Source organism: Nicotiana tabacum, chromosome 7 (assembly GCF_000715075.1).
Source record: "Nicotiana tabacum cultivar K326 chromosome 7, ASM71507v2, whole genome shotgun sequence".
NCBI classification, from domain to species: domain Eukaryota; kingdom Viridiplantae; phylum Streptophyta; class Magnoliopsida; order Solanales; family Solanaceae; genus Nicotiana; species Nicotiana tabacum.
In genome coordinates, this window is record NC_134086.1 from 88,628,692 (window position 1) to 88,687,875 (window position 59,184).

The 59,184-nt window shown below is 39.7% G+C and overlaps 2 protein-coding genes across 2 annotated transcripts; one reads left to right on the plus strand and one right to left on the minus strand.

The window, feature by feature from the left end:
* Positions 1-2,727: 2,727 nt before the first annotated feature.
* LOC142162161 (aspartic proteinase CDR1-like) lies at positions 2,728-3,759 on the minus strand. The gene is made up of 2 exons (XM_075218485.1): positions 3,694-3,759; positions 2,728-3,156 (listed from the first exon to the last, which is right to left on the minus strand). The coding sequence occupies exons 1-2, from the start codon at positions 3,757-3,759 to the stop codon at positions 2,728-2,730; spliced, it is 495 nt and encodes a 164-aa protein (XP_075074586.1).
* Positions 3,760-10,437: 6,678 nt separating this feature from the next.
* LOC142182726 (uncharacterized) lies at positions 10,438-15,295 on the plus strand. The gene is made up of 2 exons (XM_075257366.1): positions 10,438-10,761; positions 13,307-15,295. The coding sequence occupies exon 2, from the start codon at positions 13,615-13,617 to the stop codon at positions 14,596-14,598; it is 984 nt and encodes a 327-aa protein (XP_075113467.1). The 5' UTR covers positions 10,438-10,761; positions 13,307-13,614; the 3' UTR covers positions 14,599-15,295.
* Positions 15,296-59,184: the final 43,889 nt, after the last annotated feature.

Below are 59,184 nucleotides of genomic sequence, written 5' to 3' on the forward strand. Positions count from 1 at the left end.
CCGAGTCGTCACACTGAAGCAACGCCATATCATGCCTAATCACCTCTCTACAATACTTCTTTCGCCTACCTTTATCCCTTCTCAGACCCACCAAGGGTCAACCTCTCACACCACTTTGCATGAATATTTGTGCTTCCTCTCGTCACACAACCATACCATCTAAGCCTTGCTTCCCACATTTTGTCCTCCACCAAGACTACTCCTACCCTGGGCTGAGTGTCTTTATTCCTAATCTTATCGATCATGGTATGCCCGAACATCTATCTCAACATGAGTACAAGAAATGTGCATCTTTGTTAGTTATAACAATCTTTGTTTGATAATCAACACAATCTAAATCGTATCCAACGAGAATGGCATTAATTCTCCATAGATAATAGCACATCATCTTCATTAAAAATAAAGCTTCATCGGAGGAATATAATGCCTTCCGGATCTTTGTGGCTGAGACTTAACTCGGATGATGAGTTGTCAACCCACAGTTCTTTTTTAATGGATTCTCTCGCTAATGTTTCAAGTTGGTTATAGAAGGTGAAGGAAGGAAAATATAAGTAGTTTCTGAGTCAATCACAATATAACCCTTTTGAAAAACTTTAGAGGGATTAACAACGAGGTCCAGTTTTTGTTCACCAACTGATATGCCTAAGAGGGTCAATAACTAACAACAACTGTATTGAAAACACTCATAGACCCCAAGCATTCTCATTAAATGTAAGTTTGCTAGAGATCTACTTGTGAAAAAGGCACAAAACAATAGAATTCTTTTTTCTCTATAGATGATACAGACTGAAGTCCATATATACGTATCAAAGTAGAATATAACAGACTAAAGAAGTGTGAAGCTAATTAAATAAATTAGGCCAACTTGATGCAATCAGTGGCCTTGAAGGATACGATCATTTTTATCTAAATCATATCCAACGAGAAAGTTTGATTAGGCCACTGACAGCGCAAAGCACAACACTAAATTATTGCTCGCTCGTCAAAAATAGTGTAGTTAATTTATCGTCTCCTATGAGGCACCTCTATGTCTAAGATACTATTGAATTTAATAAATTACATAAAATAACTACGTAGGAAAAGTAGTGTAGGTAGTTCTAGAATATATGACTACGTTTCCCACTTGAAAAGTAGTATAGGAATTGACAAGAATCTCCAGCCTTACCTTCCCAACACTAAGGGTCAAGAAATAATATGGTTGCCGGGGGTTTAACGACAAGCTTCAGTACCTTTGGCTTCAGTCATAAGTAGTGAAGAGAAGACATTACTGAGGAAGATTGCCAAGGAAAAAGCAACGAAGAGATTGAGAGTAATTTTGATGGCCAAAATGATTCCACTAGAAAGACAAATTAATTATGTATTCGAACAAAAGAAAGAGAGAGCCTACATGTATTTATAGGTAAACTTGTTCCCTAATAATATAAATCTCTTAGTATAAACTTGTTTACTCTTTAGGCAAAGAAAAGGGATAACCTTTTAATATTCTTTCCATTTATGTGGACCTATTACTATTTTATGAGTCAATATTTGGTTATCAATATAATATTATAGTTTTAAGAAAATACCATTAATTTCATATCTATTTTTCTTTTAAAATGATAAACTAACAAACAAATATTAGCGTTTGATATGTATAAAGTCATTCTTTTATAGTATCAGATTGTGTGATTATCAAACAAAGATTGTTATATCTAATAAAGATGCACATTTCACGCACTCATAAATATGATATTTTTTTATGCATTTTTAATTTAGTAGAGCCTAATGAAAAAAAGGTGATTTGGATGTGAAGTGATGGATTAAATTTGTGTTGAAGCCATAAAATATTGATATTGCTAATAAAAGTTTTTAAAGCACGGTAGAGCAAGATAAATTTTTATGGCTAGAAAAGATGCACATCTCATGCACCCATTATATATGTTCATAGCACGTCATCTTTTATGTTCGTTACTAAAGCTTAATTTACTTTGGATAACTAACTATGCCCGAAGCGATATTTTGGAGTAATTTTCAATCCTTGAGAATCTCTTTAACACCACGTTGAAAAATTTTATTCGTAAATATATTTTTCTTTTCTCTGTGTATATTATAATAATTTTATTTTCTTGATTGATACTGTTTATTATAAAATGATGATCATGAACCCTGACGAATAAGTACAATTAATGAGAATATAAATAAGTACTAATAGATATTTTCTTTGTTACATAGGTTGATATGGACTGAATTTCACAAATAACAAAGTAGATTATAATTTCATAATAAGGACTTAAACCTATTTTGGAACTAAATCAGGTCAACTTGTTGCAATCAATGGCCTTGAAAGACATGATCATTTTTTATCTAAATCGTATCAGATGAAAAAGTTTGATTGGACCATATCGCCAAAGAAAGACGGATCTTCCATTCGTTTAAAGGCTAGGCATTGAAGTCTGCTACAATTTAGAATTGGAGGCATTATATTCTCCTTAGAAAATAGAACACCAGCTCCAATAAAATGAAGCATCATTGGAGAAATATCAGTGCCTTTCAGATCTTTGTAGCAGATAATGAGTTGTCAATCCACGGCTCTACTTTAATGGCTTCTCTTACCAATGTGTCTAATTGATTGTAAAATGGTGTAGGAAGGAAAATAAGTAAAACGATGTAGGAAGGAAAGTATAAGTAGCTGCTGAGTCAATCACAGTATTTTCCTCTTGAAAAACAGTAGAGGAATTAACAAGAAGGTCAATTTTTTTCACCAACCGGTATGCCTAAGAGGGTCAAGAAATGGTATAAAAAGGTAAGTTTAACAACAACTGGAGTGAAAAAACTCCCCGGTCCCCAAGCATTATCACCAAAGGTAAGTTTGCTAGGGATATCTAATTGTGCCCTTGGCACAAAACAGTAGGAAAGTTTTTGTCCAAATGTTGGACTAAGTTGCGACACTAAAGACGCATGAGAAGCGCCAAGCCCAATTATGCCATACATAATAGGGTTCACTGGTATAGAATTGGATCTGTGATCACATCCAAAAACAATACTTGGGAAAGCAATTACTTCTCTATTTTCATAATAGAAAGTGAAAGTTTCCATGGCTACATCACCAAATGAGTAACTACTAGCAACGTAAGTCGTAGAATACAATACCTTGGCAGCTAATCTGAAAGCATTTATCTGAATTACAGGATAGCGACTTAAAGGATGAAGAGTTTACGGGATCAAAGATGGGGATATCTTGCTTGTACAATCTAGGAAAGGTTGGCATTGTATCCAATTAATATGACTGTTAGTGTCAACAAGTGCCAATTGGAACTTTAGAGAAGTTTCAACAGAAAAGTTTATAAAGTATGCACCCAGAGGGTCAGGTACTAACTCAGTCCGAAGTGAATTTGGAGAAGATAGAGGAGACAGTAATATTGAAAATGGTGGATAAGTTGAATAGTTGTCTCAAATTATTTGTTATTTTAAAATTATAAGACAAAATTAGTTATTGTTTTTCATTTTTACCATAGTAGTAATTATTGTTGAAGACTACAAACACCTTAATTATGGGTGATATTATAATTGCTAAAATAACAATAAGATAATAAGAAAATGAAGCGAAAGAAACAACATGTAGTAATAGAAATATAACAATAACAGAATACAAGACTAACACCACTACTATTGGTATTGGAAACAAATACTCTCGACTATTTACTACCCTTTTACCTTAATTCTCAACCTCCACACCTTCCTGTCATGGGTCATGTCCTTGGTAAGCTGAAGCAACGCCATATCCTACCTATTCACCTCTCCTCAATACTTCTTTCGCCTACCTTTACCCCTTCTCCGACCCACCAAGGGTCAACCTCTTACACCTCTTCGTAGGAACATTTGTGCTTCTTCTCTTCATATGACCTTACCATCTAAGCCTCGCTTCTCATATCTTATTCTCTATCGATACTACTCCTACTTTGTGCTGAATATCTTTATTCCTAATCTTATCGACCTGGTATGCCGACACATCTATCTCAACATAAGTGCAAGAAATATGCATCTTTGTTTGTTATAACAATCTTTGTTTATAATCAACATAATCTAAATCGTATCCGACGAGAATGACATTATATTCTCCATTGATAATAGCACATCATCTTCAATAAAAATAAAGCTTCATTAGAGGAATATCAATGCCTTCCAGATCTTTATGGCTGAGACTCAACTCAGATGATGAGTTGTCAACCCATAGTTCTTTTTTAATGGCTTTTCTCGCTAATATTTCAAGTTGGTTATAGAACAGTAAAGGAAGGAAAAAATAAGTAGTTTCTGAGTCAATTACAATATGACCCTCTTGGAAAATAGTAGAGGGATTAACAACAAGATCCAGTTTTTGTTCACCAACCGGTATGCCTAAGATGGTCAAGAAATAGTACATAAAGGTATGTTTAACAACAATTGGAGTGAAAAAACTCCCCAGTCCCCAAGAATTGTCACCAAAGGTAAGTTTTCTAGGGATATCTAATTGTGCCCTTGGCACAAAATAGTAGGAAATGTTTTATCCAAATGTTGGACTAAGTTGCGACACTAAAGACGCATGAGAAGTGCCGAGCCTTATTACGGCAAACATCATTGGGTTCACTGGTATAGATTTGGATCTGTGACCACATCCAAAAATAATACTTGGGAAAGAAATTTCTTCTCTATTTTCATAATAAAAAGTGAAAGTTTCCGTGGCTACATCACCAAATGAATAACTACTAGCAACGTAAGTCTTAGAATACAGTTCCTTGGCAGCTATTCTGAAAGCATTTATCTGAATTATAAGATAGCGACTTAAAAGTTGAAGAGTTTACGGGATCGAAGATGGGCATATCTTGCTTGTAACAATCTAGAAAAGGTTGGCATTGTATCCAATTAATATGACTGTTAGTGTCAACAATTGCCAGGTGGAGTTCCAACAGAAAAGTTTATAAAGTATGCACCTAGAGGGTCAGGTACTAACTCAATCCAAAGGGAATTTGGAGAAGATAGAGGAGAAGTAATATTGAAAACGGTGGATAAGCTGAATAGTTGTCCATTGTAGTAATTTCAAGAAAAAATTAGTTATGTTTTTCCATTTATCCATTGTAGTAATTGTTGTTGATGACTAAAAACACCTCAATTATGGGTAATATTATGATTGCTCAAATACCAATAAGATAATAAGAAAATGAAGAGAAAGAAACAACATGTAGTAATAGAAATATAACAATAACATAATACAAGACTAAACCACCACTACTAGTATTAGAAACAAATACTCTCGACTATTTACTAGCCTTTTACCTTAATTCTCAACCTTCACAGCTTCCTGTCAAGGGTCATGTCCTCGGTAAGCTGAAGCAACACCATATCCTACCTAATTACCTCTCTCCAATACTTCTTTCGCCTACCTTTAACCCTTTTCAGACCCACCAAGGGTCAACCTCTCACACCTCTTCGTAGGAACATTTGTGTTTCTTCTCTTCATATGACCATACCATCTAAGTATAGTTTCTCATATCTTGTCCTCCAACGAGCCCTGGGCTGAATGTCTTTATTCACAATCTTATCGATCCTGGTATGCCACACATCTATCTCAACATAAGTGCAGGAAATGTGCATCTTTTTTAGTTATAACAATCTTTGTTTATAATCAACACAATCTAAATCTTATCCGACGAGAATGGCATTATATTCTCCATTGATAATAGCACATAATCTTCAATAAAAATAAAGCTTCATTGGAGGAATATCAATGCCTTACAGATCTTTATGGCACAAACGCAACTCACATGATGAGTTGTCAACCACGGTTATTTTTCAGTGGCTTCTCTTACTAATGTTTCAAGTTAGTTATAGAACGGTGAAGGAAGGAAAGTATAAGTAGTTTTTGAGTCAATCACAATATTACCCTCTTAGAAAATAGTAGAAGGATTAACAACAAGATCCAATTTTTGTTCGACAACCGATATCCCTATGAGGGTCAAGAAATAGTACACAAAGTGTCACGACCCTAAACCCGGACCCGATCGTGATGACGCCTCTCGTGAAGACAAGGCCATCCAACTAGTCCCAATTCCGTTTTTAAATAGTTTAACATTAACAAACAGTCTAAGTATGAGTAAATAAGCCAAAGACTAAACGAAAGATAATATAAAATGCGGACTGCATCCCAAACACAGCCCGATACCAGGGTGTCACAAGTCACGAGCATCTACTAGGGTCTAAATACAACTGAAAAGTCTGAAAGGTACAAAATATAGACTAATGAAAAGAAGAGGGAGAAAAGCAGTGCTGTGAACGCCGGCAGCTACCTTGCTAAACTTCGATGACTCTGCCTCTGGTCAACCAATACCCGCTACCGGTTTTAGAATTACCTGAATCTACACACAAGGTGCAGGGAGTAAAGTGAGTACTCCAACTCAGTGAGTAATAATCATAACTAAAGTCTGAATGGTAAGAAATCACGTAAAGCATATCAAGATGCTATATAGAAGCAGTTCAAAAACCAGTAAGAAGGCAGTGAAGCTGTAAAAATCTCTTAAATCATCTTAGCTCAGTTTAAACTTCTTTGAAAATGACTCTTTCAACAGTTACACAAATGAATGCAAAACAGTTAGTGCAGATAAGCACAGAAATCCGCCCCTCGGGCACAAATACCATAGTTTAACAGGTAAAATGACAAGTAAATATGAAAGATAAACACATAAAGGTTCACCCCTCGAGCACAATGTCAACAACTCTGCCCCTCGGGCAATATCTCAGAACAATACCAGCCCCTTAGGCAATCACATAGAACGGTACCAGCCCCTCGGGCAATCACATAGAACAATACCAGCCCCTCGGACTATCACATTGTTTAATATCAGCCCCTCGGGCTATATCTCACATCACAATGGGTACCCGCGCTCACTTGGGTGTACAGACTCCGGGAGGGGCCCCTTACGGCCCAAGCGCAATATCAAGCCACCTCGTGGCATTATAAACACGCCCTCAGCCTCATATCAATATCAACAAGCCAATCTCATGGCGTACATATCTCAGGACCTCGGCCTCATAATCAAATCAGTATCTCACTGATGTGGCATGCAGCCCGACCCAAAAGTATCCTCACAATATAGACCCTTGGCCTTACTCAATCAAAAATCACATAAGTCACTCGGGCAACAGTAAAACATGATGCTCAACCCAAAATATTGTTTGAGATATCATTTCAAGTGTTAAAGCAAAATAAACTTGGAGTTTTGAAAACAGTAGAAAATAACATGACTGAGTTCAAGTATAAAGTCAAAACAGTGAGGAAATATCAACAAAAATCTCCGATGGGTTCAAATAGTTGGCACTAGGCCCAAATATGGCATTCAACCCAAATAATGATGATAGCAAATAGTTTTTAATCAAATACGCGGTAAAATTATCAAATGGGGATGGCCTGAGTCACAATCCCCAATAGTGAACGACCCCACGCTCGTCATCCAGTGTGTGCCTCACCTCAATATAGCACCATGATGTGCAATCCGGAGTTTCAAACCCTCAGAATATCATTTACAATCATTACTCACCTCGAACTAGCCCGAAAAGCTACTCTGCAATACGCTTGCCTCTCGAACCAAGTTCCGTGTGCTCCAAATCTACCAATTTCAGATTTTTATCATCAAATTATGCTAAACGAATGAATTCCAATTGAAAAATATCGATTTTACGCACAAAATTCGAAATCGGTCAAAACTTGACCCCTTGGACCACATCCCGGAACTGGACAAACTTTATACCAAAATGTTCTTCATCATCTCACGAGTCCGTACTTATAAAGAACTCAAAAATCGGAGTTCGTTTGACCCCTCAAATCATCCCTAGAAGGTCTCATAATCTCAAGCCCTAACTCCACCTTTTTCTACTGATTTTCATGAATTTACACTGATATTTTCGTACCTTAATCACAATTAATTAAGTTTTAGGGTCCAAAATCCTTACCTCAATGAAGAACAATGATTTCCTCTCTTCAAAATCGCATCCAAGCTCTTTTCCCGTTCAAAAATGGTGTAAAAAGGGCTCAAAGTCGCGGAACAGGTCTTTAAAACATTCTGACCAAGTATATACTCTTTGTGATCGCGGAAAATGCTTTGCGATCGCGAAGCACAACTTTTCTCAGCCCAAAATTTGCCCTTCGCGATCGCGGACAACGCTTCTCGATGGCGAAGAACAAGTTCCCAGCTCTTCCGGACAACCTCTAGTATAATGGTCATAACTTTTTGCACACAACTCCAAATGATAAATGGTTTGATATTCTGAAAACTAGACATCAAGTGCTATAAATTCATATGTTGCTCATTTCCTGACTCTTTATATCTTGCGAGATATAAGCTTCCAAATTCAACCCTATGCATTAGAGATTCCTAAACCCTTCCCGGATAGCCTATAGTGTAACCACCATAACTTTTTGTACAAAACTTAAAATTCTAATTAATTTACATTTCTGAAAACTAGACACAAAGGGATACAACTTTTATTTTTGGATCATCTCCAAATTCCTTATATATTATGAGATATAAGCTTCTAAAGTTGGATCAGTGCAGCAAAATATTTACTCTATGCGATCACGAAGGTTCATCCTCAATCGCGAAGCACTGACATTTGTTTCGCATTTTACTCATCGCGATCGCATCCAGTTTCCCGCAATCGAATAGAACACTGCTGTAGCCAAAAATTAGCAGCTAAAAATAGCTTAGAAATGGTCCGGAGCCACCCTGAAACTCACCCGAGGCCCCCGAGACCTCAACCAAACATGCCAACCAATTTTAAAATATCATTCAAATTTGTTCCACCCTTCGGAATGCTCAAATAACATCAAAACATCGAATCACCCTCGGATTCAAGCCTAAGAATTTCAAAACTTCTGAATTCTGAATTCGATAAAAAAGTCTATCAAACCTCGTCCGAATGATCTAAAATTTTGCACACACATCCCCAATGACACAACAGAACTACTGCAACTTCCGGAATTTCATTCTAACCTTTATATCAAAATCTCACCTATCAACCGGAAAATGCCGAAATCTTAATTTTGCCAATTCAAGCCTAAAACTTCCACGGACTTCCAAAAAACATTCCGATAACGCTCCTAAGTCCCAAATCACCTAACAGAGCTAACCAAATCATAAAAATTCCGATCCGAGATCATATACAAACAAGTCAAATCTTGGTCAAACCTTCATAATTTTAAGCTTCAACTGAGAACTGTTTCTTCCAAATTCATTCCGATTACCCTAAAAACCAAAACCAACGATTTACATAATTCATAATACATCACACGGGGAAAGTCATGCCCGAGAACTGGCGAGCAAAGTGCAAAAGCTCAAAACGACCGGTCAGGTCGTTACATCCTCCCCCACTTAAACATACGTTCGTGCTCGAACGTGCCCAGAGCTGTTCTAAAGGCCATCCAATCGCTGAATAACCTTATCATGAATATACCCGGGGGTGATCCCACGTCACCCTATCTCATATAGGTCTGATAACACAATGAAACTGCATTTTCACATTCCAACCTAGCCCATAAGCCTTAGAACCATATTTCCACTTCTGAAATCATTCACAAGATCAGAATCTGATATCTATATTCAGAATAAGCCCGAACAAGCTGTAATCACCCATAATTGCAATCTCAGGTGCAATCACTTGATATACCACATAACTCAAACACTCGTAGTGATAACTTGTAATCACAACAGCTACACACAACACCCGAATACCGATAGAAAAACTCTTATCAACTAAAGTATCATCCCAACACTTTCATATACTGCCAATGATCACTAAAACACGCAGTAAGCCATAACCATTTCCTAGATCAACCATTCATGAAGCCACTTCTCCTTTGGCAAATACCACAGCAAATTTCTGAGCCGAAGCTCGATATTATCCTTCCAACATGCTAAAATCAAATCCGTTCGTATTCACTAATGATCCCAACGATCTCCTCTAATCCAATACACTACTCTGGTGACATGACACATCAATACAGGCCTAAGCCACAACTTGCACAATACGCGCACCAATAAGCAACAGTCCGAACATACTCCTATAAATAAATCCTATAGTCCATTTTTTTAGTCTTTGGCCCAATTCCCTAGCCCATATTCCTAGGCCCATACCCCTAACCTAATCCCTACCCCTATATATAGTATCTAACATCTAAAATAGGCCTAGCCTACACAAAAAAGGAGAGCCGCAGAATCCAAAAAGAGACCCCCCCCAAATTGCTTAGTGGCATAGCAAAAAAGGCAAGGCGCTTAATTCCATCATCTTTCAGTAGTGCTCATTGAATCTACACCAATGGACTTGTTAACGTTGTTGCTTTCATCATTAAAATGGAAAAAGAAATGCACAAAAAACGACAGTCTTTGAATTCAAAAGCAAAAAAAAAAGAAAGAGAAAAAGGCACACATACACACACGGACAAAAGGGAGGCATTTGATTCTTTGTTAAAGGAGTTCAGAGAAGTTGACGATATAGTGGCTCGCAATTCTGCTGATTTTAAGAGCTTTCCAAAAGGTTAAGTTCGGGTCTCAATGACTACATCGGCTAAGAGCAGTAGCTTATTCCATTTTCTATGAATATTTCGCTGGGAGTTTTTTTAAATTAATTGGGTTTTCCGGTCAGTTGGGCGCGGTCGATTCGAGGTTCCAGTTCGTAATCTCAGTGTTTCAGTCCAAGGATTGTTGCTTGGCTTAGCCTGATTGATTTGCAATTTTCAGCTTTGTTCATCAATAAAAGGTCCATTTCTCAATTTCAATTCTCATTTCATTGTGTTATAATAGCTTGGTGCGCGTGTTGGTTGATTTGTGATTCTATGTTGTTTGAGTATCATGTTTTAGTTGTCATTTAAATTATTTTGATTAGTTTTTATTTCCACTATAATGTATGTAGTCTTGGTTCTTAAATAAATGCTTTTAATCGGGCCAATGAAAAATTGGAGTTGATTTTTTCTTGGCAAGGAATAAGAATGGGTCATAAGGTTGGTTTTGGACCACAAGGAATTTGGCCATGTAATAGATCATGTTGGCTAGATTATTTTCCCCCAATAATATTTTGTTCATAAATTTGGCCTTACAACAATCTCGAAGATTAAGAATATACGGAGTTTGCATGTGTGGCCATTGGTTGAGCGTGTGTTCTGCTAATGTATTGTGTCCAAGCTGGACCATTTTTGCAATGAATAATTGAATTAAAAGAACATTGGATCAAGGGAGCAAGAAAGTGACAAAAATTGAAAGTGATAGTAGCGTGTTATATTGTTTCTGGCATTAGCTTGGCTGCCGCACCCCTTTATTTTCTTTATTTTGCATTGAAGACGACTTAATAAATTATCGTGGTTGTGTACACGTTGGCGTGACATAGTTACAATTCCAGAAATTAAAACCAAGGTATGCGTTCACGCAACTTTGGGTGAAACAATCTTATTAATAATAAGGCGTGATTAATTGTGGATACGTACGCGTGACACGATTTTTGACGCGCCAAATGAAATGAGTACATGTACGCGTAACTAGTTTTTAAAGATAATTCCATAATTAATAGTAATTGAGCAAATAAAAATGGTTAAGGGGGTAGATGCACATAGGTTTGAAAATAAGTAATTAGACAATTTAGTAAGCCAAGTATAATCAAAGCGACTGTGCTAGAACCATGGAACTCGGGAGTGCCTAACATCTTCTCTCGGGTTAACAGAATTCCTTACTTGGATTTCTGGTTCACGGACTATAATATAGAGTCAAGTTTTCCTCGATTCGGGATTCAACCGGTGACTTGGGACACCATAAATCTCCCAAGTGGCGACTCTGAATCTTTTAAAATAAATTCCGTTTCGATCGTCCTTTAATTGGAAAAACTCTTTTTATTTATACCCTTGCAGGGGTGTAGTAAAAAAGGAGGTGTGACACCTCTGGCGACTCTGCTGTGGACCGAACCCAGAATCTCTGGTTCAGGGTTCAAGAATTCGAGCTTGTTAATATGATTTTGCTTGGCTTTGTTTATTGTTGATATTACTGTATTTTGTGAACTTTTTGTGCTAATTGTTGCCTATTTACCGCTTTGATATTGTTTGAATTGTATATAACTGTCTTCTTACGCCACCCCTCTGAATCTTCTGAAAATGGTGCACACGTTTGCGTGGCCCGCTTTTTCTGTAGAAATCATACCAAATAGAACGAGGCTGGGCATGCGACAAGGCCGGGTAGACTTCAGTGCTCCCGGTACGTCGCCCCCTCTTCGGCCTCTGTTGTCCGCACGGGTACCCCAAGTCTAGAACATAACCCCAGGTCTTAAACCTAGAAAAACACTGCTTCATGCCGGATCCCTAGTAGGAACGCTTGTTTGCATCACGTGCATTTGACTTAGGGGGATCAACACAGGAGTTGGGTCCGTCTAGGATAGGTGTGCCCAAAATAAACAGACCATCCTGATGTATTCTATGTGCTATGTGAATATTTATTTGTTTCGGCTTGCATGATGACCAGCTAGGAAAATAAAACAAAAGAAAAACCAAGAGTGATGTAGGGACGGAAATAAAGCCCGGTTCTAACCCCCCCCCCCAGAATTTGAAAACATCCCAAAACTCTGACAAAATCTTTCAAAAAAAAAGGAGTTATTTCAAAAGAGTCAAACACTGTGTCCTTTTCAAAATGTGTCAAAGCGGGAGAACTACGCGGGTCTGATTCTCACCGAATATGAGATACGTAGGCAAACCTCATCGGTTCCGGCCCATAATTTTCAAAAAAATCCAAAAATATTTTCCTTTACTTCCTCTCTAGAAAGGTTTTTTTTAGACCCCAATTTTTCAAAAATCCAAAAAATATTTTTCATTCCTTGCTTCTTTAGGAAGCCTTTCTTTTAGACCCTAATTATTTTTAAAAAATATACAAAAATATTTTCTTTTAATTTCTTCCAAAAATCCAAAAGTATTTTCATTCTTCTTTCAAAATTGAAAAGAAAATTCAAAATTCAAAAATATTTCTTTGCAAAAATGCTGAAGAAAAACAAAATCCAAAAATATTCCCTTTCTTCTTTATAAGTGTTTCTTTTGAAAAAATAAAATAAAAATTCAAAAAAAGTTAGTTTATTTACTTTATTCATGATCTTTCCGAACTACGCAAGATCTGATTCATGTTCCCACATGATACGTAGGCAACCTACATCAGGTTCGATCAACCATTGAAAAGAAAAATGAAAAAAGGAAAAAAAAGGAAAAAAAAGGAAAAATGTTGATAATAATAAGGACCGACTGAGTCCATTCTAACATGTTTTGTTTTGAATTGTGAAGAAAGTTGAGGTGGTCGGTTTGTGGTAAGCCGGAAACACAAGATCTGAGGAAAAATGATAACTGATGTTGAAGTTGTTACAAGTTCTCAAGAGACTCAGGGTCAGAGGGTTCAACAAGAGTCTACTGTGTTTGAGAAAAATTGAATGCTGAAACAACAAATGACCGAAATGTGTCAAGCATGGGCCAGTGGTCAAGGATAGCCTCGTCATGAGTCACAATTTGCTACACATCAAGAGCAGTACCACTCTCCTGAGTACCACTCGTACTCATTTGATCTTCCTGCAAACGTTGAGAAGCCTGCCCGAAAGATGGTACATGAAGAAGTGGCCCAAAGAGTGAAAAGCTTAGAACAACGGTTGGAAAACATGCAAGGGTTGACAGGTCAAAAGAGTGTTGCCTTCAAAGATCTATGTATGTTCCCTGATGTCCACTTGCCGCCTGGTTTCAAGTCTCCCAAATTTGAAAAGTATGATGGACATGGAGACCCCATAGCCCACCTGAAAAGGTATTGCAATCAATTGAGAGGTGCCAGAAGAAATGAAGAATTGTTGATGGCTTATTTTGGGGAAAGCCTTACGGGAGTAGCCTCCGAATTGTTTATCAATCAAGACACGTCTCACTGGTATGTCTGGGATGACATGGCACAGGCCTTTGTCAAACAGTTCCAATACAACATCGACATTGCCCCAGACCGCATTTCCCTTTCAAACCTGAAAAAGAAACCAAGTGAAAGTTTCAGTGAATATGCCATTAAATGGAGAGAGCAAGTAGCTCGAGTTAAGCCACCCATGGATGACCACGAGCTAATCACTGTCTTCCTTCAAGCGCAAGAGCCAGATTACTTTCAAAACATGATGTCTGTAGTTGGCAAATCCTTCTCGGAAGCAATCAAAATGGGAGAAATGGTAGAGAATGGTCTTAAGACAGGCAAAATTATAAGTCAAGCAGTTTTTAAAGCCGCAACTCAGGCTGTCCGGGTTGAATCTGATAATTTTAGCGACATAAATGAGAAGGTTGAAGAAATCATGATGACATCAGGGTCGAGAAGAGGTCCCAGGAGAACATCTCGAAGGTATGAGCAGACTCCTCAAGTTTTCCATGACTCCCCTGAGCATTGCTATCCACCTCAGAACCCACGATACTCTGTCGCTCCACATCAGTATGTTGTCCAGCCATCAAAACACCCAGAAGGAGAGCACGAGCATCACAAAATCTCCACCAGCTTCCACAAAATTTTCAGGTGCCCTATAACCCACATCCAGGCCAGAGGTATAAAGGGGAACAAAAGTTGAAAGATAATTTTACACCAATAGGAGAGTCCTATGCAAGCTTGTTTGAGAAATTAAAGCATTATGACATGATTGCACCTATTACTCCAAATCATGTGGACCCACGTGCAAGAAGATTTGACCCTTCTAAAAGGTGTGAATACCATTCCAATGCCCAGGGGCACAATGTTGAAAGATGTCGGGATTTGAAAAGAGGAATAGAAAGGATGATCCAGGAAAAACTGATTGTGATCCAAGACAGTGACGCCCAAAATATCATGCAGAATCCTTTACCTGTACATGATGATGCACACCTTGTGGGGATGATGCGTGGTGACATGGAGTATGAGAATCCTCTCGAGAATTTGCTAACTGAAGTTAATGATTTTGAAATTGGAGAAGGCTCTGCTGATTCTGATGAGCAAATTTGTGGCTAAATGTCAAGCTTAGCAATTGTAAAGTCATTCCCTCCTCACTAGGAAGGAATCTTGGTAGTTTGTTTTGATGTTTTTTCTATTATCTGGGTTATTTCAGGGTTGTGATCCAGATTTTATTTGTTTTATTGAGTCAAACCCTTCTATCCCTCCATTTCGTTTGTGTGAGTCTTGTCTTTCTGTTCTTTTGCTATTTTCATTAGCCGGGTTATTTAGGGTTGTAACTCGAATTTTAGGTTGTTTGACTTGTTTTTTACTCAATAAAATACAGTTTTTCCTTTTGTGTCATTCCATGTTTAGTTCTTTTCCCGCTAGTTTTAATGACATGACATGCATGCGGAATTTTTGGCCAGATCTTAGAAAATTATTTAAGCTTGAATTGGACAACTGAGAAAAAGACAGTTTCGAGGATAATAAAGAGTTGAAATACTTTGGAATTAAGGTCGAGTAAAATTCACCTTCAAATCATTGGGAAGATCGGGCTTGAGGATGTTTAATCAATTGATGTTTGTTGGAAAGTTTGTCACTAAGGGATGAAAAAATGTCTTGTGACCACGACACACCAAGAAGACAGACATGTTCGTCAATGTTGTGATCGCGAAAAGATACCATGTTTGACGTTCTTGAGGTTGGGAGGCCCTTTTTCCACTACCCAAACACTTTATATCCTTTGGTACCCCTTTTGAGCCTGTGTTATTTTTCTTTGACTACCCTCTTTTGGAATCAAGTTTAGAGTCAAAAAAAAAAATTCATGTCCCAAGTACAAACTGGGGTAATTCTTAGAAAGTTCAGTGAAAAAAAAGGAATTATCAAAGGTCCATGCCCTCAAAAATAGAAGCTGGGGCAAACAACAAAAAAAAAAAGAAAAAAAAGAAAAGAGAAAAAAAAAGAAAAAAGGAAAAGAGAAACAGAAAGAAAGATGAAAAATAGTTTAGGTCAGATGCTTGAACTACGTTCGACCTGATTCCTTAAAAAAAGGATACGTAGGCAGCCTCACGGTTCGGTCCAACCAAATAAGAATTTAAAAGAAAAATTCAGAAAAATCCCCAATAGCTGAAACTGGGGCAAAGATTTTATTTCACTTGTAGAAGAGTCGCTTCCAAGAGTTGTAAGTCCATAACCCCTCATTTTGAGTTTACTTTGAGCCTTCATGCCGACCTTTCTTTCCAACCCTATCCAAAATCCTTCCAAATAAATACCTCTCGATATGCCTTCAAGAATGCCAAGAGAAGCATGTAATGAGCAACGGTTGTCACATGACGTAGAACACCGTCGAGTTTCTCACAAAAATGGAATGAAAAAGAAAAGAAAAATGAGAGAGTCTTATTAGTGAAAAACACTTACGGGCACTGTAAGGCGATAGTAAGAAGAGATGAATAAATGAGAGAGACTTGTTGGTGAAAACTCCTCAGGGCACCACTAGTCGAAAAGCGAGTCATAAAGCTGATGCGAAGAATTAGCATAAACAAGCCCGACGTCAAAGGTCATAAAAATGGTGAAAGGGAAGATTGAATTAGTTTGGTAGATCGGCCGTTAAGTTCAAAATGCATGTCATGATCATTAAGGCTAGTTATTGAAAAAAAAGAAAAAACATTTCTTCCCTCTGTCCTTCTGACAGGGGCATTTCTTGTTAATACTTGTTTCTTTGCACCATTGTGTCCTCCACTCTGAGTCAGTCTTCGTCAAAACAAGCAAGAAAAGATTTCAAAACTGCTACTAGCTTTTCAGTTGTATAAAGTAAATTTGGCCAGCACACTCAGTTGTTACTGTCAACATGACTTGAGGATTCATGCACATGCCTCCCCAAAAGACCCCTGTCAACCTACTCGGCGCAAGAAAGATAACTTGTGATTCTCTATGTCAGACAAATTGCTCAAAAAGCAGGAAGTCATTCAAGATATCGGAAAAGGTCACCTAAGCAAAGATCTTTGGTTGGAATAATGGTGTTTGAGCTGCAAATACAAATGGTAATGGGTGTGAAACAATCAGAGTTGGTGTAGAACAAAAGTCTTTTGAGACCGACTCAAGTTGATTGGGCAGAAGCCAAGTTGCCCAAGACTCAAGGCCACAAACCGACCACCACTTTCAAAACTAACAAAAATTTCTTTGTTTGCAACAGGAACAAAGCAGTGCAAGGAATATGGTTCAAATAAAAATGAAAAAGAGGGGAAAAGAAAAGAGAAAAAGAAAGAAAAGAAAAAAAGAGAAGAAAAAAAAAATGAAAAAAGAAAAGAAAAGAAGAGAAGAGCCGACAAAGGGATGTTTCTCAAATTTTTGCCTTTATTTGTCTTGCTAATGTGAATAAAATGTTGCCATTGCACTCACATTTTTCCTCCTAGGGTAAAAAGCCCTAGTCTGATGGATTTTCTCCCAACCAAAATTTTAGTCCGATGAATTTTTCTCCTAAGATAAGAAAACCTAGTCTGATGAATTTTCTCCTAAGATAAACGTCTTAGTCTGATGAATCTTTCTCTTAAGATAGAAAACCTAGTATGATGAATTTTCTCCTAGGATACAAAATCTTAGTCTGATGAATCTTTCTCCTAAGATATGAAAACCTAGTCTGATGAACTTTCTCCTAGGATAAACATCTTAGTCTGATGAATTTTTCTCCTAAGATAGAAGACCTAGTCTGATGAACTTTCTCCTAGGATAAAAATCTTAGTCTGATGAATTTTTCTCCTAAGATAGAAAACCTAGTCTGATGAATTTTTTCCTAGGATACAAAATCTTAGTCTGATGAATCTTTCTCCTAAGATATGAAAACCTAGTCTGATGAACTTTCTCCTAGGATAAACGTCTTAGTCGGATGAATCTTTCTCCTAAGATACCAAAAAAAAGAAGAAGAAAAGGGACCTAGTCTGATGAATATTCTCCTAGGGTCAAAATCTCAGAAAACCTAGTCCGATGAATTTTCTCCTAGGATAATAATTTTTTTTAAAAAAAAAGGGAAGTATGAATTTGAAAAAAAATGATGAAAAAAATTAAAAAAAAAGGGAAAAAGAAGGAAGTCTGGTTTTTTAAATAAAAGGGTCAATTTTTAGTTTTCTTGAAATCAGGGCCCCGCCTAGAGAATAGGGTCAATCTTTATTTTAGTCAAGCTTAGTTTATAGTTTTCCTAGTCTATTCTTTAGTTTACTCTCATCTTTGCATCAATAGTACAAGTGGTTTACAATTTTGCTAACAACTCACAAATCTTCCTAGTGCAAACTGGGGCAGAAAAAAATTCTTTTGTTTTGTCTGTTTTGTTGCAATCAGGCGCCCACTTGGAGAACAAGGGAAGACAACTCAAGTTTCAAGGGAAAGCAGTTTCGAAGGAAGACAGTTCAAGCTTCAAGGGAAAATGGTTCAAGGTGCAAAGGAAAATAGTGTCAAGTAACAAGAGAAGACAATTCAAGTTCAACAATCAGGTGCCCGCTTGGAAAATAAGAGAATTCAATTCAGAATGCAATTCAGGTCAGCAACAAAAGAAGCTCGCGTTAAGAATGCAAGTCAGCAGGCCGAGATGATCAACAGAAGTTAGTCACAATCCAGAATAAAAAGGAAAAAAAACAAAAAGAAAGACAAGAAGTGAATCCAAATGCAGAAGTTAATGAAAGATGTGAGCTGCTCAAGACAGGGCTAAGGTCACAAGCTCTGCATGTCCCGTTTTGGTTTGAAAAACTGAAGAAGCACGAACTAGCACCTGCAACTAGCAAACATCAAGGTTCAAATCCAAAGTCTGTAGGAAGAACCATTTAAAACTCAAGATCAAGCTTCAGAAGACTTACAGATAGGAATCTTGTAACTCTTAGCTGGTAGGCTTAGTTGGTCTTTTTCATTTTTGATTTTGATGTAATAGCGGGACTGCGGACCGGAACCTCGACGGTACCTCAATCGGCTGTCCACCTCGGCATACTCCATCATCGCACTCACTTTGGAACTACACGTGACCTGATTCCATTATAGCCAAGGATATGTAGGCAACTCAGATACTAGAGCTCGGTCACATTCCCCTCTTTCTTAGTTTTAGTCTCTCCAAATAAGGGCCGGATCAAGAAAAACCTGTCTAGTCGTTCTTTGTCTGAAAATACTTCGTCTTTCCAGTCAAAGAGGGGCAGCTGTAGACATGTGATTTTTGACCCTCCCCAAGATTTTCCATATCTTAGCACGTAAATATTTAATTTAGGCCTTATATAACTATTTCAACTATTTTTGACTTCATTACTTTATTTTCGTCATAAAAATAAAAATTACAAAAAATATTTTAGTTTACGTATCTTTCATAAATTTAAATAAAAAAATATACAAAAAATAGTACCTTATCTTTATTTTTATATAATCTTGAAAACACAAAAATAGTTTTATGTTTTATAGTTTGGTTCAATTAATTATAATTAGTTTTATATTTTATATTATAATTGTACATAATTTTAGAAGGATGAATTAGTTTTAGGTTTGTTTATCCCGTCTTTATAAATCCTATAGTCCATTTTTTTAGTCTTTGGCCCAATTCCCTAACCCATAATTCCTAGGCCCATACCCCCAACCTAATCCCTACCCCTATATATAGTATCTAACATCTAAAATAGACCTAGCCTACACAAAAAAGGAGAGCCGCAGAACCCAAAAAGAGACCCCCCAACTTTTCCAGCGATCCCATCTATCTTCTTTAGATCCCCTCCTGCTGATGAAATGACCGAAAATTGCTTAGTGGTATAGCGAAAAAGGCAAGGCGTTTAATTCCATCATCTTTCAGTAGTGCTCATTGAATCTACACCAATGGACTTGTTAACGTTGTTGCTTTCATCATTAAAATGGAAAAAGAAATGCACAAAAAACGACAGTCTTTGAATTTAAAAGCAAAAAAAAAAAAAGAGAAAAAAGGCACACATACACACAAGGACAAAAGGGAGGCATTTGATTCTTTGTTAAAGGAGTTCAGAGAAGTTGACGATATAGTGGCTCGCAATTCTGCTGATTTTAAGAGCTTTCCAAAAGGTCAAGTTCGGGTCTCAATGACCACATCGGCTAAGAGCAGTAGCTTATTCCATTTTCTATGAATATTTCGTTGGGAGTTTTTTTAAATTAATTGGGTTTTCCGGTCAGTTGGGCGCGGTCGATTCGAGGTTCCAGTTCGTAATCTCAGTGTTTCGGTCCAAGGATTGTTGCTTGGCTTAGCCTGATTGATTTGCAATTTTCAGCTTTGTTCATCAATAAAAGGTCCATTTCTCAATTTCAATTCTCATTTCATTGTGTTATAATAGCTTGGTGCGCGTGTTGGTTGATTTGTGATTCTATGTTGTTTGAGTATCATGTTTTAGTTGTCATTTAAATTATTTTGATTAGTTTTTATTTCCACTATAATGTATGTAGTCTTGGTTCTTAAATAAATGCTTTTAATCGGGCCAATGAAAAATTGGAGTTGATTTTTTCTTGGCAAGGAATAAGAATGGGTCATAAGGTGGGTTTTGGACCACAAGGAATTTGGCCATGTAATAGATCATGTTGGCTAGCTTATTTTCCCCCAATAATATTTTGTTCATAAATTTGGCCTTACAACAATCTCGAAGATTAAGAGTACACGGAGTTTGCATGTGTGGCCATTGGTTGAGCGTGTATTCTGCTAATGTATTGTGTCCAAGCTGGACCATTTTTGCAATGAATAATTGAATTAAAAGAACATTGGATCAAGAGAGCAAGAAAGTGACAAAAATTGAAAGTGATAGTAGCATGTTATATTGTTTCTGGCATTAGCTTGGCTGCCGCACCCCTTTATTTTCTTTATTTTGCAATGAAGGCGACTTAATAAATTATCGTGGTTGTGTACACATTCGCGTGACATAGTTACGATTCCAGAAATTAAAATCAAGGTATGCGTTCGTGCAACTTTGGGTGAAACAATCTTATTAATAATATGACGTGATTAATTGTGGATACGTACGCGTGACACGATTTTTGACGCGCCAAATGAAATGTGTACACGTACGCGTGACTCATTTTTTAAAGATAATTCCATAAATAATAGTAATTGAGAAAATAAAAACGGTTAAGGGGGTAGATGCCCATAGGTTTGAAAATAAGTAATTAGAAAATTTAGTAAGACAAGTATAATCAAAGCAACCGTGCTAGAACCACGGAAATCGGGAGTGCCTAACACCTTCTCCCGGGTTAACAGAATTCCTTACTCGGATTTCTGGTTCGCGGACTATAATACAGAGTCAAGTTTTCCTCGATTCGGGATTCAACCGGTGACTTGGGACACCATAAATCTCCCAAGTGGCGACTCTGAATCTTTTAACAATAAATCCCGTTTCGATTGTCCTTTAATTGAAAAAACTCCTTTTATTTATACCCTTCCGAGGGTGTAGTAAAAAAGGAGGTGTGACACCCGAGACCTCAACCAAGGGCACCAACACATCCTAAAACCTTATTCAAATTTGTTCTAATCATCAAAATACCTCCAACAACATCAAATTACCCAAAACACATCGGATTCAAGCCTAAGTTTCTAAAATCGTTCGAAATACGCTTTCGATCAAAAACCCGACCAAACCACGTCCAAATGACTTGAAATTTTGCACACACATCCAAAATGACACAACGAAGCTACTGCAACTATCAGAATTCCATTCCGACCCCTATATCAAAATCTCACCTATCAACCGGAAATCGCTAATATATCAACTTCGCCAATTCAAGCCTGATTCTACTCCGGACCTCCAAAACCCATTCCGATCACACTCCTAAGTCATAAATCACCTTCCGAAGCTAACCGAATCATCAGAATTCATATCCGAGCCCTCTAACACATAAGTCAATATCCTATTGACATTTCCAACTTAAACCTTCTTAAAAGAGACTAAGTGTCTCAAACTTCACCAAATTCCTTCCGGACTCAATCCGATACCACAAAACACAGATAACAAAGCATAAAAAAGCACCCTAAACCCGGACCCGATCGCGATGGCACCTCTCGTGAAGACGAGGCCAGCCAACTAGCAACTATGTACCCAACCAACCAAGACTTTCCATTGAACCCATCTGGAAGAAAATCACTACGCATCCCACGCTCCTCATGCCAGTAGAAAATATACATCTTTAGCCACGGTAGATATCAACGAGAACTCTCTGCCTCCCCTTTGCACAAGCAAGTCCGTCATGACTGAATCTTCCTAACTCAATCAACCTATGCAAGCCACTAAAATCTAAGAGCATTGCCGCGAAATACCCGTAGAAACTCATTACCTCGTAAACACCCAATGAACTAATCATATCCTTACCATACCGATCTGGCCTACTACCAAGCTATCCCATCCATCCGAGCTCCCTTCTGATTTACCATCAATTTGATACTCCTTCTTGCTATAACATCACAATTCCTCAACCCAGACTTACCATACGAGACCCAAGCATAACACCACACTGTTCAAGGCTCATAAGCCGCTGAGTATTCTCTTAAATATTCCCAAAAGCACCATATTCAAAATACTTTACTCTGATGAACTTCTTACAAATCTAAATCCATTACCTTTACCTTCCTGATACTGATACATAGAATCCCATAATTAATATAGAAAACACCACAAGTCTTGACATCTTCCAATGAAAACTCAGTCTTTAACCACATATACAACTTTAAAACACCCCATTGTTGCATGTAGAATCTTGTACACATTAGAACCACTCCCACGAGTTATTCACTCTACTCAAACTACAATTAGTCTGAACAAACGAATCGAACAACCTGTGCCTCATTAGCACTCTGACACCACAGAATGTAGCCTTACCTTAATGCAACCAAGCCACTTCCTTTTCTATGCACCGCACACCCTTTATCAATGACCACTCAAGATATTTCGTGATTCTCATACACCTATAAATCATAATATAACTTTTGTAAAAACCTTCCTTTACTAAAGCCATCCTCGGTCTCCATCTCCGTAGGCCATAACTGATTTACCATTATGCTTCAAACTGGAACTAACATAGCACATAACTGTGCAATCAACTAACCAACAACAGACTCCCCTATTTAGATCGAAGCCATAGATCAAAACATACTCAATAACTCATAACACATATACTCTATTGCTGTCATAGTGCCATAGTGAGATTAAACTCAAATCCCTTATGAGCTTGTGAAAACATGGATCATCTAGAATTTAACTCTTTTGCAAATCTCGCACTCATCCTCGCAACAGTCAAGCCCACTCTCTTAAGCGACCCAAATTTAAATTTCAACACATATACTTCACTTGTAAATGAGATCTTCTAATAGAAAACATAAGGATCACACAACTTCAAAACACTCCGTAGGAGACAACCCACCTACTTTGCCTCCAACTAACATTTCTATATACCTTCCACCGTCATAAACTATACACAGTCACTTAGTCTTCCTGAGTCTGAACTCATACCTCAACATGGAATTTACTTCACTCACAACTAGGAAAACATGAAAAAATTCTTCACACACCCATAACACGGGGCTATACCTCGAATCAAGATGGAATTCAAGCACCTAATAGTCCTTCTATCCTCCAGCAGACCCTTCTCATCGCTTCCAAATCATATGGATATATCTCGCAGTACTAACATACTCATCACATAGTTATCCAACCATCACTCCAACTAATAGGGACACTACCGAACATATAAGCTCAAAACACTTGTTCACACAATCAACACCTTGGTGCTCAAGCTATAGGCAAAAATCTGGCCTCAAGTCCTCCAGACTGACCCAACATCAACTCACAGAGATCACATCTCGCCCCTCGATCAGGGAATCACAAGCAATCGATGCACATATGATACTGAGCGCTCATGCGCGCACACGAACGCGTGGAAGGAGTTCAAAGAGTTACATTTCAAGCTGAATCAAGGACGTACGATAAGAATTCAAGAATGTGAAGTTTTTCCTAAATGTTTTGTAGACTCTCGAGGATAAATACAGACATCTCCGTACCGATCCGCGAGACTCTACTAAACCTGCTCATGACTCGTGAGACCTATGTAACCTAGGCTCTGATACCAACTTGTCATGACCCTAAACCTGGACCCGGTCGTGATGACACCTCTCGGGAAGACAAGGCCAGCCAGCTAGACCCAATTCCGTTTTAAATAGTTTAACATTAACAAATAGTCTGAGTATGAGTAAATAAGCCAAAAACTAAACAAAAGATAATATAAAGTGCGAAATGCAACCCAAACACAGCCCGATACCGGGGTGTCACAAGTCACGAGCATCTACTAGGGTATAAATACAACTAAAAAGTCTGAAAGGTACAAAATACAGACTAATGAAAAGAAAAGGGAGAAAAGAAGTGTTGCGAATGCCAGCAGCTACCTTGCTAAACTCCGATGACTCTACCTCCAGTCAGCCAATACCCGCTACCGGTTTTAGAAATACCTGAATCTGCACACAAGGTGTAGGGAGTAAAGTGAGTACTCTAACTCAATGAGTAATAATCACTAAAGTCTGAAAGGTAAGAAATCACGTAAAGCATATCAAGATGCTATATAGAAGCAGTTCAAAAACCAGTAAGAAAACAGTGAAGCTGTAAAAATCTCTTAAAATATCTTAGCTCAGTTTAAACTTCTTTGAAAATGACTTTTTCAACAGTTACACAAATGAATGCAAAACAATTAGTATAGATAAGCACCGAAATCCGCCCCTCGAGCACAAATACCATAGTTTAACAGGTAAAATGACAAGTAAATATGAAAGATAATCACATAAGGTTTGCCCCTCGGGCACAATATCAATAACTCCGCCCCTCAGGCAATATCTCAGAACAATACCAGCCCCTTGGGCAATCACATCGAACGGTACCAGCCCCTCGGGCAATCACATAGAACAATACCAGCTCCTCAGACTATCACATTATACAATATCAGCCCCTCGGGCTATATCTCACATCACAATGGGTACCCGCACTCTCTGGGGTGTACAGACTCCGGGAGGGGCCCCTTACCGCCCAAGCGCAATATCAAGCCACCTCGTGGCATCATAAACAGGCCCTCGGCCTCATATCAATATCAACAAGCCACCTCATGGCGTACATATCTCAGGCCCTCGGCCTCATAATCAAATCAGTATCTCACTGATGTGGCGTGCAGCCCGACCCAAAAGTATCCTCACAATATAGGCCCTCGGCCTTACTCAATCAAAAATCACATAAGCCACTCGGGCAACAGTAAAACATGATGCTCAGCCCAAAATATTATTTGAGATATCATTTCAAGTGTTAAAGCAAAATAAACATGGCTGAGTTTTGAAAAGAGTGGAAAATAACATGACTGAGTTCAAGTATAAAGTCAAAATAGTGAGGAAATATCAACAAAAATCTCCGACAGGTTTAAATAGTTGGCACTAGGCCCAAATATGACATTCAGCCCAAATAATGATGTTAGCAAATAGTTTTTAATCAAATACGCGGTAAAATTATCAAATCGGGATAGACCAATTCACAATCCCCAATAGTGTACAACCCCACGCTCGTCATCCAGTGTGTGCCTCACCTCAATATAGCACCACGATGTGCAATCCGAGGTTTCAAACCCTCAGAACATCATTTACAATCATTACTCACCTCAAACTAGCCCGAAAAGCTATTCTGCAACACGCTTGCCTCTCGAACCAAGTTCCGAGTGCTCTAAATCTACCAAGTTCAGATTTTTATCATCAAATTATGCTAAACGAATGAATTCCAATTGAAAAATATCGATTTTAAGCACAAAATCCGAAATCGGTCAAAACCTGACCCCTTGTCCCGCATCCTGTAACTGGACAAACTTTATACCAAAATGTTCTTCATCATCTCACGAGTTCGTACATATAAAGAACTCGAAAATCGGAGTTCGTTTGACCCCTCAAATCATCCCTAGAAGGTCTCATAATCTCAAGCCCTAACTCCACCTTTTTCTACTGATTTTCATGAATTTACACTGATATTTTTGTACCTTAATCACAATTAATCAAGTTTTAGGGTCCAAAATCCTTACCTCAATGAAGAACAATGATTTCCTCTCTTCAAAATCGCATCCAAGCTCTTTTCCCGTACAAAAATGGTGAAAAAGGGCTCAAAGTCGCGAAATAGGTCTTTAAAACATTCTGCCCAAGTATATACTCTTCACGATCGTGGAAAATGCTTTGCAATCGCGAAGCACAACTTTTCTCAGCCCAAAATTTGCCCTTCGCGATCGCGAAGAACAAGTTCCCAGCTCTTTCGGACAACCTCTAGTATAATGGTCATAACCTTTTGCACACAACTCCAAATGACAAATGGTTTGATGTTCTGAAAACTAGACACCATGTGCTATAATTTCATATATTTTTCATTTCCTGACTCTTTATATATTGCGAGATATAAGCTTCCAAATTCAGCCTTGTGCATTAAAGATTCCTAAACCCTTCCCGGACAGCCTATAGTGTAACCACCATAACATTTTGTACACCACTTAAAATTCTAATTAATTTACATTTCTGAAACCTAAACACAAAGGGCTACAACTTTTATTTTTGGATCATCTCCAAATTCCTTATAGATTGTGAGATATAAGCCTCCAAATTTGGATTAGTGCAGCAGAATATTTACTCTATGCGATCGCGAAGGTTCATCCCAATCGCGAAGCACTGACATTTTTTTCGCATTTTACTCATCGCGATCACTTTTCCAGTTCCCCACGATCGCGTAGAACACTGTTGTAGCCAAAAACCAGCAGCTAAAAATAGCTTAGAAATGGTCCGGAACCACCCCGAAACTCACCCGAGGCCCTCAGAACCTCAACCAAACATGCCAACAAATCTTAAAACATCATTCAAACTTGTTCCACGCTTCAGAACGCTCAAAACAACATCAAAACATCGAATCACCCTCGGATTCAAGCCTAAGAATTTCAAAACTTCTGAATTCTGAATTCGATAAAAAAGTCTATCAAACCTCGTCCGAATGATCTAAAATTTTGCACACACATCCCAAATGACACAACGGAACTGCTGCAACTTCCAGAATTTCATTCTGACCTCTACATCAAAACCTCACCTGTCAATCAGAAAACGCCGAAATCTCAATTTTGCCAATTCAAGCCTAAACCTTCCACGGACTTCTAAAAAGTATTCCGATTACGCTCCTAAGTCCCAAATCACCTAACGGAGCTAATAAAATCATAAAAATTCTGATCCAAGATCATATACGAACAAGTCAAATCTTGGTCAAACTTTTCAAATTTTAAGCTTCAACTGAGAACTGTTTCTTCCAAATTCATTCTGATTACCCTGAAAATCAAAACCAACAATTTACATAAGTTATAATACATCACACGGGGCAAGTCATACCCAAGAACTGGCGAGCAAAGTGCAAAAGCTCAAAATGATCGGTCGGATCATTACACAAAGGTAGGTTTAATAACAAGTGGAGTGAAAACACTCCCCGATCCCCAAGCATTGTCACCAAAGGTATGTTTGCTAGGGATATCTAATTGTTCCCTTGGCACCAAACAGTAGGAATGTTTCTGTCCAAGTGTTGGACTAAGTTGCGACACTAAAGAAGCATGAGAAGCGTCGAGCCCTATTACGGCAGACATCATAGGTTTCACTGGTATAGATTGGATCTGTGATCACATCAAAAAACAATACTTGGGAAAGAATTTTTTTATCCATTTTCATAATAGAAAGTGAAAGAATTTCCGGGGCTACATTACCAAATGAATAACTACTAGCAAAGTAAGCCGCATAATACAATTCCTTGGCATTCTGAAAGCATTTATCTGAATTACAAGACAGCGGCTAAAAAGTTGAAGAGTTTATGGGATTAAAGATGGGGATATCTTGCTTGTAACAATCTAGAAAAGGTTGGCATTGTATCAAATTAATATGACTGCCAGTGTCAACAAGTGCCAGTTGGAACTTTGGAGGAGTTCCATTAAAAAGGTTTATAAAGTATGCACCTAGAGGGTCAGGTACTAACTCATTCCGAAGTGAATTTAGAGAAGATAGAGGAGAAGTAATATTGAAAACGGTGGATAAGTTGAATAGTTGTCTCAAAATATTTGTTATTTTACAATTTCAAGACAGAATTAGGTATTTTTTTTCCATTTTACCCTTGTAGTAATTATTGTTGATGACTACAAACACCTCAATTATGGGTGATATTATGTTTGCTCAAATACCAATAAGATAATAAGAAAATAAAGCGAAAGAAACAATATGTAGTAATAGAAATATAACAATAACAGAATACAAGACTAAACCACTACTACTGGTATTGGAAACAAATACTCTCTACTAATCACCACTACTACTCGGTAAGCTGAAGCAACACCATATCCTACCTAATAACCTCTCCCCAATACTTCCTTCGCCTACCTTTATCCCTTCTCAGACCCACCAAGGGTCAACCTCTCACACCTCTTCGTAGGAAAATTTGTGCTTCTTCTCTTCATATGCCATACCATCTAAGCCTCGCTTCTCATATCTTGTTCTCTACGGAGACTACCCCCACCCTGGGCTGAATATCTTATTCCTAATCTTATCGATCCTGGTATGCCCACACATCTATCTCAATATAAGTGCAGGAAATATGCATCTTTGTTAGTTATAACAATATTTGTTTATAATCAACACAATCTAAATCGTATCTGACGAGAATGGCACTATATTCTCCATTAATAATAGCACATCATCTTCAATAAAAATAAAGCTTCATTGGAGGAATATCAATGCCTTTCAGATCTTTGTGGCAAAGACTCAAATCAGATGATGAGTTGTCAACCTACAGTTATTTTTCAACGGCTTCTCTCGCTAATGTTTCAAGTTGGTTATATAACAGTGAAGGAAGGAAAGAATAAGTAGTTTCAGAGTCAATCACAATATTACCCTCTTGGAAAACAGTAGAGGGATTAACAACAAGATCCAGTTTTTGTTCACCAACCGGTATGCCTAAGAGTGTCAAGAAATAGTACACAAAGTTAGGTTTAACAACAAGTGGAGTGAAAACACTTCCCAGTCCCCAAGCATTGTCATCAAAGGTAAGTTTGCTAGGGATATCTAATTGTGCCCTTGGCACAAAATAGTAGGAAATTTTTTGTCCAAATGTTGGACTAAGTTGCGACACTAAAGACGCATGAGAAGCGCCGAGCCCTATTACGGCAGACATCATTGGGTTCACTGGTATAGATTTGGATCTATGACCACATCCAAAAACAATACTTGGGAAAGAAATTTCTTCTCTATTTTCATAATAGAAAGTGATAGTTTCCGTGGCTCCATCAACAAATGAATAACTACTAGCAACGTAAGTCTCAAAATATAGTTCGTTGGCAGCTATTCTAAAAGCATTTATCTGAATTACAGGATAGCGGCATAAAGGTTGAAGAGTTTACGAGATCAAAGATGGGGATATATTGCTTGCAACAATCTAGAAAAGGTTGGCATTGTATCCACTTAATATGGCTGCTAATGTCAACAAGTGCCAGTTGGAACTTTGGAGGAGTTCCGACATAAAAGTTTATAAAGTATGCACCTAGAGGGTCTGGTACTAACTCAGTCCGAAGTGAATTTGGAAAAGATAGCGGAGAAGTAATATTGAAAACGGTGGATAAGCTTAATAGTTGTCTTAAATTATTTTATTATTTTAGAATTTCAAGACAAAATTAGTTATTTTTTTCCATTTTACCATTATAGTAATTGTTATTGATGGCTACAAACACCTCAATTATGGATGATATTATGATATCTCTAATACCAATAAGATAATAAGAAAAGGACGCGAAAGAAACAACATGTAGTAATAGAAATATAACAATAGCAGAATACAAGAATAAACCACTACTATTAGTATTGGAAACAAATACTCTCAACTATTTACTAGTCTTTTACCTTAATTCTCAACCACCACACCTTCCTGTTAAGGGTCATGTCCTCAGTAAGCTGAAGCAACACCATATCCTACCTAATCACCTCTCTCCAATACTTCTTTCGCCTACCTTTACCCCTTCTCAGACCCACCAAGGGTCAACCTCTCACACCTATTTGTAGGAATATTTGTGTTTCTTTTCTTTATATGACCATACCATCTAAGTATAGATTCTCATATCTTGTCCTCCACCGAGACTACACCTACCCTGGGCTGAATGTCTTTATTCTAATCTTATCGATCTTGGTATGCCCGCACATCTATCTCAACGTAAGTGCAGGAAATGTGCATCTTTTTTAGTCATAACAATCTTTGTTTATAATCAAGACAATCTAAATCGTATCCAACAAGAATGGCATTATATTCTCCATTGATAATAGCACATAATCTTCAATAAAAATAAAGCTTCATTGGAGGAATATCAATGCCTTTTAGATCTTTTTGGCATAGACTCAACTCAGATGATGAGTTGTCAACCCACAGTTATTTTTCAATGACTTCTCTCACTAATGTTTCAAGTTGGTTATAGAATGGTGAAGGAAGGAAAGTATAAGTAGTTTCTGAGTCAATCACAATATTACCCTCTTGGAAAACAGTAGAGGGATTAGCAACAAGATCCAGTTGTTGTTCAACAACCCGTATGCCTAAGAGGGTCAAGAAATAGTACACAAAGGTAGGTTTAACAACAAGTGGAGTGAAAACACTCCCCGATCCCCAAGCATTGTCACCAAAGGTAAGTTTGCTAGGGATATCTAATTGTGCCCTTGGCACAAAACAGTAGGAAATTTTTTGTCCAAATGTTGGACTAAGTTGCGCCACTAAAGATGCATGAGAAGCGTCGAGCCCTATTATGGCAGACATCATAGGTTTCACTGGTATAGATTTGGATCTGTGACCATATCCAAAAAAAAAAAAAAATACTTGGGAACGAAATTCCTTCTCCATTTTTATAATAGAAAGTGAAAGTTTCACTGGCTACATCACCAAATGAAAAACCACTAGCGACGAAAGTCTCCTAATACAATTCCTTGGCAGCTATTCTCAAAGCATTTATCTGAATTACAAGATATTGGCTTAAAGGTTGAAGAGTTTACGAGATCGAAGATGGGGATATATTGCTTGTAACAATCTAGAAAAGGTTGGCATTGTATCAAATTAATATGATTTCCAGTGTCAACAAGTTCCAGTTGGAACTTTGGAGGAGTTCCAAAAGAAAAGTTTAGGAAGTATGCACCAAGAGGGTTAGGTACTAACTCTGTTCGAAGTGAATTTGGAGAATATAGAGGAGAAGTTGTAAGGCCCCGTTAAAATTTCCTAGTGATTTTAGATTTTAAAATGCGCCATTGGTATTTGGGAATAACGTATTCAAGTATTAAAGGAGACCTATGGGATAGAACCACATCATTTTGAAATTAAAATATATGTTTAAGGTGCGTTGGATCATATTAAGGAGTCTTGTGAATGGGAAGCATTTGTGTGTAACAAATAGATACATTAAATGGAAAGGATTTTATTATGTAAACATGGTTTCATACTTATATGAAGGTTTGGAAGTCAATTCGGGTCTATATCATATCAAGGTATCAATTAGGGTGAGTGTAGAAGAAAGCAATGGGAAAAAGGAAAATAACTGGGAGCGTGCCAGGTTAAGTGCAACGCGCGGATTGTGGCACGCCATCCCTCTCAGCAACTTTGAAAACCAATGAATTATTAGCAAATTGCGCTGGAACAGGCATGGTACCCCCACCTGAAGCCTTTTTTAGTACTCGCCTTCGGGGTTCATTTCCCCCATTTCACTTGAACGAATTTTGGAGCTCTTCTCCACTCTCTCAAGACCACAAACTCCTCTCTTCTTTAAGGTAAGAAATCCCATTATCTTGGTGTGAAATTCCATCATTTCTACACTAGCGTTGATGAAATCTACACATGGAATCTTTAGATTTTCAAGAAATTTCTTCAAGAACTCAAAGGGAGGAATTTGCAAGATATTTTTCAAAAGGTAATCCTACACCCTTAGACTTACATGCATGAATTTATTATTAGAATATGAGTAAGAATTAAGTATTGGTACTCATGGGATGGTGATTGGAAGCCATAATTTTTCAATTTAAATACATAACCATTGTAGAGATTGAAAGGAAATTATTTGATTAAATTTTGTTGATTGGGGATGGATGGATGGTCATGCATGTGATGTTGGAAGTTATAAAATGTTCAAGAATGATGGTAGGTTAAATTGTTGGTAAATAGTGTTAGTTGGATGAATCAATTCTATGGCTATGAGATATAGAGACTTATGCCTACTATGTGTTTGATAAAGTGTCTAAATGGCTTAAACTATGGAATTTGTTACTAATGATGGTCCCATTGGATGTTAATATTGTAAACTGAAGTTGCTTAGTGTAGTGGATCATCATAGTATCATTAAGGGGCGAATTCCATGTATGTATGGCTAAACCCCCTTCTTCTTAGAATCGAACCTCTGGTGTACGTGTAATTGGTGTATGTCGCTAAATTGATCATACTAGAACCGTTCCCTAACATATTATGTTGAAAGATTTATGTTCAATGATTATTCTAAATATTTATCATGTCGTCATTCCATTTGAGAATGTGTTTAAATGTGGAATATATGTGTTCAGAAAGGTCAAGAATTCATGTCAAGAATCGAATAAAGCTTGCTATGCTATTTGTATGAAAAGCCTCCGTATGATTAAGATTTTTTATGCCTTCCCCATGTGTATGCGATGCCCTACATGATAGGCCTTATTGATGTGGATGATAATATTATTTGAATGTATAAAAAGGGAAAATTAAATTTTAAGATACGACCAAGTGCCAAGAACAATTTAATAAATGAGGCTACTCGTGCCATGTAATGAAAGATGGGAAGAAAATCTGAATTGAGATGAACGATTGAATGGTTGATGTATCAAGTGAGATGGCCTAGCCGATCGGGCCATGATCGAACACCATCCCACACACATGGTGGTAATTGTGCTGGATTGATTGACTATAATTGTGAAAATGGTTGATGTCTCAAATGAGATGACCTAACCGGTCGGGTCGAGATCAGACTTCATGTAGAAACACGGTGGTAGTGTGGATTGTGGCACATGGCACTGAGATTATAAAACCTAAATAAGATGGAAACTTAACTGGAAATTGTGTGATCATTACTTGATGTTTTCGTATGTGTTTGAAGCTCTTGTTGTATATCATGACTGCTTCTCCTTTATTTCATTGTTCGTTCTATTAAGTTTAGTGTTTAGTTTTACATACTAGTACTATTCAACAATACTAACATCCCTTTTGCTGGGGCGCTACATGTTTAAATGGATGTAGGTGGTTCCATAGCAGACAGTGTTAATGGCAGCTAGTGGTGAACCATCATCATTTTTCCAGCAGACTCGGTGAGCCCCATTTCTTCCTGGAGTCATCTAGTACATCTTTTGTTTATATGTTTGCCACGTTTCGAGGTATAGTCGGGGCCTTGTTGCTAGCATTATTATGACTCTCTTTTGTATTTTTAGAGGCTCTGTATACACTATGTAGGTTGTATATGGGTATTAGAAGAGTCACTGGATTATGTTGTGTTTTGGACCCTTGTTCCTTCAAATTGAAAAGTGTATGTAATTTCTAAAAAAAAACTTACCAATGATGTAACAATTGAATCGATTTGGAAATGTTTACAAAATCTTCCTGCTGTATAGTTAATAATAACTTGCTTTCTTGATCATAATAAGTTGGGTAGAAAATCTCGGATAGGCTTGCTCAGTCGGGTTCACTCGGTTGAGTGCTGGTCGCACCTCCCGATGTCGGGGCATGACGAAAGTAATATTGAAAACGGTGGATAAGCTGAATAGTTGTCTCAAATTATTTATTATTTTAGAATTTCAAGATAAAATTAGTTTTTTTTTCATTTTACCCTTGGAGTAACTGTTGTTGATGACTACAAACACCTTAGTTATGGGTGATGTTATGACTGCTCAAATACCAATAAGATAATAAGAAATTACAGTGAAAGAAACAACATGTAGTAATAGAAATATAACAATAACAGAATACGAGACTAAACCACTACTACTGGTATTGGAAACAAATACTCTCGACTATTTACTAGCCTTTTACCTTAATTCTCAACCTCCACACCTTCCTGTCAAGGGTCATGTCCTCGGTAAGCTGAAGCAATGCTATATCCTACCTAATCACCTCTCCCCAATACTTCTTTCGCCTACATTTATCCCTTCTCCGACCCACCAAGAGTCAACCTCTCACACCTCTTCGTAGGAACATTTGTGTTTCTTCTCTTCATATGACCATACCATCTAAGTATAGTTTCTCATATCTTGTCCTCCAACGAGCCCTGGGCTGAATGTCTTTATTTTATTCCTAATCTTATTGATCCTGGTATGCCCGCACATCTATCTCAATATAAGTGCAGAAAATGTGCATCTTTGTTAGTTATAACAATCTTTGTTTATAATCAACACAATCTAAATCGTATCCGATGAGAATGGCATTATATTCTCCATTGATAATAGCACATCATCTTCAATAAAAATAAAATTCAACAGATAATTAGATTGCACTTGAAGTTAATTTTCAGTTTCAATTAAACATTAATTTTAGTAATTAATCCTGGTGAATAAATGCAACGAATAAAATGATGGTTTTAGTCTAAAGGGTAACTTCTCACGAATATTTCCCTATTTTCTAGTTCGATTAATAATTCAAGAGGCTCTTTTGGTTAACCTAGTTGAATCACAAATTTAAACTAGAGCATAAGATGTAAAGAAATTCAATATCAAGCTCCTCTTTCGATGAATCAAAATAATAAATAACTTCACAAAACTTCATCAATTAATTCAAATAATTTTCAAGAATCGAATCCCTAATCAACTTATTAGTACACCATATATGTCAACACCCTAAGAAAATTTACTCCATAGCAATGGAAAAAGTCATCTCAATAAGGATTAAAAATATAGAAAACATCAATGCTAATGATTCGATACAAACTCCCGTATTGCACCTGCCACGAACCAAAATCCAACTAGTCATGATGGCACCTAACCCAACCCGCTAGGTAAGCCAGTAAATAATAAACCAGTTCAAATGAGATTTACTAAGAGAAGAAATGATAACACAAATGAACTATTATACAAAAAATTCCCAAGGACTTGTAGTACAAATCATGAGCTTCTAAGATTTAGAGTTTACAAAGCTAGTATGAAATAAATACATCATCTATTTGAAATATACATGAACATATTAAAAATTCTAAAGCCACCAAGGATAAGAGGCAGCTATGACCGGAGCACAGGAACATCTTCAAATCCAGCTCCTGCCAAACACAGCAACATCAACATCCAACATCTATATGCAAGGTGCAAAAGTGTAGTATGAGTACAACCGATCCCATGTACTCAATAAGTAACAAACCTAACCTTAGGTTGAAAGTACTGATGAGCTAGGATAAGGGTCAGAGTCCAACTCCAATTACCATCAAGGCAACAATAGTTCATAACAATATAATAAAGTTGGTACAAGAACTAACTCCGCTCGTACACAGTACGAAAAAATAAGCATGCTTTTCAAGTATAACTGTAACGACCCGGCCGGTTGTTTCATGTGTTACCACTCTGTTTCCCTCATTTCTGCTTATTTATGCTTTGTTTATCCGTATTATGTGGCATCACATTAGTCGGTTCGAATCTGGAATGGTTTTGGTAAGGTTTGAGATACTTAGCCTCTTTTGAGTAAGCTTAAGTTGGAAAAGTCAACCGGATATTGACTTATGTGCATAAGGACTCGAATGAGAATTCTAATGCTTTGGATAGCTTCGGGAGGTGATTTGGGACTTAGGAGCATGACCGAAATATGATTTGGAGGCCCGAAGTATATTTAGGGTTGAATTGGCGAAATTAGAATTTAGGCGTTTTCCGGTTGATAGGTGAGATTTTGATATATGGGTTGGAATGAAATTCCGGAAGTTGGAGTAGGTCCGTTGTATCATTTTTGGAGTGTGTGCAAAATTTCAGGTCATTCGGACGAGGTTTGATAGACTTTTTGATCGAAAGTATAATTCGGAAGATTTTGGAACCTTAGGCTTGAATCCAATGTGATTTGGTTGATTCGATGTTGTTTGGGGTATTTTGAAGATTTGTATAAGTTTGGATATTGGTATATGACTAGTTCGTGCTCTTGGTTGAGGTCCCGGGGTCCTCGGGGTGATTTCGAATGGTTGACGGGGGGTTTTGGAGTTGAGTTTGGCAGCTGAAGTTTATGGTTGCTGTCATAACCACATCTGCAGTTGGGAGACCACAGGTGCAACTCCCGTAGATGCAAAAGCAAGCCACATAAGTGGCCAAGAGGTGAGTCAGGCGGAGCCATAGAAGCAGACATCTGGACGTATCTGCGTGACCACAAATGCGGAAGAAAGGCTGCAGGAGCGGTTCCAGGGATTTAAGTGAAAATCGCAGAAGCGTTAGATTGACCACAAAAGTGGTAGATTGGCCACAAAAACGGTAGCGCATAAGCGGAAAAAGGGAACGCAGGTGCGAAATCCTTGGTTCAAAAGGTATATAAGGTTTCCTTCGCGAATTTTTGCTAAGTTCTAAATCTATGAAGATGGGAAGTGAGCTACGGTAGTGAATTTCAAGGGGAAAATTGAAGAGTATCAGTTGGGTAAGTTACCTAAGCTTCATTTCTTGAGTTTATGACCATTTTTTCATTGTTTAATCATGGTATTAGTGAAAATTAAATAAGAAAATTGAGGGATTATGGCTTGATATTGGAGAGCTTTGAGTGGGGATTTGAGGGGCCATTTGAGGTCCGATTTCGATGCTTTTGGTATGAATAGACTCGTGGGAGGATAAGGATTCTATTGATGCAATTTTTATGGAATTCCGAGATGTGGTCCCGGGGGTCGGGTTTGGATCAATTTCGGGATTTTTGGTATAATTTGATTATTTTCGCACGGACTTCGTTCCCTTAGCATATTCTAATGTTATGATTCTAATTTTGTGTAGATTCGGTGTGAGCTGAGGCCGAGGCAAGAGTCAAAGGCATCACAAAGTAGTAATTCATCCGGTTTGAGGTAAGTAACCATTGTAAATCAGGAACTGAGGGTATAAAACCCCGGTATTTCGTATTGTTTTGAAATGAGGTGACGCACATACTAGGTGACGAGTGTGTAGGCGTGCACCGGTAGGGATTGTGACTTGGTCCATCCCATAGCGACTATTAAGCACCGTATTTGATTTGAAATCTTATGATACCACGTATTTTAGAGATTGATACTATATTATGGGTTGTATGCCATGTTTGGGGGCCTTGTGCTGACCTGTTGAGACCCTTACAAGCATTTTTACTGTTTTTCTCACTCTATTTGCTTGAAAGCATATCCTCAGTCATGTTTTACCTGTTTATTTTCTAAACCTGGTTTTTATCACTCTCCACTTCTAATTGTGAGGACTGTTTGGGCTGAGTTTCCTATTTGCTATTGTTGTGCCCGAGAGGCTGTGAGGTTAATGAATGAGAGAGGTCGAGAACCTAATAGTGAGGATATTATATGTATATATTATGGATCGGGCTGCACGCCGCAGTGATACTTATATGGATCGGGCTACACGCCGCAGCGATATATATACTGGATCGGGCAGCGCGCTGCAGCAATATGACGCTTGGGCTGTAGGAGCCCCTCCGGAGTATGTACACCCCTAGTGAGCGTAGTCGACTATAAACTATGGACCAGAATGCACGCTGTAGCGGTTATTATGATTATTACTATTATGAGATATTATTGAGCCTAAGTGCCGAGTGTGAGTACTATGTGATGAGATTTGAGTCACGAGTGCCCTAGAGGCTATATTTATGAGTGATACCTTGCCCGAGGGACCCATTTATGATATTTTTGCTGATTTCACTCTTCTTTTATAATGAACCTCTTTTGAAAACTGCTAAGTAAATGATTTCAAAGTATTTCAATTGAAAATGAAGTTTTTATGAAGTAATTGGCTTTTAAACTATTGAAATTGGTTTGATACTCTGTTGTATACTCTTATATATGATTTTAACTGCTCGTCACTGCACTCAGACCTTATTTACTTTAGTTACTTACTGAGTTGGCATATCACGTTACTCCCTGCACCTTGTGTGCAGATCCAGGTGCCTGAGCGGCAGAGTGAGGGTCCCTAGCATTATCGGAGCTTACCAGAGACTGCAAGGTAGCTGCACGGCGTCCGCAGCCCTGCTTTCCTCCTTCCTATATTTGTTTTCTACATTTTATGGCTTATTATATATTAGTCAGTCAAACTAGTTGTAATTAGAGGCTCTAGACTTATGACACCAGATTGTTGGGTTGTGTTGGTATATTTTTGTACTGTTTTTCGCACATTTCAGTTGATTTATATACTTCTTATGAAAATTTGAGACTTAATCAGTTTTAGAAAATAGTTTTACAAAACGAATTCACTATGATTACTTGTTGGGTTGGCTTGCCTAGTACTGTGATAGGCGCCATCATGACGGGGTATTTGGGGTCGTGACAATAACAGTAAATCCCAAATCTTTCACTGAAAACATAAAAAATATGAGTAAGTTTGGAAACTGTGATTTTTTCCCAAAAACATTCAACAATAGTCAGGAAGTCTTATTATCAGATGGCATGAGAAAAGTACATCTCTATGACTACATGTCAATGTGCATGTGAATGTCGTGAGTGTTACTATATCGTACATCATGAGGAAATGCATCTCTATGCCTATATGTCAAGTATGCATGCCAACTGTAATGCAATGCGGTGATAAAGCCATGTGCATACTCTCGGAGTATTAATGCACTTAGTCCTCCCAATCACTCAATCCTCACAGTCACTCAGTCCTTACAGTCACTCATTCCTCATAGTCACTCAATCCTCACAAACACTTAGCCATCCCAATCACTCATCAATCGCTCTCGGCACTAGCACTCGCACTCAGTAGGTACCTCCGCTTACTGTGGATATGCAGACTCCGAAAGGGGAAGATCCAGCCCAAGCACTATAATAAGTCAATCATGGCATGAATCAATAAAGTCTGATGTGGCGTGCAGCCTGATCCCATCATGAATTAATAGTACCTGCTACGACGTGCAGCCCAATCCCATCAATATCACTCACAATCTGGTTCTCAGGCCTCAACTCAATCATCAATCTCTCCAGTCTCTCGAGCTCTCAACGTTATGAAACTAGCCCGACAAATAGTGATGTGATATATCAATAAATAGTGACAGAGACTGAGATATAATATGCAAATGAATGCGTATGACTATGTAATTGCAATGTAAGCAAATAACTCAACAGTAGAAATAACCTCACTAGGTCCCAACAGGATAAGCATATAGCCTAGACATGGTTTCTAACATGGATCACAACTCAATTACTCTAGAACATAGAGATTTTATGGATACAAATAAGATTAGGTGAGTACACAGTACCACAGAAATAATTGAGGCACAATTCACACGGTGCACGCCCACAGGTCCGTCACCTAGCATGTGCGTCACCTCAACACCAAACACATATCACGTATATTCAGGGGTTCATACCTTTAGCACCAAGTTTAGAAGTGTTACTTACCTCGAACATGCCAAATTGAATACCGAGAAAGCCAAACAATACTCCAAAAATGCCATCTTATGTGTACCAACCTTCGAACTGCTCGAAACTAGCCAAAAGCAACTCAAGAACATCAAATCATGCCTAAGGAAATAAATCCAAATGATAAATGTTGAATATTTAATAAAAACCAAAAAGTCAAACCCGGGCCCTCACCTCGGAACCCAACAAAACTCACAAAATTTGATAACCCATTTAATTACGAGTTCAACCATACTAGTTTCACCCAAATCCGACTCCGAATCGATTTTCAAAACTCAAATTTCACTCTATGAAACTTTGGAAAAAGCCCCTCAATTGTTTCTTTAAAATCCACAATTCAATTACCAAAAACGAAGATAGATTTACAAAATATAACCAAAAACGAGTAGAAAACACTTGCCCCAATCCATATGGTGAAAATCACCTAAAAAGTTGCCCTAATCTGAGCTCCCCAACTCAAAATATGATCAAATGAACAAACCCTCGATATTAAATATTTTTGCCTAGCTGTTTTGCCTCGTTTCATGTGACAAATGATCTCGAAACTCATTTTTATGCCTTCAATGGATTCCTTATGAAATTTCAGTTAAGTTAGGCTTTTGAATCACTCCATTTGACTTTATAATTAAGGAGATATGTTGGTTTCAATATTTAAAAATAGTGTAGAAATTTAAATACGAATTCAGTGGTAATTTCGTAATTAATCTGAAAAAAATCTGGCAACCCAAATTCTTAGAAAAATGACCACAAATTAATCATACGACGCTACTCAAGACTTTAAATAGCTGAACGAAATGCAAATGCTGAAAACGACCAGCTGGGTTGTTACATTCTCCCGCACTTAAACATATGTTCGTCTTCGAACGTGACAAGAGTCGTTCTGATTGCACCTATTCTAGGTTCGACGTCCTCATATTATCAAATACAGTTGCCCTACTGACATGCCACACCAATTCAACCTAGAGCCACAAATCGTGCAATCTGTGCACCAATGCTCAACAATCCAGACGTACTCAAACTAGAGAACCATCCCCGCAAGTTCAACAAGTATCACCACAATGCACTGTTAAGAACCCATCACACACCGTAGAGCCAAAATATACGAATCTAACACGAAGGATCATATCCCAACATAACTCTGTTGCAATGTGTGATCCTATCCAAACACTAGTACATATGAAATACCTCAAGCCACAATACTCAAAATCAACAAGCACGCGCAATTAGACATCAAGTACCCAAAGTGCATGACCATAACCACGGAGAAACAAATAACACCATATATTAAATTCCATAAACAAGGCACAATCAACCATTCCGCTCGAATTCTACTACAAGACTCAAACAAAGCAACATCATGTGTGCCTATAACAAACAAATCACAACCCCTCGTAGCATAGAAGAGTAACTCATAAAACATATTAGAACACGAATATGATCAACTCTAACTGAACAACACACCCCTCAACACTAATAGTTCTGACCAACTAATCCAACCCGATGTAGAATACACATCCTCATTAGGCCTACCAATGAGCTCCCAAATCAACCCTAGTCATCCACAAATAGATAATTAACCTTCGAAAGTCCCCAATGACCTAAACTCAACACTTACTATCATCTGGCTAGCTTGGCTGGATTATCACAGTCCACAAAACCACAAAACAATCTACTTCTGAGGACTTCAAATCTATAGAACACACGAATCACCATATCCGATCCCATTTCCACTGCATGAATGTCTAACACATCTCTCATTTATGATCATCCCACGAGGAGTACTTCTATAATTCTTTCGTTTCACACAGCAAAATCTAAATATCAACAGTCGATCAACCAGGTGAGTACTGCAATACCAATGAAGCATCTGTAAGTCAAAACACTGTGCGCCTTCTAAATGTACACTCAACTCAGGTAAAACCAATTAGTGCCAACATACGAAACCATTTGTGCTGCATAAACTCATAATCTTCCTTTTGGAACTGATTTGTATACTTGCACATACAAATCTCAATCCCACACAACACACCGCATCTATCATGCCATCATATGAAAAGTACAAGAATCTCATAATCAACTCTGAGTCACCAGCAGAATACATACCCGATCAGTCAGAAACCTTCTGTTTGATCCAATCCAAGAGAAAATCACAATACGCAATATGCTCCTCATGCCAGTAGGATATGTCCGTCTCAAACTATGGTAGAAATCATTGAGAACACTTTGAAGTCAATTTGCACATTACCAAGCCAATAAAACTGAATCTCTCCAACTCAACTAAGCCACGCAGGTCGCCAAACCCAAGAGTATTGCCACAAAACACCTGTAGAGACTCACCATATCACAAATACCCAAAGAACCTAGCCTATCATTTCCATTACCGTGTTGATCCAACTCACTACCAAGCTATCCTACTTCTCTAAGTTCCTTCCGAATTTCCCTCACGTTGACACTTCTCCTTGCCAGAACACCATGATCATTACCCAAAACTCACCACAAGAAGTCCTAACATGAAACCACACCTCCCTAAGGCCATAAGCCATTGTATTCCCTCTTAAGCACCCCATAAGTACCACAACGAGACACCCACTTTGAAAAGACCTTCTGTGAACCTAAAGCCGTTAACTTTACCTTCTTGATACTGAATGTATAATCCATAATGATATAGAATACCACGAGTCTCGACACCATCCAATGTAAATCTCAGATTCTAGCCATATACAAATCCTGAAAAATCCCAATTGTCACATATAAATCTTGAATCCATTAGAACCCTTTCGAGAGTCATCTACTCTGCTCAAATCTCAATTGCACCACCCAAACGGGCCGAACGACATGTGACCCATCAACACGACAACACCCAATGAAGTAACCCCGCCTTAACGCAACCAAGCAAATTCCTACACCATGCACACTACATCCTTCACGAATAACAACTCAATCATTCCATGATACCCATCCAGAATTTTCCTTGCTTAAGTCATCCTCAAAACCAGCTTCTGCAAATCATAATCGATCCACAAGTATGTCTTAGACCAAAACCAATACAACACATAACCGTGCAATCAAATCGTCAATAGCAGACTCCCCCACTTGGCTTAAAGCTATGGAATAAAACATCTAATAACTTACAATAACCATACCCTATTACTGTCATAATACCATAGTGAGATTTAACTAAATCCTTCATAAGCTCATGTAACACAAACCATATAATACCTCAAATCATCTGCAAATATCGCATTCATCATTGTGATGGTCAGGTCAACTATTACAATCTATCCAAACTCAAATCGCAAAAATATAACCCACTGGAACAAAAGAAAGCCTCCATACGACATCATAAAAATCACATATCTATAGATTACCTCGCAGGTTATAACCCACATGCTTAGCCTCAAACTGACATCTCTTTATACTCTTTCACAGCCACAACTACAAAGCAATCACTTAATCTTCCTGAGTCTGAACTCACCAACAAGGCATGAGAACCTAATTCATTCCACAGTTAAACAACATGAAATATCCTCCAATACACTCATAACTCGAAACTATATGTCACATCAAGAGATAAATCAAGCATCCAATAATCTTTTTTATATGGTTTGAGGCTCAGTACAAAAAGAAGAGTGATTACTCGAAAATATAGCCTCTCGGGCAAGCCTCTCAGTCACTCATGACTCAGCTCTCGTCAATATTACTCACACTCAGCACTCCAGATCAATAAAATCTCATAATAGTAGTAATCATAATAACCGTTGTAGCGTGCAGCCCGATCCATAGTTTATAGTCGACTACGCTCACTAGGAGTGTACAGACGCTAGAGGGGCTCCTACAGCCCAAGCGTCATATCGCTGCGGTGCACAGCCCGATCCAATATATATATCGCTGTGGCATGCATCCCGATCCATATAAGTATCGCTGCGGCATGCAACCCGATCCATAATATATATAATATTGTTGCGGCGTGCAGCCCGATCCATAATAGATATATAATTCTCACCATTAGGTCCTCAACCTCTCTCAGTCATTAACCTCGCAACCACTCAGGCATATTAGTGGAAATCAGGGAACTCAGCCCAAACAGTTTTCACATATTAATAAGTAGACTGATAAAACTGGATTTAAATAATAAATAAGTAAGAGGATATGCTTTCAAAACAAATAGAGTGAGGAAAATAATAAAAATACCCCTAAGGGTCTAAACAAGTCGGTACAAGACTCCAAACATGGCATACAACCCAAAATATAGTATCAATGTCTAAAATATGGGATGTCATATGATTTCAAATCAAATACGCAGCTTAATAGTCACTACGGGACGAACCAGGTAACAATCCCTACCGGTGCACGCCCACACACTCGTCACCTAGCATGTGCATCACCTTATTTATCAAAATAATATGAAATACTGGGGTTTCATACCCTCAGGTCCAGATGTACATTAGTTACTTACCTCAAACCGGATGAAATACTACTCCGCGACGCCTTTGCCTCTCGCCTTGGCCTCAACTCGCGCCGAATCTATCCAAAATCAGAATCATATTAGAATACGCTAAGGGAACGAAGCCCATGCAAAAATAATCAAATTATATTAAAAATCCTATAATTGGTCCAACCCGACCCCCGGGCCCACGTCGAAATTTGATAAAAGTCACATTAATAGAATCCTTATCCTCCCACGAGTTCATACATACCAAGAATCCCAAAATCTGACACAAATGACCCCTCAAATCCCTAGATTAAGGTCTCCAATTTCCAAACCCTAACTCCCCAATTTTAGGCTTCAAATCCCCCAAATTTCATGATTAATTAGGTAGAAATCACAATAGGATCGAGTATTAAGTCCATAATTCTTACCTCCAAGAAGTTCTCTTTGATTCCCTCTTCAATCTCCCTCAAGAAGCTCCAAAACCGAGTCAAAAATGGTGAGCTTAGGCCAAAAATCGTGAAAATGGCATTTTGAAACATTATACCCAGCTATTAAAATTACTTAATCGCGATCGCGGGAAATCCATTGCGATCACGAAGCACAAACTTTGCTGGACCAGAATTTATCTTACGCGATTGCGAATATCCCCTTGCATTCGCGAAGCTTAATCACCCAAACCCACGCGATCGCGTCTTGCCTCACGCGGTCGCATAGAGCAATCACCTCTACTACACACCAGCTTGCCTTCTTCTAAGCGAACGCAACCCTGGTCAGGCGTTCGCGAAGCACAACTTCTCAAACATCCGCGATCGCGACCTCCTCTCTGCGAACGCATAGAACAACTTCATCCCTGCCCCGAATTAGCCTACGCGATCGCAATCCCCTTTATGCGATCACGAAGAGCAAAATGCCTGCAACAAAATACCAGCAAAAACTGCACTCCTCAAGTCCAAAAATGTCCCGTTGGATATCAGAAATACACCCGAGGCCCTTGGAACTCAACCAAAAATGCTAACATATCCCATAACATCATTCAAACTTGTTCCAATCTTCGAAATACTCAAAACAACATCAAAACACCAAATTATCATTGGATTCAAGCCTGGAAATTCCAAATAAATTCCGATTTCGATCAAAATGTCTATCAAACCTCGTCCGAATGACCTGAAATTTTGCGCACACGTCACAAATGACACAACAGACCTACTCCAACTTCTGGAATTCCATTCCGACCCCTATATCAAAATCTCACCTATCAACCGGAAAACGCCAAGATTCCAATTTCGCCAATTCAAGCCTAAATCTAGTACGGACCTCCAAAACATATTCCGATCACGCTCCTAATTCCCAAATCACCTCCCGAAGCTATCCAAACCATCGGAATTTACATTTGAGCCCTTTTTCACATAAGTCAACATCCGGTTGACTTTTCTAACTTAAGCCTACTCAAAAGAGACTAAGTGTCTCAAACCTTACCAAAACCTCTCCGAACCCGAACCAACCAACCTGATAACACATAATACAGTTGAGCAAGACAATAAGAAGTAGAAATGGGGAAAACAAAGTGGTAACTCATGAAATGACCGGTTGGGTCGTTACATCCTCCCCCTCTTAAATAAATGTTCGCCTTCAAACGAGTCAATAAACATACCTAAAGCCTCAAATAGGTGAGGATATCTACTCCACATCTCCCGCTCGGTCTCCTAGGTAGCCTCCTCCACGGGCCGACCTCTCCACTGCACTTTCACTGAAGCTATATTCTTTGACCTCAACTTTCGAACCCGACGCTCCAAAATAGCCATTGGCTCCACATCATAAGTCAAATCATCATCCAATTGAATCGTGCTGAAATCCAAAACATGAGACACATTGCCAATATACTTCTGGAGCATAGAAATATGAAATATCAGATGCACACTCGTTAAGCTGGGTGGCAACGCAAGTTCATAAGTCACTTCCCCAATCCCCGAAGAACCTCAAAAGGCCCAATGAACCGAGGACTCAATTTACCCTTCTTCCCAAATCTCATAACACCCTTCATGGGTGAAACCTTCAACAGAACCTTCTCACCAACCATGTAGGACACATCCCGAACCTTCCTGTCAGCATAATTCTTTTGTCTCGACTGCACTGTACGAAGCCTCTCCTGAATCACCTTCACCTTGTCTAAAGCATCCTGCACCAAGTCTATACCCAATAGCCTAGCCTCACCCGGCTCAAACTAACCGACCGGAGATCTATATTGTCTCTCATACAAAGCCTCATATAGAGCCATCTAAATACTCGACTGATAACTGTTGTTATAAGCAAACTATGCGAGCGGTAGAAACTGAGCCCATGACCCTCCAAAAATGATGACACAAGCACGCAACATGTCCTCCAATATCTGAATAGTGCGCTCGAACTGCCCGTCCGTCTGAGGGTGAAAAGCTGTGCTCAACTCAACCTGAGTACCCAACCCTCACTGTACTGACCTCCAAAACTGTAAAGTAAACTGAGTACCTCTATCTGAAATGATGGAAACTGGGACACCATGAAAACGAACAATCTCCCGGATGTATATCTTTGCCAACCGCTCTGAAGAATAGGTAATACACACAGGAAAGAAGTGCGTGGACTTGGTCAGCCGATCCACAATCACCCAGATAGAATCGAACTTCTTCAAAGTCCATGGGGGCCCAACTACAAAGTCCATGGTTATCCGCTCCCACTTCCACTTTGGAATATCCATCTGCTGAAGCAAGCCACCCAATCTCCGATGCTCATATTTCACCGAACTTACAATTGAGACATCGAGCTACAAATCCCACAATGTCTTTATTCATTCTCCTCCACCAATAATGCTGTCTCAAATCCTGATACATCTTCGTGGCACCTGGATGAATGGAATACTGCGAGCTATGGGCCTTTTCTAGAATCAACTCCCGAAGCCCATCCACATTGGGCACACATATTCGACCTTGCATCCTCAATACTCCGTCATCACCAATAGTCATATCTATGGCATCATCGTGCTGAACTTTATCCTTTAGGACAAGCAAATGAGGATCATCATATTGGCGCTCTCTGATGCGATCCAATAAGGAAGACCGAGAGATCACACAAGCCAATACCCAACTGGGCTCCGAAATATCCAACCTCATGAACCGATTGGCCAAGGCTTGAACATCAACTGCAAGAGGTCTCTCCCCAACAAGAATATATGCCAAACTCCCCATACTCATCGCCTTCCTACTCAAGGCATCGGTTACCACATTAGCCTTTCCGGATGGTACAAGATAGTAATATCATAATCCTTTAGCAGCTCCAACCATCTCCGCTGCCTCAAATTGAGATCCTTCTGTTTGAACAAGTGCTGGAGGCTACGATGATCAGTAAAAACCTCACAAGACATACCATACAAATAATGCCTCCAAATCGTAAACGCCTGAACAATGGAAGCAAACTCCAAATCATGAACATGGTAGTTATTCTCGTGGGGCTTTAACTGACAAGAAGCATAAGCAATGACTCTACCCTCAGGCATCAACACACACCCAATACCAACTCTCAAAGCATCATAATACACGGTATATAAACCTGAAGCTGATGGCAAAACTAACACTAGAGCTGTGGTGGAGGCAGTCTTAAGCTTCTGAAAGCTCACCTCACACTCATCCGACCACCTGAATAAAGCACCCTTTTGAATCAACTTGGTCAAGGGTGATGCTATAGATCAAAATCCATGAACAACCTGACGGTAATAACCCGCCAATCTAAGAAAAATACGAATCTCTATGCCCGAGGACAGTCTGGGCCAACTCTGAACCACCTCTATCTTCTTTGGATCAACCTGAATACCCTCACTGGAAACCACGTGCCCCAAAAATGCCGCTGAACTGAGCCAAAACTCACACTTGGACATCTTTGCATAAAGCTTCTCCTCCCTCAATATCTGTAACACAACTCTCAAATGCTCTGCGTGCTCCTCCTGACTACGCGAGTATACTAGAATATCATCAATGAAAACAATCACTAATGAGTCAAGATAAGGCCGAAACACGCTGTTCATCAAATACATGAACGCTGCTGGGGCATTGGTTAGCCCAAAAGATATCACAAGGAACTCATAATCACCATATCGGGTCTTGAAAGCTATCTTAAGAATATCCAAGTCCCTGTTTTTCAACTGGTGATAACCTGAATGGAGATCAATCTTGGAGAACACTCTCACTCCCTGAAGCTAGTCAAACAAATCATCGATACGAGGAAAAGGACACTTGTTCTTGATTGTTACTTTGTTCAACTGCCTGTAATCAATACACATCCTCATCGTGCCATCCTTCTTCTTTACAAATAGAACATGTGCACCTCAAGGCGACACACTAGGCCAAATAAACTCCTTATCAAGGAGTTCCTGAAGCTGCTTCAACTCTTTCAACTCCGTCGATGCCATTCGATACGGTGGACTATAAATGGGCTGAGTGCCCGACACCAGATCAATACCAAAATCAATATCCCTGTCCGGTGGCATACCCGACAGGTCTATAGGAAAAACATCAGGAAAATCCCCCACAACATGAACAGAATTAAAACTGGGAGTCTCTGCACCGACATCCCTCACAAAGGCTAAGTATGAAAGACAACCCTTCACAACCATCCGCTGGGCCTTCAGAAATGAAATCACCTTACTGGGGATAAAATCAGAACCTTGCCACTCAATCTGGGGCACAACCGGCATAGCCAACACCAATGTCTTTACATGACAGTCCAATATAGCATGATACAGAGATAGCCAATCGATGCCCAATATCACGTCAAAGTCCACCATACACAGCAAAAATAGGTCCACTCGGGTCTTCAGACCCCCAATAGTCACCACACACGACCAGTATACATGGTCCACAACTATAGTATCGACCATCAAAGTAGATACAAAAACAGATGAAATAAGAGATTCACAGGGTGTATCCAAATAACGAGCAAAATATGATGACACATATGAAAAGGTGGAACTGGGATCATATAACACATAGGCATCTATGTGGCAGACTGAGACAATACTTGTAATCACATCATCTGAAGCAATAGCATTGGGTCTAGCTAAGAGTGCATAGAAACGAGCCTGACCACCACCTGATCGACCTCCCCAGATGGGGCGACCCCTAGCTGACTAACCCTCGAGAAGATGAGGATATTGCCTCCTCATATGCCCAAACTCTTAACACTCATAACACTTCCCCGGTGCTGGAGATGGGGACTGAAGGGAACCCCTAGCACCGAGATGACTAGCAGATGCACCTGGCATAGAAGAGCCCTGAACTGATGGAGCACGAGACGAAGTCTGGGCTAAAAGGGCACTGAGTGATGAATGGCCCTAATGAGAACTGTGAGAACCATGACCGGATGATGCCCCACGATAACCTGGCGAGCTGACTGAGCATGCATTAATGGACGACCTCTGCCGTGTTGAAACTGACCCCACGAAGGAGCACTACCAAAGCTACAAGATCCTCGAGGCCTCATAGCCTCCTTCTCATCTCGGTTCTAGCGATGAACTGAATCAATCTCGTAGACGATGTCAACAAACTCCTCAAAAGTAGCACCTGACACCCTCTGCCTAGTCATGAGAATCTGAAGCTAATTGTAAGGCCATCAATGAACCTCCTAATCCTATCTTGATCCGTGGGAACCAACCAGACCGTATGATGAGCTAACTTAGAGAACCGCATCTCATATTGTTTCATAGTAATATCTCCTTGACGCAATTGCTCGAACTGCCTGCGCAGCTCTTCTCTACGAGATTGTGGCACGTACTTCTCCAAAAAGAGAATGGAGAACTACTGCCAGGTAAGGGGCGTTGCACCAATAGGCCTACGCCTCTCATAAGCCTCCCACCAAGTAAATGCATCTCCAGAAAATTGAAAAGTAGTAAATTCCACACCACTGGTCTCCAGAATACTCGTTGTACGAAGAATCCTCTAACACTTGTCCAAGAAACCATGGGCATCCTCTTCCTTAGTACCACTAAAATTCGGAGGCTAAAGTCTACCAAACCTCTCCAATTGACGTTGCTCGTCATCAAGCATAGCAGGTACCACATACTCCTAAGCTGGTGCAACCGGCTGGGCTGGAGGTGCCCCCGGTGTCTGAAGTCCCTGCATAACCTTCTCAGGGATGCGAGCAACAGAAGTCTAAGTACCTCCCCCGACCTGAGAAGTAGCTGCGGCAGTAGTAACTGAGACCGCCTGAGTCAGACCAGTGCATACTGATAGAATTTGAGCTAAAGCCTCCTGAAGGCCCGAAATCACAATAGGCACAGTCGGTGCCTGAGCTGGTATTGTTGGAGCATCTGTAACTGGGACCTGATCCTGAACTGGGTGGCTGGTGGATCTACAGGTGCTGCCCTAGCTACTGTGCAGGCTACACCCCTGCCCCTACCACGGCCTCGACCGCGTCTTCGGCCTCTAGTGGCCCCAACTAGTGGTACTAGTGGTCATCCGTCCAGACCGGTAGCATGTGTCCTCACCATCTGTGAGAGAATAGAATAATAGAAGTTTAGTACTAGAATCAATAGATTCACATGACAGGAATTCAAGAATGAGAATGTTATTAGCATTGTAGTATTATAAATACCCAGTACCACTAACAAGATTAAACTATTGCGATCTTAGCCACCACCAAGCTTTTATTAGGATCGCAATAAATGAGTGCTAATAACAGATCCCAGCCACCACCAATAGTTTAATCTTAGATTTACTTGGTCTAATTTAGCATTGTAGTATTATAAAATTAGACGTAAAATCAGGTAAAAGCTGCTTCGACCTCTCTCGCTACTCAATAGTAGTGCAGGGTTGGCTTCGATCAACTTTTTGACACCGTTGCCGGAGAGCTAACGGTTTTGGCTATCTATATAAATCATTTTATGTATTATTCTTCTTTCCTTATTTGTTACTAATTTGTTTGTGTCACAACTTCAGGTACTAAATGGCAGCAAACTTAAACAATGCACCAAGCGGATAAACTATTCCAACGTCCTTTTTTGGTTTGAAATCCTAGGTGGAAAATGTTTCTAATTCTTTCTAAAATTTGAAAGAATTTACTTTGATTCACTTGAATCCTGAGCAAATAAGGTTCTTGGTTTTTAAAATCAAAGGCATAATGTTTGGATATTGCTTACAAAAGTCTTCTTGATAAGACTTATAATTTAGTCTTTTGAAACTTTAAAGACACATGTAAAGGTGAACAATGAGTCACCTTAAGGGGGGGGGAGGCTTCCACGTTCTCTTGGGGGTGATTTGTTAATTTTTATCCACTTATTAGTTAACTGGATAATATTTTATTATCCGGTAATTAATTTATTACCCGCATAATTTAAAAATTACCGCAACTTACTTAAAATTCTATTTATTTTCAAAATACTCCATATATAATTTATATATTATATTACCGTGGTCATATGGTACCTTGTATGATACTAGTTTATAATTATCGGGTATTATTACTTGATCCGTATTTTATCCCAAATTGGCCATTTTCAATGAAACTTGTTTTCTCTAATTCGTGCATCCTTTATCCTTCATGACACTTTATTTATCACTTGTTATAAATATCGTAAATACGTTAACATCGAGATGATCTCACCCCCGAGTCTACGTCAATTAACTGGAGACGAAATTTTAACGTACGAAAAACACGAGATGTAACATCCTTCCCCCTTGGAAACATTCGTCCTCGAATGTTCTACTCCCCGTGATCCATATAACTTTGGCAAGGTCGCCTTTATAAGGACACTACTACCAACTCTCCCTGTAGAAGCTTAATAATCCAACGCCATCCTAGACCACAATTATCAATAACGACAATGGCCTCACATGACTAATGACAATATTCAACACAAGAATTTATATACGTACCTTATAATTATGACGTCTCAGTTGGACCCTTCTCTGGAGGAGTAAATAAGCAGAGATATCTAGACTTCATATTTTCCTCGGCCTCCCAAGTCGTCTCTTCCACATTGTTGTTTCTCCAAAGTACCTTCATGGAGGCTACCTCATTATTCCGCAGCTTGCGGATTTTTCGGTCTACGATGGCAATCGGAAGTTCCTCGTATGATAAGTTCTATATAATCTGTACATCATCCGTGGGCACTACTCGGGTAGGAACGCCAATGCACATTCGTAACATAGATATGTGAAAAACCGGATGGATAGACTCCAATTCCGAGGGAAATTCTAACTCATAAGCTACTTAGGCCACTCTCCGAATAATCCTATAAGGTCCAATATACCGTGGGCTAAGCTTGCCTTTCTTGCCAATCCTCTTCACACATTTCATAGGTTACCCATTTAAGATCAAATAGTTTAATGTCGCGTGAATCTGTTATTAGCACTAAATACCCAGTGCTAATAACTGAGGGAGAAAGCATAGACTACTAGCAATGGGGGAGAAAGCATAACATGTCGCAATAAAAGCTTGATTCGAGGCGTCAGCAAAACACTGTTGTCTGTTCCAAAAACAAAAGCCCCTTAACGCCCCGGGACGGGAGTGGGGGATGGCCCTACGCGTAGGCAACAACAGCACCAGCTCTACGAAGTCAGAATCAAATCTTTCTGTTGGCTTTCCCAATTCATTCGTGAATAATAATTCAAGGGCGTGAAGCGAGTACTTCTAGATGCTTCGCCTGCTTTATATTATGGCGGCTATGTTTTCGTGGCGAAAATGAACGAAAAGCGAGATGAGCGTGCTATTTTAAAATCGATTGATAGATAGCCTGATCTATTCTGATAGATCGAAAGAGATAGAGAGGGAATCTCTCAAGAATAAGGGGAAATCTCCTATTTCTATCTATTGATGAGACAACTATCTATTCTTGATCCATCATAAAGAAATCGATATGTATCTGATGGAGTCTACATCGTACGTAGAGCGCCCAAGCGCTTTTTAGGCCAGCTCAGTTCTCTTATCCATCGGTCCAATGCACTAGGCTTATCTCATGGAGGGAAAAGCCAAAATGTAGTTGTCTTGTTCGCCGCCTCGACGCATTCCCTTCTCTCCCCGGTATTGTCCCACATAGAAAGAAAGAGCACAGAGCCCCGGCCCGACCTGTAGGTCCACTAACGTAAACCGAGGAGTTGAGCCTGAACTGGTGAACCAAAGTCACTTTCGGAACCATACTTCCTACAGCTAACATGTGTCCAGTCCAGCGGGAACGCGCAGTGCAAACGAGCCTGAGCTGCTATACTGAATCCCCCACTGGCCATCGGGGACCCAGTGGTAAGGCCATGATCCGCAGGGGAACAGATCACTCATTCTTCCATTGGGTACAGGTGCACGAACGACAACTCCAAACGTCACACATCCGCAACCTACCTACTATTTAGGTGGCACCAACGAGATCCAGCTAAGGTAAGGAACTTCATGTCGCGGCTACTCCACTCCGCTGTGCTGCGGTCTCATGAACTGAACTTCGTTGCCTTCCCACGCAAAAAGCAAATGGGCGCTGTGCAGTGGGTCAGTTTCGAGGTGGGGAGCGAATAGAGACCAGAAGAATGATTCATTTGGATCGACGAGCTTTTTCAGTCCAAAAACAAAGAATCAATGGAATGTCTGTCTATCTATGAACATCTATTCTATCTGTATATCTAGGGGATCTCTCTATACATATAGATTTTTTTTATGGAATGATATGATCGGCTAGCCGTAGCCGCATATCAGCTACGCTCAATGCGGGATTTCTGTTGGATCAGATCTTTTGGGAAGCTTTTGGACCTAGCGAAAAGGGCTCTAAGCCTTCACGCAAACAAGCGCGAGAGAAGCAGAGCACGAAGCTACCGCTTCACCCGATCGACTAAAATACAACAATCGCGACCTACTTTGATTCAAAAGAAAGGCGAAGGGTTTGGCAACAAGCAAACGGCTTTCTATCATAGTTGCAAGGGTTCCAAACCTTAACTACTTAAGTACCAAAGGCTGCTTTCGGTTGGTTTCATAATGGGGCTGTTCACTACAAGCTATCAGCGCTCAGCGCTGTCTTAGATTGAACGTTGACTTATCTTATTGCCGTTCAATCTCTAAGGCGGGTTTCCGCTGAGAACAGAATAGTGTTCGTGCCCAAAGGTGAACAAAGCCCTAGCTTCTAGAGTTCACTGCTTTTCCCAGGCCGGAGAAGGGCTTATACTGCTCGCCTTTGTTTCATATGTTCATTCAGTACCAATACAAACTAAAACTACACCAAAGTGGAAGGGCCAGTATAGAAGCTAGAAGTAGCTAGCCTATAGTAGTCGGCCTAACCAAAGCCTCACGACAACATAAAATTAGCCTTATGAATTGAATCTTAAGTAGGGGGCTTAGCCCGCCCACCTACAAATCAAAGAGGCTGAGAGTAAGCGTAAGCTTCGAGCTTCCCTTCATTCGCTTCGCGGGAGCCGCACAACACATAGCTGGAAGTCAGAGGGCCCATACTACCTTCCTAACCCTTCGCTCCGAGGGACCGTAGATTGGAAAGTGCCTTCTAAACCAACCCATTCATCCAAAAGAGAAGGGAAGGGGCCTATGTATTTGCATGACCCCTGCAGATTTAACCCTATCTATACCCGGAGCCGCTCCCCTAGCGGTCCTGCCACCACGCCGCAGAACGGGAGCTCGTGTGGAACCTTTTATTCTGGCGTAACAGCGGTAGAACGTAACAAAATATTACGGCCGCCTAACATAGGGGACGGAGGTACGGTAAACTCGGCCAAAATATGAGACCCAAAGGGCCTGGCGCGCACAATCCTATCCTATCCGAGTCCGGGTTTACCCCTTGCACTTCGGACAGCCATCTGTAGCATCATAAGGAGGACCCCCCTTTCGAGGTACAAAAAGAGTTCGGTACATAGGAGGTTGGTCTTTCTCAATGTGGTGTATAGCACGAAAAACCTTTCGATACAAGATAGGGCCGTTCACATGAAAGAAAAAAATGAATCCTTTCTTATCTTCTTTCCCGAGAGGGAAAGAAAAAGAGGGTCTTATGGAGGGAGAGGGGAGGGCAAAGGCTTGGGCCTACCTATTCCGATAGGACCCCATAAAAGAACGGGAGATGTTGAGAGGTTCCATATTGCTGAGACGAAGGACAACACTTCTGTATGTGATCGTAGTATGTCACGTCGTCTCGTCCCCGCTGCATTGAAGAGTACCTATGCACTATGTTCCGGTTCACTGATAAGGAAGATAGCGTTGGGGTGGGGGTCTACGATGTGATACTAAAGTATGACCGGGGGAGATACATGCTAATTATGGGTAGGAAGCAGGAACCATTATGTAAAAAATTTCTGGGGGATTACAGATCTCTTATACTACCATCGATCGACAGAGCGGAACGACCAGAAAAAAGAAGTTAAGTTAGAAATCCGTATGATAGGTGATAACTATCTTGTACGGTTCAGGGGGTAATCGGCGTACTCCGATCAGTGGGAGGAATCTTTGGCTCTATCGAACATACAGGGAATTGGAGGTAGTATTCTACCGATGTCAAGTCATGGACTGGTTTCTTCAGCCCTTTTTCTATGTGTTGGTGTTCTATATGACCGACATAAGACTCGACTTGTTAGATATTACGGAGGTTCAGTGAGAAACATGCCGAATCTCTCTACCATTTTCTTCTCTTCCACTTTGGCCAATATGAGTTCACCTGGTACTAGCAGCTTTATCGGGGAATTTCTCATCTTAGTAGGAGCTTTCCAAAGAAATAGCTTAGTAGCCACATTAGCAGAGCTTGGGATGATTTTAGGCGCGGCCTATTCCCTTTGGCTATATAATCGTGCGGTTTCTGGGAATTTAAAACCCGATTTCCTCCATAAATTCTCCGATCCAAATGGCAGAGAAGTTTCCATATTTATACCTTTTCTTGTTGGAGGGGCGACCGTACGTTAAACTACCAAAGAAACTAGGGTAAACCAATGTGATCATGATATTGTAGGTGCTTGCAATGGGACGGATGCGACTTCCCTCAGTTGGTTTGGGTGGCATAGCCCGTTGCGTAAGTCCCCCCCCTTTTTTATGCATTTCTTTAGTCTTTAGGGAGCCAAAGCTTGACTTTACTAAACTAATAAATAAGGCTCGCACTAGGCGCTTACCTTTTTTGGCTGTAGGGTTGGGGTGGCTTGCTGGGTGAGACTGATAGAAAGAAAGGACGGGGGGCAACCATGCATGGTACTTCTCAACCCTGTCTCCGAGGGACAGTTGAACTAGCGACTCATGAATGCTGCCGGGTTGGACGAGCTAATAACTCGAAGGCGTTCGGTCTGTTTTTTGAGCAAGAATCATAGCCTTACCTTATCTTCACCATGATACGAACTCCAAGTTCTTATGGCAGAGCACGAGGAGATTTATCATCAATATGATGATTGGAATGGAAACTAGAAGCACGACTGGGGTCCTCGTGGTCCAAGATAATCAAACCATCAATAACAGTAATGTAAGTATGAGACTTTTTGGTAGTACCGGTGAACTAGATGGCTGCAGCGATGGAATCTGGGACGGAGGACTTGTAGTATATCTCTAGATCTGGCAAAAGCGAAAGACCCCCTAACATAATTCGAATGGAGGCTGACCGCTGAGCCCACTCTGGCCTCGCGGGGCGGGACCCTGTGGTTGCGAGCTGGAGCTGCCATAGCTTATGGCTATAGCAATGGGAGGGCCCCAGTAGAGAGAAAAGTCAGGATAACGAGCGCTCCACCCACCAAGCGGGCAGAAGGAGTAGCGGGCAAGTGCTTGGTAAGCCAACAGCCTAGTGAACCGGGCGGGGTACTCGAAGAAAGGGGGGCACACTGTGCAAGTACGAGAAATTGGTCCTGCTCCGCTTTCTTAAAAGCAAGGACCACTACGAGAGGTCAAACCAAGGATCTATGGATGTGGGGGCTCGTCCCCGGTCAATATTGGATCAAACAATAGGGGGCCGTAGCACTGACCTCTTTTTTTTATTGATTCAATACAATAGGGGAAAAGATCGTACAGTTCTCTACCGAGACAAACTCTCAACGGATCCTCCGCGCGCTGGGAATACCTCTTCCGTGCGTCTTTCTCGTGGCAAGAACAGAACAACAGGGAAAGACCCGGCCCAGGGCGAGCTTTATTTATTTAAGAGATAATGGGGAGTGAATCGAATTCCGTTTCCGTTCTTTGGGGCTTTCGGGCCCCTCTCGATATTTTTCTACGTTGAGAAGGGGGAAAGAGTCTAAATCAAAGGGCATTAATGAACCATCAAGGGGAATAGTGGGCGGGTCTCATGAGATCTATGCCGGCCGTCGGAATCAAACGAAGGTCGAAGGACCATTCGATTCATTAAGGGGCATAGCGGCGCCCTCGCCCAACGCCATTTCCGGACCTAGCAGCAGACTGGCGGGCCGTGCCTGAATTCAGACCGGACCAGACTCTTCTTTGTTTGAGCTTCTCCCAGGCACGCAGACCAAATATATCACTTGTCCTGGACAAGTATGTAGAGATCTTCGTGGGACCGTGGAGGGAGTCTCAATCGATCTTTTCTAGGATTCCTTATCACGCCATACATGGAGATCTTTCCATTGATACATCAGAGGGTCCCCCCTTGAACAAATTCTTAAAGGTTAGGTTACTACCTTCTTCTACGGAAGAGGTTTACTTTGTACCGCCCGGAGGTCATATAGATCGGAATCCGGAGCGATAAGAACGAAAGGGTTGGTGTGGCCACAGCTACAACTACTGGCGCTTCAAATTAAATTCTAAGGGCGCCACTGAAAGCCTTTTTTTAGGTCCTGTAATAGGGAGGTGTAAGCCTCGAAAGCCTTTGGTACTTTGGTAGGGTCGGATGGCTTTCTTTGCCCCAGCTTGGCGAATCGCATCCCCGCACAACGACATTCTTTGTTTGTGCGCCCCTTACCATTCTCGCTCAGTCTTTCAACGGCTGGGAAGGCAGTCGTAGAAACGAAGCCTATCGCCATGCCGACCATCAAATACGAGATTGGGCCCCTTCTCAAAGATTTGATGGAATGGCCCACCCCACCCAAGAGCGCTTATGTCATAGGGGAACTCATGGCTGGAAACAATCCTTATGGTTTGTTTTGATATCCGGTAGGAATAATAAAAAAAAGTCCAGGTTGGTTGGTGAGCCTAGTGATTGGAGACTATCTAGCTTGGTTCGGAGAGCACTTGTTGGGTTAAATATTTATTTGTTGCTAAATGTTACGTCCTAAATGCTGAACTATTTACCCTACTTGTTCGGATGGGTGTTCACCCCAAAGTGTTCCTGGACCGCATGCATACATCCGTAAGTAACTTAGTGCAACATGGAAAATTTCATTGAGAGGAATCAACAAAGAAAAGAAAAGCGGGTCAACAACATCAACATGTGTATTTGAGAGATTGTCCTTGGGCTGAGGAGTATCCACATGAGTTCGTTGAGGTGTTTACACAGGCCTGTGGTCCTCTTTTATATTCTGTTGAGAGTTCGGATTACTGCACCTAAGTAGAACGAAAAGAAGGAATTGAAAAAGAAAAGGGGAGCTATTGTGAAGCCTAGAAAGGCGGAAGCGGAAAATCGCTTATACCAAGTTCCCCAACAGCAGCTTAGCTTAGTAGCAAGACTCTTTCTACTGGCGTGGCACTGCTGGATGCTTCTGATCAATAGAACACGAAGAGGAGGAAAAAAAAGAGCTTATGATGAGCATCTATTTGAGTCGATCATTTCCAAGATCTAATTCCAGTTTTTTTTTATGTAGTGGAAACGCCTTACAATCTGAAGTTTTACGCTTAAGGGAAGAAATGTTCTTGGTAGATACAAGACTTGGGACCCCCAGAATTTGTATGCAAGATGAGCCTATATGAGTGCCAATCAACCGAGCCACCAGGTTTGAGAATAAGGTGGGATTCCTGGATCTAGTGGCCGGTGAATCACTGATCAAAGAGCAGATTTTAGAGAGATTCTTCATCGATCTAGTGGCCGGTGAATCACTGATCAAAGAGCGAGCAGCCGCCAGGTTTAATGATTTGGTGGGATTTACAGATGTAGTGGCTGGTGAACTGCTTCTTCTTCTTCCACGAAGATTCAGACAAAACCGAGCTTGGATGGAACTGAACAAGATTTGGCAAACGAATACAAAGGTCAAAGGCTTTATTATTGAGAAAGTAAAAGGAGGTTATTCAGTAGCCATCGCAGGTTTCATTACTTTTCTTCCATTCTGTCGTAGAAGGAAAAAGATATCGAAT

Coding starts and splice junctions, on each gene's coding strand:
- LOC142182726 (XM_075257366.1), top strand. CDS start 13,615: ATGGTACATGAAGAAGTGGCCCAAAGAGTGAAAAGCTTAGAACAACGG.
- LOC142162161 (XM_075218485.1), bottom strand. CDS start 3,759: ATGGCGTTGCTTCAGCTTACCAAGGACATGACCCATGACAGGAAGGTG. Junction 3,157..3,693: donor TGTGGAGGTTGAGAATTAAG/GTAAAAGGGTAG, acceptor CCTGTAATTCAG/ATAAATGCTTTCAGATTAGC.